General features: G+C 40.3%; 4 protein-coding genes across 5 annotated transcripts; 2 read left to right on the top strand and 2 right to left on the bottom strand.

Annotated features, from left to right (window-relative positions):
* The first annotated feature begins 19,060 nt into the window (after positions 1-19,060).
* On the top strand, positions 19,061-20,911 carry foxe1 (forkhead box E1). Its single transcript, XM_052137322.1, has 2 exons — positions 19,061-19,102; positions 19,368-20,911. Exon 2 carries the CDS (start codon positions 19,403-19,405, stop codon positions 20,465-20,467), a length of 1,065 nt encoding a protein of 354 aa, XP_051993282.1. The 5' UTR covers positions 19,061-19,102; positions 19,368-19,402; the 3' UTR covers positions 20,468-20,911.
* A 2,035-nt stretch (positions 20,912-22,946) lies between these two features.
* Positions 22,947-51,048, bottom strand: spag5 (sperm associated antigen 5). The gene is made up of 26 exons (XM_052137272.1): positions 50,957-51,048; positions 46,703-46,733; positions 46,452-46,568; positions 42,629-44,865; positions 41,657-41,846; positions 40,425-40,541; positions 40,234-40,326; positions 40,014-40,127; positions 39,116-39,235; positions 38,165-38,257; positions 37,902-38,036; positions 37,690-37,783; positions 37,463-37,610; positions 36,081-36,131; positions 35,823-35,997; positions 34,489-34,622; positions 34,216-34,384; positions 32,357-32,480; positions 31,694-31,780; positions 27,600-27,726; positions 26,296-26,428; positions 26,136-26,216; positions 25,826-25,975; positions 25,289-25,363; positions 23,329-23,409; positions 22,947-23,251 (listed from the first exon to the last, which is right to left on the bottom strand). Exons 2-26 carry the CDS (start codon positions 46,727-46,729, stop codon positions 23,180-23,182), a joined length of 4,944 nt encoding a protein of 1,647 aa, XP_051993232.1. The 5' UTR covers positions 46,730-46,733; positions 50,957-51,048; the 3' UTR covers positions 22,947-23,179.
* A 752-nt stretch (positions 51,049-51,800) lies between these two features.
* trmo (tRNA methyltransferase O) lies at positions 51,801-58,675 on the top strand. Its single transcript, XM_052137316.1, has 6 exons — positions 51,801-51,990; positions 52,079-52,230; positions 52,355-52,529; positions 53,446-53,603; positions 55,433-55,951; positions 57,062-58,675. The coding sequence occupies exons 1-6, from the start codon at positions 51,908-51,910 to the stop codon at positions 57,298-57,300; spliced, it is 1,326 nt and encodes a 441-aa protein (XP_051993276.1). The 5' UTR covers positions 51,801-51,907; the 3' UTR covers positions 57,301-58,675.
* A 106-nt stretch (positions 58,676-58,781) lies between these two features.
* hemgn (hemogen) lies at positions 58,782-62,180 on the bottom strand. Of its 2 annotated transcripts, none has more exons than XR_007971584.1 (4): positions 61,972-62,173; positions 60,778-60,856; positions 60,270-60,624; positions 58,782-60,175 (listed from the first exon to the last, which is right to left on the bottom strand). XR_007971584.1 is itself a non-coding variant. In XM_052137357.1 (4 exons), exons 1-3 carry the CDS (start codon positions 62,027-62,029, stop codon positions 60,414-60,416), a joined length of 360 nt encoding a protein of 119 aa, XP_051993317.1. In that variant the 5' UTR covers positions 62,030-62,180; the 3' UTR covers positions 58,782-60,175; positions 60,270-60,413. The 2 variants fall into 2 exon arrangements, 1 of the variants encoding a protein (XP_051993317.1); XM_052137357.1 differs by having other exon boundaries at positions 60,766-60,856; positions 61,972-62,180.
* Between the last annotated feature and the right edge of the window lie 9,909 nt (positions 62,181-72,089).

The raw sequence follows: 72,089 nt of genomic DNA, 5'->3' as shown, positions 1-72,089 counted from the left end.
TTGTGTAAAATCAGGTATCTTGTAGTACCATGTGTTACATTTGCATCATTGTTAAAGCGTATATTAAATAGATATAAAATAGACGTGATATTTATTATTGACTTTACTTGATATTAAGTGCTGTGGGAGCTTTTAGGCGTGAAGGCCGATGTATCGACTCCCGAGCATGTATTTGGAATGACTCGATGCATCTGAATAATTGGCTTGTACTGAGGAAGGTGAAACTGAACTACAGTAAATAAAAGAGATTAATGGTGCATGTGGTGTTTGTGTATTTTGTTTGAGAGCCAGCAGGTGATGCTGCCACAACACAGACAGAAAACTGCTGAAGGTCTTCCTCAAACTATTTCTGTAAGATTCTTCCTAAATCCATTCGACCGAGTTTTGCTTGCTAATGCTTTGGGAGCATGAAACCTAATATTTTATTAAGATTTACATTATTTACAATAAGTGTTTTCTGTCCATGACAACTAGAGGTCAGAAATGGTAGTTAACTTTAGTAAATGCATTATTGACTTGCAATGAACATGATATTTTTTACAGTATTTATTAATCTTGCTAAATGTTTTTTTTTTTAAATATTATTATTATTATTATTATTTGTTCGTTCATGATGTATTAACTGATGTTAGCACATATAACAAACATTTAAAAAACGTATTGGTATGTTGAAATGAACATTAAGATTAATAAATCCTTTAAAAGTATTGTTCATTTATGGGAACAAATGAAACTTTATTTTAAACTGTTTTCAGGCTTTTTGCTTGCTTAATAACTTAAGTACGGAAGCCGGAACCGCAAGGTGAAAAAAAGAATGAAAGATACTGTGAAAATTGTCTTTTCAGACAATTGAAAAATCTTCTTTTTTTTTTCTTCAAAATGTTTTTATAGAAATTTAGAAATGCAAAAAAAACAGATTTTTCGTTCACTAATTTTTTTCAGTTTCTGTAATCAAAAAATATTCTGAATAAATAGGCCTATCATCTTTTGCAGGGGAGGATAGTGCTTCCCTTGTTTCTGTTATTGACATCCGTCAAATTTTCATTTACATTTATGCATTTGGCAGACGCTTTTATCCAAAGTGACTTACAGTGCACTTATTACAGGGACAATCCCCCCCGGAGCAACCTGGAGTCAAGTGCCTTACTCAAGGACACAATGGTGGTGACTGTGGGGATCAAACCAGTGACCTTCTGAGTACCAGATATGGTGCTTAGACCACTACACCACCACCACTCCTCAAATTAAACTCCATATTTTGCTGCAGTCGATTGGTAAAAGCCATCATAGCTGATAAGGGCAATTGCAACATGGACTGGTTAAATCACATGACCAACACTATAAGGTGGAAGACAATATGACCCATACATGGAATACAGTTCACTTGTGTCAGAGGAAAACATGGTGTGTGCTGACCAAAGTTAGTTTGGAGAAGTGAGTCATTGCTGCCAAAAGCATGAAACCATAAAATTCAAACCAAAATTAAATTTCTCCCATTCAGAGAAAAAGCAGATCAGACCCACTTTATATCTGGTGACTTTAACTGCTTGTACTCACCCATTTGATGCAGTGCACTTATTATGTGCATTCATGTTGTTGCATTGTGATTACATTTAAAGTACTTGCATTTAATTACATTTGTAGTTACACTGTTACACTGTTGTCTCTACTGTATAGTAGTTTAGGCTCCTAATATAAAGTGTGCCCAAAAAGATCAAAAGTCAAGGCAACATGATGCAGTATGATTTTTAATAATTGTGCTCCGTAACATTGCTTTGTTTCATCATCTTGAATTTGTTTGTTCACTAAATGCAAAAATGCTAGTTGAGAGAACTACTCATTTCAACTCTAAACACAAGAACTTTTATTTTGTCACCTTTTCTGTCATATATGGTTTAATGATTTCACCACACAACTATTGACTAACAACAAACACAACAATAACAGCATAAAACACACCGCATCATTTATTATGTTGCAATGCATGCTGGGAACTCAATATTGGGAATAAGCAAAATCGTTCGATATGAAATTGTTTGTTCAGGCCTCTCTGTGAGGCTAGTTGGGACAACATTTGGGGGAATATTGTTGGTCTAACATGTTTTTATGTAGATGCATAATAATTCACATTTCGTAGTATCAGTGACTCAAAAAAACCCCATAAACTGGATTAAATGCAGTGTCATATTGATTTATTAACAGTGCATTTACATGTATGCATTTGGCAGATGCTTTTATACAAAGTGACTTACAGTGCACTTATTACAGGGACAATCCCCCCGGAGCAACCTGGAGTTAAGTGTCTTACTCAAGGACACAATGGTGGTGACTGTGGGGATCAAACCAGCAACCTTCTGAGTACCAGTGATGTGCTTTAGTCCACTACGCCACCACCACTCCCATATATGTGTATCTGTATGATAAACAAAGCAGGTACTGACATGAAACATGGAATTCGTACTCTTACACAGCCATTAATGCTACACATATTGATCATATCAACTCTAAAACTAAAATAATATTTCATCTACTTTAGAGAGATTTGCTGAACACATTTTTATTAAACATGGACCTGATCTGTTAAAACTGTGCCAATGTGTTTTGTTAAAGCTGTAGCATTAAATTAATTTCCATTCTTTCGTTATCTTTGGCATCATGCCACCCTTGTTACCCATTGACTGATATATTAATTAATAGGGTTAATAGGTTGGGTAGAGGTCCCGAAGCTTTCAGCTGTCTCTCACCCACAAATACTCTCCATCTCCACCTCATCATGGCCCGCCCAAACACTGGCACGCCAGGGATGTGTCACTTTATGCTCCAACTGTACTTACAGTCAGCGAGGCATATCACATCCACCCGTCCCATGCCCCACCCCACCCCTCCATGAACACAAGCCAACCAGCAAACCTCACTCTCACTCGGCCACTCAGAGTAAACATTTGCCCTGTTCCCAGACACACACTGCGTGTCGGCAAACACACCGCAGACTAACAGTGTGCATTGCATGTACTGTGACGGAGAGTACATATTTATAGTATTATTTGAATTTTAGGTCTGTTGATTTGAATCGAGATATATATATATATATATATGAGAGATACGCTATACTTGTTTTATACTGAACATGTGGACATATACAGTATATCATGCAACTATAATGCAACTATCACTTTAATCAGCAAAAGTTACCATGAGATATCGCCTTTAATATGGAGTTTATTCCCCGACGGCAGTATTTAGCCCAAAGATAAATGTGTCAATCATCGAGGAAATCCCTGGCCTCTCTTAGCTATCAACAATGAAACATATATTCTCTTGTTCCAGTAATAACAACCAGCACATCATCTCCGCAGACATCCAAACATGTTATCTAAATATATAGTTCATCACAATACATCAAATATTTTGGACATGTAAGTAATCAGCATGTAATAAGCCTCTGTTTGGAGGATGTGGGGGACTGGCAGAGTGTGTCTGTGTTCTTACATGTTCCCTCGCTAGTGTTCTCACATACTTTCTCTTTTGAGCGGCAGGCTGAGCTCTCATCACCACACAGAGCTTGATAATTCCTTGTCTTTCAGCTCCCCTCAAAAGAGCTTGTGATTGGAGATGACAAATGAGGCGGTAAGACAGGTCAGACTGCAACGAGCTCAGGTGTGCTAACATGTAAGTGTGTCAATACATGAATGCTTAGAGAGAACCGGTGCAACAATAGTTTAGTCTAAAGCTTGTTGTAAACTATCTTCCCAAATACATCTTGTCATATCAGTGGCGGGATATTTCTTGTTAGTGAAATCACTTTTTTAGGAGATGTATATTTTGTTTGGCTGATAATATATTTAACAGCCTTGCCATAGAGAGAGAAACATATAGAGTGCGTGAAAATCACACGCATGTTTCTGCTGTTGCCAAACACACCTCTACTACAAAAGAGATCTATATGTAGAATAAACCATGTAATATAATTATCTGAAAACCTTATTCTGCATGTAATAAGCGAGTTATAGAGAACACACAAGCAGTTGTTACAGTAAGAGTTAACAAACTGAAAAAACAAATACCACATACGGGTGAAGGGCAGAAGTGGCAGTAGGAATGTGTGTGTGGGTGTATGATAGAGGAAACATGCTGAATATTGTGTCTTAAAAAGTGCGCCTGTGTGCACCAATGGTCTAAAAGTGGGCCCGGGGCCTATTTCATGAACTACCGTCCAGACCTGTGTCATATCTCCAGTCAATCAGGATTTGTGCAGGAATTTAGATGAGGGGCCAAACAGCCAAACATTTCACCACAACTCATGCACAGAATATATTGTAAAAAGTAGAATTGTAAAAACGGTGATTCGGCTACATTAATAAATGTAAAATGGATGTTTGTGCAATGCAATCTTTTATATGAACTAATAGAGATTAGAGCTGAAGTAATCGCCAACATTATGTCATATGTTTTCAGACACTCGAGTCACTCTTAAATCAGGTCATTGATCATTATAGAGGATGTGCGCTCAGTTCCCCTTTCACACAGGTGCTCTTCCAGAATAGCCGTAGGTGTCTCCAAATACTTGAAGAAATATTGGTACATTTTTAACAAAATGTCAGGTTCTATAAGCGCAAAGTTTTGGCTACAAAAAAGCAATTGGACATTTCGCCATGGCCTAGGAAAAAAGATGCATTAATTGAACACATGTTGACCTATTGGGGCATGTTGTCACAGTAGACCCTGAAATTATTCAGCCTATTACGGGAATATCAGCCGAATATAAACAGTCAAAAAATATCAAACACAAAACAATTAGTGAAACTGCTCACATTTGAAAGATAACGTACAAAAACATCAAACCCTTGTTTATGGCAACAAATATTGCTTGGGTACATTTATAACATTTCAAACCAATGGCAAAATTTGCACCAATAAAAATGTGACAACTTGGGGTCTGGGTATCTGAGCGAGTATTGATGCTGACTATCACACCTGGAGTTGTGAGTTTGAATACAGGGCGTACTGAGTGACTCCAGACAGGTCTCCTAAGCAACCAAATTGTCCCGGTTGCTAGGGAGGGTAGAGTCACATGGGGTAACCAAATTGTCCCGGTTGCTAGGGAGGGTAGAGTCACATGGGGTAACCGAATTGTCCCGGTTGCTAGGGAGGGTGGAGTCACATGGGGTAACCAAATTGCGCTGGTTGCTAGGGAGGGTGGAGTCACATGGGGTAACCAAATTGCGCTGGTTGCTAGGGAGGGTAGAGTCACATGGGGTAACCAAATTGTCCCGGTTGCTAGGGAGGGTAGAGTCACATGGGGTAACCAAATTGTCCCGGTTGCTAGGGAGGGTAGAGTCACATGGGGTAACCTCCTCGTGGTGGTGATTAGTGGTTCTCTCAATGGGGCGTGTGGTGAGTTGTGTGTGGATCGTGGAGAGTAGCATGAGCCTCCACATGCTGTGAGTCTCCGCGGTGTCATGCACAACGAGTCACGTGATCAGATGCGCCGATTGACGTCTCAGAAGCGGAGGCAACTGAGACTCGTCCTCCACCACCCGGATTGAGGCGAGTAACCGCGCCACCACGAGGACTTACTAAGTAGTGGGAATTGGGCATTCCAACATTGGGAGAAAAGGGGATGGTGGGAAGTGTGGTTTACGGTGTTTACTTTTCTACCCAAGAGTAAAAACAAAAATATGATGTTGTTGAAATTTTAGTTTTAGGAAATAATGCACAAAAAATAAAGAATCTTGTTTGAGAGGGTTTTAAAGTACATGTTTGGAACAAAAGTGCAAAGCCATCGAGAAAACACACATTTTAGTACTCCAAACCAATTACATACCGTATAAACACCACCGGTCAACAGGACAGAACACTTGACTGAATGTCTCATGACCTTTAAAGCCTTCAGTCATGCTTGAAATGAGTTTTTAGACGAACAGTAAATCATGCCTACATAAAGTATGAATTTCTTTACAAAACTAAGCTATTTATTTATTTATTTATTTATTTATTCATGTTGTTTGTTTGTAACAGAGGAGTTCGACCAGGTGGATGCCCAGTGTGTGTGTGTAGAGTTTTCATTTATAGCAACAGACATTGTTGGTCACTTCTCCCCACTGATAGTGTATTTATATGAATATACAGTCATTCATATCATTTGATACATATCACGTGAAGAATACAGAATTAAATGCATGTACTTACAACATTTCTTTACTAGTGGGCACTGAACAATAGTGTTCACATTTAATCCTGATAAAAGTCTAAGCATAAGAATGACAGAAATACAGTGGGGAGATGAGTGACAGGTGGACACATATTTGGGTGCAGGTTCAGAAAAAACAAAGCAGCCGTTCACCCTCAGTGTCAGCTAAAGAAGCAGGCACACACCATGCAAAACTGCTCAGTGAGGGCACCATTTGTTGTGCAAATATACTAGTATACGCAAATGAAGCCACACACACACATACACAGATACTTTGAAATGGAATGGTGCGGCCACAAAAAGCATGACAAGCACAAATAAAGACAAAACTGATTGACTGATTTAGTGATGTGTTTACAGGTAATAAAATGGACAAGGGTATTTTTCATTATCAGACAGAAGCACATGTAAATTAGCAAGTGAGATGTTAACACTGAAAAAGAGCTGAACACTGAAAAAACATTGAAATAGCTTTTTTTTAGGTAAGTAGTTGTTGACAAAAACAATATATTTGACATATATATTATGAGTTAAAAATACTCAATATTTGTGGTTAAATCACCTCAATTATATTGAGTATAAAAGAGACAAAATCATGTTCATGCTACCTAATTAGCCAAAAAATAAAACAATAATATAATAATGAAACAAAACAAGAAGATAAAGAGATAAAACCACGGCTTTACTAATCACGAGTGACCTTCCTCAACGCCTTTAAATAAGAGGTCAAATGATAACCAAAATCACACGATCACGAGACAAACCACTCCAAAATACAAAGTGAATAATAAAGTAACAATAAAGCATTACATAAACAAACATCAGTGTATAAATACCCGAATAAACCAAATTCCCCATATAAAAGCACAATACAGAATATCAAATACATAATCATACAAATAAAGAGTTAAATCCAAATAGTGTCCCGTGTGTCTTCCTAAATAACAAAGTTACAAATGACCAAAAGAGTCACACATGCTCGATAAACAAAAATCAATTCAACATCGGAAAACAACAACTATTATTATTTATCAGTACAGCTATTATATCTGCATAGCTAAGGATTGGGAATGACATGGACTGGATATGCTTATGCATCACGTATATGCACGTAAAGATAAATATTAGTGAAATTATGAGTTCATTTGACATAAAACGTCACCATCAAAAAGTGGCAATATTTGAAGTTCTAGATAAGGACCGCCGAATAAAGAGAAGTCTTTATTACTATACAGCTGAAACAAATACATGCACATGACTCGTCAGACGTCTGCATTGTTCCGATCCATACACAGATCATGCATGAGAGTCCAAACCCAGAATGCACCTGCTGTCATGTAACCCAAGGCGATGGGAGTTGTTTATTGATAGAGATTAGATTGATTGTCTACATGTTTCCCTGTCCAGGGTGAGCCTGTCTCTTCAGAATAATCACTCAACTTTTCACCTCCCCTTTGAACCAGTCTAGTGTGGATCGTAATTGGGCCTGAACCACAAAGAAAAAAAATGTTTTTATATACTTTTGTTTGTTGTTTTAACTAATTTTTTGCATTAGCTTCTGTGGAGCAAGGTGAAAAAAATAATATTATGCATTTGAGAGAGGGGTTAACTAGTGTTTAAATAGCAGGAAATTAGTGCATCATGAAATCATAATCAGACTACTGCCAGTAATAATAGGCTAATTCCATCTCACAAAGTAAAGAAAATAAAGTGTGTGAGAGCTTGAAAGCTTGTGCACATGATGTGGCTTGTGTTGGCTCTTTGCCTTAAGAACAGGTAATCCAGTAGTGTCAGTGATTGAAGAGATACAAATCCTGCAGTAACAGACATGCAGGTGGCACTGGAAAAGAACTGCATACCATGCAATTTTTTCTCTTTATCTTTCTCAGGCATCCCCAAATGCCAACTATTCAATAGGCCACCCCATCCACAGATAGATAGATAGATAGATAGATAGATAGATAGATAGATAGATAGATAGATAGATAGATAGATAGATAGATAGATAGATAGATAGATAGATAGATAGATAGATAGATAGATAGATAGACAGACAGATAGATAGACAGATAGATAGATAGATAGACAGACAGAGAGACAGACAGACAGATAGATAGATAGATAGATAGATAGATAGATTAGATAGATAGATAGATAGATAGATAGATAGATAGATAGATAGATAGATAGATAGATAGATAGATAGATAAATGAACAGACAGACAGATAAATGAACAGACAGACAGACAGATAGATAAATGAACAGACAGACAGACAGATAGATAGATAGATAAATGAACAGACAGACAGACAGACAGATAAATGAACAGACAGACAGATAAATGAACAGACAGACAGATAAATGAACAGACAGATCGATAGATAGATAAATGAACAGACAGACAGACAGACAGACAGACAGATAAATGAACAGACAGACAGACAGACAGATAAATGAACAGACAGATAGACAGATCGATAGATAGATAAATGAACAGACAGACAGACAGACAGACAGACAAATGAACAGACAGACAGATAAATGAACAGACAGACAGACAGACAGACAGACAGATAGATAGATAGATATAGACAGACGGACGGACGGACAGATGGACAGACAGACAGACGGATGGGCAGACAGACAGATGGATAGATTACATCTAGAATGATCTACAATCTAGAATACTTCAGTGACATTAGACATCTTCTCTTCCTCAAAATATCAAGGATTTCAAAATCATGTTTGTCAAATGTTCAACATGTTAACGCAACTAAAATCCTGACAACACTTAAACCTGCACGAGCTGAAAGATGAGACGTTGAATGACATTCATGAGAGATGTAGAGTGTTCAGAACACTATACATGGAGAGTAATGGATGTATGCACATGCACAAATGCGGATAGCATCCAGAGAGAAGGGAAACTGTTTTCAAAGGTTAAATGAGTCACTCCAATTACCTCTCATTTTTACAAATAAAAGCATGAAAAAGATCTCATCAAATTTAAAAGTTGAGGACTGTAGAACTTCATTTCAGTGCCAAGTCCCAACGAGGTGTGGTCACATCTGTCCTCCTTAGACAACCAGTTTTGCTAATGAAAGAGAAAAATTCCATGGAGAACATTGAACCTTCACACTGACAATACAACTGGATTGAGCAACCCATTCAGAAGCAGCAGGGGGAAAGAGAACGAGCTTTCGAGCCAATAGAAACCTAGATGTGTCTGCAGGAACATTGGAAAGACACTTTGGTGGCCAATAACTCACTGCATACTCTCAGACACTGAAAGCTCGAAGCCTTTTGACACTGTAGGCATTTTGGAGCGGTGCGTTACTGGCAGACGTTTGCAAAGACAGAGAGGAGACTGGAGTGTGTGTGTGTGTGATGCCTTTTCAATTTTACCTACTCACATTTTGTGCAAACATATCTGATTTTCAGGCTAAACAACAGACTAATTAATTTCAATGGAGCCCCTGGCCTGTGGAGAATATTTCATTATATTACTTACAGGCCTTAAACCAGAATATATGTGCTGTGTGGAGTAACATAAATCCACTGAGAGGTGTTTCCAAATAACATTAGCTTGGTAGGACGCTTCCTTCTGTGGGGTTTAAATTGACTTTGCATTTTTAAACAAACATGGAGCACATTGTTCAATTTGTATTTTACTGAGTAATTCTGATGCTGAAAATGCACACAGACCAGACCTCTAACAAAGGCAAATTTACACTTCATTGCTGATTGGCCGTGTCAATCCAGACAGGTGGCTGGCTTGTGGAGGGTCATAGAGAGTGAACGTTAGCCGAGAGAGGCAGCATTCTGCTTCAGTTATGTAAACTGGGCAGGCCTGAGAACCAGTCAACCGGCACTGGGAGTTTGCATTGCCACTGGTGGGGCTCGAGTCCAATGCAAACTTCCAATACACATAAGCAAACAAACATACAACCATCAATATACCAATGCACAATACAAACGTGAAAATAACACCAAATAATTAAATAAAGAACAGAAATATAGTTAAATGAGTAACCACGTGAGAAATAAGGAAGTGCTATGCAACACACTTCATTCAGATAATCAGACAATACATTAAATCAGAATGAGCTTTATTGCCAAATGTTCTCATGTACACAAGGATTATTTATTTTTAGGTGATAGGAGAAACAAGTGCATGCAGAACATTACAGTGAGACACAGAAAATGAAACAAGGTAAGATTATAAACAGACACAAATAATAGGACATATAACAGAATGGCATATGTACATGTGCAAGAAGTGGTGGTGGTGTAGTGGGATAAAGCACATAATTGGTACTCAGAAGGTTGCTGGTTTGATCCCCACAGTCACCACCATTGTGTCCTTGAGTAAGACACTTAACTCCAGGTTGCTCCGTGGGGATTGTCCCTGTAATAAGTGCTCTGTAAGTCACTTTGGATAAAAGTGTCTGCCAAATGCATAAATGTAAATGTAAACAAGTGGTCATGTATGTGCAAGGTATGGGTATGTACAGTTATTGAGTTAAATATGTGTATTTACATTATTGCACTATGGGGGAGTCCTGATGCAGTTTGATTGTTCATGTGTAAAATGGCCTGAGGGTAAAAACTGTCCTTGTGTCTGGACGTCCTGGCACTCAGTGCCAAAGGGCAACAGTTCAAAGAGGGAGTGGGCAGGGTGTGTGGGGTCTCACTCTGGAGACATACAGGTCTTGGTGGGTGGGCAGGGGGGCACCAATAATCCTCTCAGCAGTCCTGACAGTCCGTTGCAGTTTCTTTGTCTCTTGTTTCTTTTAAAATGTCCTATTAGGGATGCACATATCCTCACAGAGACTGATATATGATGTTATAAGGCTGCATCTGCAAAAACACTCAATCAGTGCCGTCAAAGCAGACTTGTAGTTCCAGCTCTGCTTCATTGGTCCACTCTTTACAGACTTTACTACAGGTTTAGCTGATTTTAGTTTCTGCTTGTAGGTCGGAAGATGATGAACCAGACAGTGATCAGAGAGAGTCCCAAAGCTGCATCCTTTACAGTGGTGCAGCAGTGCTCCAGTATATTTCTGTCTCTGGTGGGGCATGTGATGTGTTGTTTGTATTTTGGCAGTTCACGGGTGAGGTTAGCTTGATTAAAATCTCCCAGAATAATAATAAGTGAGTCCGGGTGTTGTTGCTCCATGTCTGTGATGTGATCTGTGATGCCAGCTGTTGCAACGCTGCGTTCACGCATGCTTGTGGCGGGATATAAACACTCACCAGAATAAACGAGGAAAACTCCCGCGGCGAGTAGAAAGGCTTACAGTTGATGAAGAGTGCTTCCAAATTAAAACAGCACACTTCTTTAACACGGTTACATCTGTACACGACTTCCGTTAATGTAAAGCATGTTCCGCTGCTTCTCATTTCCCCTGATGATTCCACAACACGTTCCGCTCTGAACAGCTGGAAGCCCGGCAGATGCATCACGCTGTCCGGGATGGAGCAGAGGAGTTAGAAAAGTCCTTATTTGAGTGAGCAGAAGCAGTTCGTCCATTTTGTTGGTGAGGGAGCGGACATTCGGCAGTTGGGGCCCAATAAGGGCCCATTTGTTTACATTAGTTAACCACATTAGTTAACAATGAACATTAGCATTACATTTATCAATCTTAGTTCAAGCTCATTTCAACAAATAGTAACACGTTTTTTAAATCAAAAGTTGTATTAGTTCACATTAGTTAATGCACTATGAACTAACAATGAACAATTGTATTTTTATTAACAAACATGAACAAATGCTGTTAAAGTATATTGTTAATTGTTTGTTTATCATACATAATGTATTAACAACATTGTAAAGTGTTGCCGATTATTCTCATGCGTGACATGAATATGTTATAATGCATTTGTTGTTGTTGTTGTTGTTGTTGCAACTAAACAAACAAAATAAGAAATTTATTATAATTTTTGCATAGAATTGTTTAAGAGGAATAAGAATTTTAAACGAGTGGTGTAGCCATGGGTGTGCAAGGGTGTGCATATGCCACCCAAAACGTCATCTTGCACACCAAATTAAATATAATTTAGACGATTAATAATAATATTTAGTGGTGTAAAAATCCATTGATATAGTGCTAAATCTACGATGCATCAATTACAGAATGTAATATTCGATTGACAACAGACGCGGAGCGAGAGACTGAAGAAAGTTTATGCTACGGAGTCCGTATTTCGGCATCATTGTTCATTATTATGTACCCCAATATGAGCAAAATATCTTAATTGTTGTTCTTTGCTTGCCCAATTATGATATATGTTATGGAAAGGTAAAGTTACGCACCTTTACTCGGGATGTTTGTTAATAACACGTGTTACAGACTCACGCCATTAAGTTGTTAATTCTGTGACCCTTCTTGATGAAATATAAAGAAAAAAAATCATTTTTCCAATTATAGGTTAAATTCAGTTCCTGTGAGATTATATTAAAATATATAATGCATATTCAACGGTCTGCAGCAGATGTTATCGCTCTTTTCACAATGGCTCAATAATGAATGCTTAATAATTAGTTTTATTTGGTATTATTTCCAGTCACACGCGTACCAAACGCTCTGAACTGTTCCAAAATAGTTAAATAGGATTTTATGACCAAATATAAATTCTAATATTTAGGGACATTAACAGGCTCCATTGATAAAATCATTTGTTTAATGAAGTCATTATAAAGTAACACGGAGCTAAAAAGGATTTAGAGATGGAAAGAAATGAATATGCTTCCTCTCTTGCACACCTAGTTTTCCCTTGGCAGTCCCAAAACCTTCATCTCTGTTTAAACAAGCTGTTCCTTCCAATCCCATAACGGGTCAATTTTGACCCATACATGAAGAACCAGTTGTGACCTTTCACCTTCTGACTTTCTGGATGTTATACACCTTTAAATAGTGTTTTGTACATCTATGAATTCAATTTGACCTAAATATTATTATTATTGTAATTTTTTCTTCCCATGTGTAGCCCCTCGCCCCATACTGTTCTCTAGCTGCATTTCCCCCCAAATTACAGACTTCACAAGCAGAATAAATCATAAAAGGTTGTAATATAGTTAAGATGCAATAAAATGCCGAAAGTCATTGAAATAAATGCAAATTGAGACAACTTTTGCCAATGTTTGCATTGGTTTTTTTATCATTTTAAAAATCATGTTACTGAATTAATATTCATAATATATAATTGTTTTTGCGACCATTATATTCTATTGTTAAGGGGGTCTTTAGTGCCATTGTACACTAATTTATGCATTTATCAAAAATGACCCGAAGGAGAAAAGGAGGGTGCAGTTTCTTAAGACAATAGGAGGGTTAAATGTTACTTTGTAAAGTACAGTAGTGGGAGCACGTGGACAATTTGGTGATTTTTATTTTTCCTCTGTGAAAAAAAAGTCCCAGTAATCTCACACGTGTCTCCTCTAGAGTTTCTGAACAGATCTCAACAATGTCTCAAACTGTGCTCAGATTGCCCAAGATAAGTCAAATAAAGTCTGAGATTTCATCGTGAACACAAACCTCAAGATTACACCAAATTGACCAGCTTGTGAAGTTCTGAACACACACTGAGATACGCATGGAGCGTGACAGGAGCGACTGAGTGGCCCTGCTGCAGACGGAATGCCTGAACGATTTGTCATGTCTATTATTCTAAGTCAGAGAGCATGAGGAACAGACTACAGTAAGAGCGACCAATACAAAGCACAGCCATCAGCAGTTGAGGGTTATCTAGAGAGCCATTAACCATGTACAAATGCCAAACACTGAACAACAAGGTTTCTCTGCGCTCCTCTCTCTCATAAATGCATTTATCCTCAATCGAATCACAGCTCAGATACTTGACATTATAATGCTATTGATGAACTTACAAAGAAATGGTGGAATTTATCAAATAATGGTTCAGGACCAGTGGTATGCTAACAGGTTTAGCAGGTTCTGTCGCTTTATTATTTAAAGCAAAACTGTGAAGTCTTTCCACACCTAACACAAACTCCCCAAAAATGACATGTCTTTCTAGATAAACGCTTACAAATTTTTTTGCATGTCACAATTTTTCACCTGACGGGTGGGGGGGTTCAGAGACCTTTGCATGCCTTGTAATGACAAAACTCTCATTTACATGAATCATCAATGGACGGCCTCTTGGACAATTACAATACCTGCAATATTTGAAGAACACAGTGCTAGCCTTGACACACACACACTGTATATACTGTACATCAATGCACATTTCAATACATAATATAGTCAAACACAGGACAAACATGAAGTACCTGTTGAAACCTGAAGTACATATCAGTAGTTTTATGTTTAAGGTAAGTTTAGGTTCGGTGTAATTAAACGCTACATTAAGGTCGCGGTTTGGCGGATGTGCTGCAGTTCCTAATAAAGTTACAGTAGCGGTTTAATGCCAGTAAATCCTTTTGTTTCCCGTAAGACAGAGCCGTTGTCTATTAAAATGTTCATAGATTATGTATGTATAATATGATTATGATTTGAATCATTCTCAAACTCAAAGGCAGATTTCTACAGAATCAAAATGCCCTTCAGATTTTAGACGTCCTGCGCTCGTGTGTTTGCTCATGTCAGATTTGCAGATCTTCACGTGGGCAGAGTTACATGAATTTAGCAAATGTTGCCGTAGTCTGTGCGATAAGAGCATTTGTCTTCAGTGTTGTTTTTGGATTCTTTAAATCGAAAAAAACTAAAAATACAAATGACATAAAACAGAAGATATTCGAAAAGGTTTCTTTTAGATATTTAGTTCTGACAATGTTTTCATGAAACCAAAGACCAAAGGGTTAATCACAGTAAACGTTCCAAATTACATCACTTCCTGTTGCCCCCAAAAACGAGGCTTTTTTTTTCTTTATTGTTTGCCTAATTGCATGTTGTGTATGTAGCTTTACGTGGCAAACTGAAGACCTGTTTTAACAAGTGCATATACTGCACATGCATGGTTCATCCAGACACGCCGCCTTCACTGAGATGCATTAATACACGTGTGTCGCTGCAGCGGATTGACTGAGATGCAGATCTGTAATTAACATTAAATTATCCATACCAGGGACGGATTACCGACCGGGCCAATGGGGCCCTTGACGACCCGGGGGTGCCCTGGGCTTTGTGTGCTCTCTTCTGCTTTACCCAAATGTGGGTTATTAAATCAGTTGATTCAGGACTTTACAAGCTCCGGAAGAACGTGTGCTCTCTGGTTTAAGAAAGGAAAATAATTCATCTTAAGCTGACGTTTAGACCAAACACGGCCACAGTGTGTGCGTGCAGGACAGAGATTTAGGCTATTAATTCATTTTCAATGTCCAGATGAATATTTGAAATATTTTTGGATGCATTTCCTTTTTTCTTTAGCTTGTTTTTCCAGATCAGATCTCTTGTTTTCTCTGGCAACACTGCACCTGGTATTTAACTCACCATTTTATAGAGCGTTATTAAAGGTTCTACTGATCACATGATGCAAAACATTGTTCTTCTGGTGCATGGCACAGACACTATTTTCTGTGTATATTAGGAGTGTCAATTTAACTTATTTTGTGTGTTTAATTATGTGAAGTAGACATAATTAACCTGTAGGTTCATTCCCTAATAATAAAGGTTCCTTCCATTGAAACAGTTCAACCGTGATGCAGAAAGGGGCAGTCAGCGCTCCTACTGTTCAATGATAAACCAAATCATATTTTTGACTTTTAAAGCCACTTTTAGTATTTCCTAAATGCTTTACTTGTCTGATGCCACCATATATAATGTATCTGAATTATAATATTTATTCTATATCTATAATTATTTTAGTTATGTATTCGAAATGATCATTTGGGAGCCTTTCAGAGTTAATATTGATACGTGCTTAATTATGATTAATTAATCAGCACATCATTTATTATTTGCAATCAAACATTTTATCGATTGACAGCCCCAATTTCTACATTCAGTATATTATGCAAAAGGCATTATGCAGCAATAAACATTTCATGCATGCTACATTGTTGTCAAATGACATGATTATGTGCATGTTCAACGATTAATCATCTTAGCATTAAAAACACTAATTACGCAATCTAATCATCCCCTAATAATGCATCAAGACAGACATGTTGGCAGCTAGGATTTTAATAAATATAGTGTGCCGTTTGGGTAATCCATGCATACAGAAAATGCATATGTTATGCGCTGTATAGTACAGAACTGTTGCGTAATTTGCACCGTTTGCTTGTATTCTATATTTGATCAACTCTAATGACATAAATGATAGCATGAACACAACATTGTGACTCTAATGTAAGATCCTTGAGGGGATTTGGAGCAAGCCTTTATGACTCATCTCTAGAGCGTTTTCTGCCAACAGCACAAGGGTGGGCAGCCCTTAGGAACTTTCCTTTATAAATCCCCCAAGCACAAGGGATTACCCTCAGATGACAGGTGAGGAATCTCTCTGAAAGCCCGAGCAATGTTTAAGCTTTGATTAGAGGCTCATTGAGTTGGCGTCTGTCCGAGGAACAGCCCAGCCATTGGAGATCAGCTCGCTGTGTGCCTACAGCATCTCCGCACATCTTCTCAACCTCTCCCAGCATTCCCAGTTTGCCAAACGTGCCCATGCACAAGAGGTTTTGCCTGAGTGTTGGGTTAATACTACAGTAGCTCCCACCTGTGTGAAGCATGCAACTGAGTGGGATCAATCAGAGGTTGTTTAGGCACAAAGGTCCTGGTGGTAATACCATTTAGAAGCAATTGCACCTTAGCATGGCATTAAACGTACGTCTTCCCAATATGGAAACGGGACATTTGGCGTAGGTAGCAGCCTGTCTATACCCACACACCAAAATGTGACCCAGATTTGCATGCTGTTAAAACAGAGGGAGGAACACTGTGCGGCTTGCGCTCACACATTTACATCTTCTCACGCAGATGAAACCGCCTGACACGGCACTAAAGGAAAAAAAACGATCTACAGAGGAGATCATGGAGCTTATGTGACCACTAAAAAGGCTATTAGAGCTCAAAATGTCCCACTTTAGCCCAAATGAATCCCAATATGTTTGGCTTGCTCCATAAATACACAAACATGTTGTCCATTAGTTCCTGCTATGCAGGCAGATAGAAACGTTCATGCAACTTATTGAGAACCATTGAGCCGCTTCAGTACATGTGGAGTAAAGATGAATTATCAACAGCGAAACAAACATCAGAGTAAATAATACAGTAAATAAGTTATTTTAAATGCTTCCCTTCAGCAGAGATAACCCAGAGAGGTGTAGCTACTTCAGGGTCTTTTCTTTAGTACGGGACAGGGTCATAAATGAAGGGTAACATTCTATTATAGTCGTGGACAAACATATTTAATTAATCAATCCAAAGTCTTGATTTTGTTTTAAAGAATCATTTATATTGTTGTTGCCTAGTTACATCTGAAGTACCTGCATTTAATTCAAATCTGTAGTTACACTGTTACCCCAATCCTATCCTAAACCCACCTGTACCTCAACCACTAATGTGAATCTATTGTACTCTATAAATACACTGTATTGCATGTATTTTAATGCTAGTATGTAGTAGTTAAATAGACCTAATATTATATAGTGGGACTATTTCTTCGCACAAAAGTATTTAAACCTGTGGAATGGCATCGGAGTATATTTTATTTCTGGGAAACAACGAATAAGTCAAGCCAAGTGGTTTGATTCTTTAGTCTAATTAGAACCTCATTTATGAAACAGAAGCATGTTGTTCATAAATCTGCGTTGAATTGAATGTTACGTTATTAAAAAAAATCTGTTTATTCCAGCAGTGTAAGAAATTTACTTTTACATTAAAAGGGACAATATTTGATATTCAGGGATATTTTTTACTTTAATGAGGGTATATTTTTGTCTAAAATTTTGTCATCCATTTATGTCAAATACTGCATATACTACCTTGTATCAAATACTTGAAAGGACAGTTCACCCAAAAATGTAAATTCTCATAATTTATTCGCCCTCATGTCATCCCAGATGTGTTTGGCTTTCTTTCTTCTGCAGAACACAAATTAAGATTTTTAGAAGAATATTTCAGCTCTGTAGCTCCATAAAATGCAAGTGAATGGTGACCAGAACTTTGAAGCTCCAAAAAGCATAAAAGTAATCCATAAGACTCCACTGGTTTAATCCATGACTTCATAAGCGATATGATAGGTGTGGGTAAGAAACAGATCAACACAAGTAATTTTTTATCATAACTTCTCCTCCCTGCCCAGTAGGGGGCGATATGCAATAAGGATGCGAATCACCAAAAACACAAGTGAAAAAAAAAAAAGGACATAAATATTGATCTGTTTCCCACCCACACCTCTCATATCACTTCTGAAGACATGGATTAGACCACTGGAGTCTTAAGGATTACTTTTATGTTGCCTTTATGGGCTTTTATGAGCTTGAAAGTTCTGGTCACCATTCACTTGCATTGTATGAACCTACAGAGCTGAAATATTCTTCTAAAAATCTTCATTTGTGTTTTGCAGAAGAAAGAAAGACACACACATCTGGAATAGCATGAGGGTGAGTAAATGATGACAGAATTTACATTTTTGGGTGAACTGTCCCTTTAATTACACAGTTAAAGACACCTATTATATAAAGTGGATCCAAAATAGTGTTTAAACGGACATCAGGTATTCCTTTAATAAAGTGGTTTCCATAAAATTTTAAGTAAATAAATGTTAACGATTTTGAGAGCTTGAAGACAAGCAAATCTGCAGAGGCATGTGCTTTCAGCCACGTGATAAACAACCTGCTCGAGGAGGCGTGGCCATTAACTCTTCAGGTAACAGAGGTAGCATAGTCATTTACTGACTGCTCACTTCTCTCCAGACAGACTACACCTTCGAATAAGGCTGTTCGTGTGAGTGCTCACATTTCTTTAACCATTGTTTTTAGAAGGGCAGCGTAGAATATAATAACACAAGGACACATCTGAAGTGATTTCTCTTCACTGAAGGAACTGACATTTCTAGTTGGGGATTTTAAGCTCTGCATTATGACTGGTATTTTTACATTAGTATATTTCCACCAAGCAAAGAACATTAGTTGCTCCTGACAAAGGTTTGGCTCATCTCAACTAAGCTAAGTTTACCTGACGGAGTGAAACTGTGTTCTGATTTCCAAAGCTGTACTAGGGCTGGGAGTCATTGTAACCGGAGTCATGCCTGTGGTTAAAGTGGAGAGTGAATCTCCATCGGAGACCACTCTTTCAGTGAATGACAACCAGAGAGCAGAGCCACAAAGAGGCCGCCGGAGGAAGAGGCCCCTTCAGCGAGGCAAACCACCATACAGCTATATAGCTCTGATCTCCATGGCAATTGCCAACTCGCCCGACCGTAAACTCACTCTGGGAGGGATCTACAAGTTCATCACGGAGAGGTTCCCTTTCTACCGAGACAACTCGAAGAAATGGCAGAACTCTATCCGGCATAATTTGACACTCAACGACTGCTTTATCAAGATCCAACGTGAACCCGGCAGACCGGGAAAAGGCAACTACTGGGCACTAGACCCCAACGCAGAAGACATGTTTGAAAGTGGCAGCTTTCTACGGCGTCGAAAGCGTTTCAAGCGCACCGACTTCACGACATACTCGTCGTACATGCACGAGTCTCCCGTCTTCTCGTCGGTGCAGATTGCACGCTCGGCCTACGCCAACTCGGTCTACTCAAACGTGGCCGTGAGCCCGCAATATGCACAACAGCTGTCTTCTGCCTACTACCAATCTGCCTCTCCGAGCTTTGGCTCAAGTCAGTCGAGGGTCTTCCGAATCAACTCTCTCATTGGGTCAACCAGAGGGATGGGCGAAAGTGCAGAGATGATGCCTCAGCAGTCCTGCCGCAGTTTCAGCCCTGAGAGCGGCTCCTGCAGTTTGGGAGGACCAGGCTTCCAGCATCAGTCCTGCAGCGGGGAGACGGTGCTGTCATGCTGCTCTAACTCCTCCAACAACATGGCCTTTGCTTATTCCGGCCCAGGACATGGACAAACTCAGGTATCATATCCACAAGGCAGCGCTCAGACCTACGGGACAACAGGGAGGATGGCCATCTCCAGCTTATCCCCCATTGCTGGCGACGCTGTCGGGGACCTGTATGGAAGAACCTCCCCGGCACAGCTGGGCTCTTTCGTCCAGTACAATAACTCTGGCCCGGTAGGGAGCTCTGGAGCCTACATCAGGCATCCAGCGTACTCAGGTAATATGGACAGGTTCGTGTCTGCCACCTAATCCAAGACCGAAGATGGTTTTCCCATAATGAGAACTGCTGCCGCACAGGAACATTTGGAGAGTCCTTTAAAAAGAATATCCAAATGGTAAAAACATAAAGCAAATCATCATTATGATAGCCCTGTATCATACCACTCAAATGGTTTAATATGGAAAATGTCATGTTTAAACTTTCTTTATTTTTATTTTTTTAAACTCAAATGAGTAAAGTTCATTGATCTGTGCTAAACTGTCCCATCACAAACTTTATAAAAAGGGCAGAAAGAGTCAAACTGAAATGTTTACACAGATCAAGACTTCTTTGGCAGGGTCTCTGTTTGTAATTAGATGAGTGAAATATGTCATAACTTTGGATATGCTCTTGTTATAACTGGCATCTGTGATGAAACTAAAAGTGTAAAACACTTCCGCTGATACTTTTACTTCATTGTTATAAAATGTTTCTACAAGAGGTTGTGTATGACTGTCTTTAGGACCAAAACAACTTATTTAACATTTATAATAAATGTTGTAAAGGCACATAGACTCTATAGCAACACACACACACACACACACACACACATCTCAAGTCAACTCAATTGTATTTAATAGCACATTTAAAAACAGAGTTGACCAAAGTGCTTCTGCATTTAGAAATAGTAAATTAACAAACACCACCAACACACATTACTCTGTACATTTTAAAGCATTATAAACTCTAATATAAAGCTGCATATGCAAGATGAGATCAATGTCAGAGCGGATCTCTCCCATGTAAAAAGATGCGTTTTCAGCTGTGACTTAATCTCTATAGACGGGGACGAAGGAATATAAAAAGGAAGATTATTCCATCATTTAGGAGCAGCTGCAGAGAACGCTCGATCACACTTTGACTTTTGCTGGGACGGCCAGAAAATATTTGGTTTGTAGATTTCAGTGGCCTAGAAGTATAAAGGCTCAGGAGATCTGCAATGTAATGTGGAGACACATTGTGTAGCGCTTAAACCAAATCTTAAGTCAATCCTGTGCTGAACCGGCAGCCAGTGAAGAGATAACACAGGGGTAATAAGCGCTCTCGGTTTAATGCCAGTCAGTAGATTGGCAGCAGCATTCTGCACAAGCTGCAGACGCGATAGTGCCGCTGTCAGAGTCCCACATAAAGAGAGATGCAATAGTTCAGCCTGGAAATTATAAAAGCATGAACTACCATCTCTAAATCTTTGAAACTAAATACATAGAAATCATTCTAAGCTAATTAAACACTGCAAAAAATGATTTTCTAGACAAGTATTTTTGTCTTGTTTTCCTGTCAAATTATCTAAACTTTCTTAAAACATGATTTATTTACTTGTCAAGCAAAATGGGAAGATATTAAGATATTAAGTCTTGTTTTAAGATAAATCTGACTAAATTTAGCGAACTTTAGACTCAAAACAAGAAAAAAAAAATCTGCCAATGGGGTAAGCAAAATAAACTTAATTTAAAGAGAAAACAAGTTTATTTTGCTTACCCCATTGGCAGATTTTTTTTTTCTTGTTTCGCAAAATTTAGTCAGATTTATCTTAAAACAAGACTTAATATCTTAATATCTTCCCATTTTGCTTGACAAGTAAATAAATCATGTTTTAAGAAAGTTTAGATAATTTGACAGGAAAACAAGACAAAAATACTTGTCTAGAAAATCATTTTTTGCAGTGAAGCAGCTTATCAAAGCTAAGGGTTGAATCATATATATATATATAATGATAAATAAATCCTTTACAAATCAAGATTTCTACAATTTCCAGAAATCCATATTGTATCCAAATTAATTTACAAAATAGGTCACAGCAAATTGGAGTTCTTCCCTCCTGGTTTTATCCTTCTGAAAATATTGTGGCATGCCATTATTATAAAACTTCAAATAAAGTGGTCACGAAACAAGAGCAATGCACTCAACCCATTTAGCAATGTGCAGATAACTCCACGTAAAGATCCGCTGAGGTCTCATCAGGAAGAGTCCACACATTTAAGGTGACATTACTGTGAGCTTTTAAAAATGATACGAATAATCATCATTCAATCATTAAATCTAGTTTGTGTCATGAAGAGGATCGGGTGGCATGTTGGCATCTTTGACAAACTTATGAGGTCACCAGAAACAACTTCAGAACTTAGTAAAAGAACGAGACGTACATTATGAATCAGTAATGGTGAGAAGGAACACTTGAGCGGTCGAGATTGCGTAGGTTTTAAATGGCATGCCAAAGAAGAGACGGAGGTATTGAGTATCAGTGAAGCAGAAGAGCACATCAGCGTGAACACTGAACTAGAATGAGAGGATTAAAGCATCAGTGTTCATGTTTTCACAAGCTCTGGCATGATCAGATTCACTAAAGATTAATTACTGGACTTCATCAGCTCATTAATCAGCCTTTACTGTAGACCGGATTCAGACAAGCATTTACTCACGGTCTGTTAAACAATCAATCTTTAATACAAGAACTTCAAATGTTGAGAACAGAAATCTGACGGAAACATTTCGAATCGTTCGTTATGGACAAAGAACACGTGCAAATATTTTTACCAAATTTTATTTTTGAGCCGTACACCAGTTTGTGGCATATTATAAAACAAAACTTGATTTTTTTACATTTCAATTAAATTAAAACGTCTGAGTAGAAAAACAGAAACCAATTTATTCAACAATTATACGTTTAAAAACAAGAAACTGACTTTGACATTTTTAAGAACTCATCCGAGGAATTCTAGGAGTTTCTGCAGTTCAGGACAGCTCTTGACAAGATCAGGAATAGAAGACAACGTCTGTGAACCATCAATTGTATAGTTGTTAATTTATTTCAGACAGACAGATTGAATGCATCATTTAAGGGTCTGCTCACCTGTCTCACTGTCTCGATCATATCATCAAGCAGATGCAGTTCTCGTTCCAGTTTGCTCTGGTTCATGGCGTGGACCCTTTGCTACAGAGTTCAGGGATAAAAACATCCTTAGAATACACAAACTAATTATGGGTGACAATTAAAATTTGAGACAGCATTTTGCTACTTCATTTATAGTTATTATGCATGCAATTTTATGAGCTCATATTAATTGGAGAGACTACATGGAAGATTTGAACTAATTAAAATGAACTAGCGAAGGCAAAAATCTTATTTAAAAATGTTTTTTTCATCGTTATAATATAATTAATTAAATTACATTAAAAATGTACTTTAAGCAGATAGGACACTTATGTCTAATAATGCTGTATATCAGCACGTGATAGAGGAAGTCATTTCAAATAAAGTAATTTGTGCTCATAGGGTGCAATTTAATTATCGTGGAAGCTCAAGAGTGTAATATTACTTAAAACATCATAAAATCCAAAAGACGGCACAAAAAAAATGGCATAACATCTGAAAGATAAGAACTGTCGTGTATAATGACGTCAGACTTCCACCGACTCGCTCACATTTGCGGTGAGAAATACAGAACATTAATCTCGATATCTTATCATGCGCAGATTTTACGACATGTAATCCAAACAAATCGCTGAACCCCCACTATTGAGCCTTTAATTTTATATCCTTAGAAGAACTGAATGCATTTACAAGAAAGATGACTCGCAATTAAAAGCTTCAAACAAAAACACGTCTATACACGCTGGAAATGAAGTGCACAAATGATGTTGTAAAAATCACATTAAATCTGACCTGGAGGTTCAAACTGAAGCTACATTAGAAAAAATTCTGAAACGGATCCAATTAATTTCCACATATGAAAATGTCCCAGATTGGACGGTCACATGCTCATTCAATGAACAGATCAGAGTCACATGTGTGGGGAAAACACAACTCTGCGTGTCATTTATGTTGTAGACCAAAATGCTCAAGTATCTTAAAGTTATGTTTACTACAGACCTTATTGTACCCTATGGACCCTTTTCTCACATCAGAGTTTGAAGAGCGGAAGCAGAATCATAGTCGAGTAAACGTGAATGACGGCGAACGAGAGAACACAACAGATGTCATTTTTGCACACCCGTTTGCTCCAACAGCAAAAGAAAATATCAACGATTGCACATTCACTGCTTCTCAAAGGAAGACCAAAATATATAGTGCTGAGAACAGCTGTAAGAATAGAGAAACAGGCTCATTATCGGTCACTCCTTTAGCAGCTGTGGTAACTCGATTTTATTTCTCCCAGTCTGTAACGGCCAATTCCCAATGCGCTCTAAGTCCTTGTGGTGGTGTAGTGACTCGCCTCAATCTGGGTGGCGGAGGACGAATCTCAGTTGCCTCCGCGTCTGAGACCGTCAATCTGCACATCTTATCACGTGACTTGTTGAGCACGTTACCATGGAGATGTAGCGCGTGTGGAGGCTTCACGCTATTCTCCGTGGCATCCACGCACAACTCACCACACGCCCCACCGAGAGCGAGAACCACATTATAGTGACCACGAGGAGGTTACCCCATGTGACTCTACCTTCCCTAGCAACCGGGCCAACTTGGTTGCTAAGGAGACCTGGCTGGAGTCACTCAGCACGCCCTGGATTCAAACTCGCGAGCTAGCGAACTCCAGGGGTGGTAGCCAGTGTCTTTACCACTTAGCTACCCGGGCCCACCAGTAACTCGATTTTGAAAACTTCATGTTATACATTTCTAAAATTGGAAATATAAAAATGGTTTGGAACATTTACGTTGTTAAATAAGGCAGAAACGCATCATAACACGTCTGTGAAGTGTCCATTCTAAACATGCCATAATAAAAACCACAAGAAAATGACCTGAACAAGCTTGTAACAACATTCAATACATGTAATATTCACTTCAGATTCAAGGACAGGTCACCACTTACGTGTCTTTTCGCCCTCTCCAGGACCTTAGCACGATTTTCCTCAGTTTCCATTAAATTTGCCTTGAGTTTCTCAACCTAAGAACAGAGTGTCTATGTAAAGATGTGACCTCCAGGGGGTGTGTTGTTAAAAACAACCAATAAAACAACACTACATTTACACACACACATCATCAGAAAAAAGAAAGTCCCAAAAAGGTTCACTTTTACTACAGAATAGATAGAATACTTTAATTTGGGCACACATTAAACAGTGTTTTTGCATATATACAGTGATTAATTAGTTTTCACATATCCCTGCTAAGCTGGGGTCAGAGTGCAGGGTCAGCCACGATACGGCGCCCCTGGAGCAGATAGGGTTAAGGGCCCAACAGGCTTGAACCTCTGACCTTCTGGTCAGTAACCCTGAGCCTCAACCGCTGAGCCACCACTGCCCCACCCTATTTAGTAACATGTATACGCTATACTGCGGTACTTCCGTTTAATTGCATAAAAAATGTTTAATGCAATGCAGAGGAAGAACTGAATGAACTAGCATACCTCTCTAAGGAGTTTGATTCGTTCATCTAATGCATTTGTGCTGGCTGCTGATTGGACACCTGTTTGCTTCAGTTCCTCCCTCAGGACCTGAGCCTCCACTCGCGCCTGCAGCTCCATTCGACGCAAATCCCCAACCTCTCGGCGCAACTCCTGTTTCCCACAATCACAGACAGGACTAGTTACTATCCAACAAATACACTGCAATGACACACCACTTTATCCATCACTGATGGTGGTAAAGAGAATCTGTCCATGGGAATATAATCAGTGTTATGTGTGGGCTGTGATTGTACCGTCAGTGGATACATACACTATTCTCTGCTCTGTATTTGTGAGAGGCTTCCGTATTTTCCTCTAACTCACTGCAGAGTTTCCTCAAGCGCTTTTCTTCCTTAAAGAGCACAGTGCAAAATGATGTCAGCAAAACCTCTGATGCAAAACCACTCATAAACAGACGGCTGAAGGTATACCTGAGATTTCTGCAGCAGGACCGCAGCGTCCTTCTCCACCTGAGCCTGCAGTCGGTCCACATTCTGCCTCAGCTCCAAGACCTCCAGCATGTGTGTCTGAGACGCTGACAGCAGTGCCTCCTGCAGGTCACATCTGAAACAGCAGGTTCTCACAATCATTGAATGTTACAGGATTTAAAAGAAGGCTGGTTGGATTCTACAAATGAGTAGAAAAACTTTCCCTTGTTCCAATATTTTCTCATTTCCATCTCGAAATTGGATGATGAATAATCAGCGATCGTACCATCCACTGATGTCATGGAGCATAAATAACTGATGCCGTGTGCAGCCAGACATGTTCAATTGAGTAAAGATTTAGTTAGACAGTACATGAGGGATCAGAACAGGAAACGATCAGCAGAATAAACAAACTGGGTGTAAAATCCTCACAAGTTGACAATGTGTACCGAACACTCAAACCTTTTAGTTCATTTGTGTTGATTAATTCAGTAGGATGATGAAGGTCAAGTGATGCTTAAAACTGTGACAGTAAAGATTATACATTTAGAGGTGGTTGTGTATCCTGTGTAAATGCTCAGCTATAATCCAATGAAAACGACTGAAGCCGATTGGTAACAAACATGAAGCACTTAATATTTATGAATAATGTATCCCAACAGAAACAACAAATGAAAGATGTAACACTTCATTCTTTAACTCGAGTGAAATGCTGAATCTGTTTACATCTCATTTGCAGTTTTAATGTCGAGTGATCATTTACATTAAACGCTACGATGCGTGTGTGTGCGTTACATTCAGTAATATAGTATCAATCTGTGCATAAAGTTGTCACATTTTATTCTAGTCCGTTGAACATATTTGTATGTGTGAGTTGAGCCATTTCATATTTTACCACCAAACATGGAAATTGTCCACATTTGGGGGACATAAGGAAATGACACGAGCAATAATTGAAAATTATTGAACTTATACAAAATTGGACTTTTAGGCCTACAGGGGTGTTCAATATTATAAACAGTCTTTATTATTTTAACCAAACCCATTAAAATGGTAATCATTATAATTAGTACAAGTAATAATCAATTCTATGATATAGGCATTAGATATAAATTAAATAAATATTTGCTTGGTTATGTCTAAGGCTCAGTTGGAAATGTTCTAGATCATTATTAGACATAGCATAAGAGATTCCTTCAGCATTCCTACTGCAAGTCGGTGGCGATGGACTCGGCAGTAAGGTACCCGCTTCTGTAATGGGCACAGCCTACAGGAGCATCATTCAGTAAATCAAGAGTGTCTCTCACATGGTCTGCTGCAGTGTCAGCTGCTCCGAGTCTTTCAGGATTCTCAGCTGGTTAATGGTTTCCTGAAGATCCGAGACCGTCTCACCAAGATCAGACAACCGTTTCAACACACAGCTCTCTTTCTCCTCTGAAGACACACAAAGTGGCATTGTGTGATAACTATAGATTTGAACATTTTAAATTCGGTCTTGATATTACATGCTTAAACAGTTTCTGTGACTTCAGTAATGGAGCGATCATGTCAGTCTAGAGGGGCTTTAAAGGGACAGTTCACCCAAAAATGAAAATCTCTCATCATTTACTCACCTTCATGATATTCCAGATGTGTGTGACTTTCTTTCTTCTGCAGAACACAAATGAAGATTTTTAGAAGAATATTTCAGCTCTGTAGGTCCATACAATGCAAGTGAATGGTGACCAGAACTTTGAAGCTCCAAAAGGCACATAAAGGCAGCATAAAAGTAATCAATATGAATCTGTATCTTCAGACACGATATATGTGTGTGGGTGAGAAACAGATCAATATTTAAATCTTTTTTTTTTCAACTATAAATCTCAACCTTTGACCAGTAGGTGGCAATATGCACGATTAATGCAAATAGCCAAAAAACAAAAAAATGTGGAAGTGAAAGTGGAGATTTATAGTACAAAATGACTCAAATATTGATCTGTTTCTCACCCACACTGATCATATCACTTCTGAAGACATGGATTAAACAACTGGAATCTTATGGATTACTTTTATGCAGCCTTTATGTGCTTTTTGGAGCTTCACAGTTCTGGTCACCATTCACTTGCATTGTATGAACCTACAGAGCTGAAATATTCTTCTAAAAATCTTCATTTGTGTTCTGCAGAAGAAAGTCATACACATCTGAATACATGAAGGTGAGTAAATGATGAGAATTTCCACTTTTGTGTGCACTGTCCCTTTAAGAATTTCTTTCTTGATAAATTGCATAATTTACAAATACTATGTATTGATATCTTTGTTTGTAAAATCATACAAAACATGCATTTCCTTTAAAGGTGCTGCAAGCGATTTTAGTGTTCTGGAATTGTCACGTGACCGTTGACTTAGCCACGCCCCCTCTTTCCACACCCACTCTTTCAGGAGAAGGGAAAGTTTTGCATACCTTTCCATAAAAAACAAAAGAGCTTACAGCACCTTTAATGAAATGAAGTTTGATTAGGTGAACCAGATTAATTAATGTCACACGGGTTTTGAGGTTTACCAGATTGTAAATGAGTTTGGGGCGGTACTATCCGTTTATTTGATCAACAGCACATGGGACACATGGTTGCATTTTCCATAACAGGCATGTGATCAGCTAAGCAAAAAAAAGGCAGGAAAATGTACCAAGCAAAGTGGGGGACAGCGAACATGGATGGGTTTTCCTCTCAACATGTGCTTATATGCAAGTGCTGATTTTACATTAATGTGAAAATTGAATTGAGGAAACCGATGGAGTCTGTACTCCGGGTAAGAAAGGAGGTATTGCCCCAAGTGAAGGAGTTCAAGTGCCTCTGGGTCTTGTTCACGAGTGAGGGGACAATGGAGCGGGAGGTTGGCCGGAGAATCGGGGCAGGGGGGGTGGTATTGCACTCGCTCTGTCGCACCGTTGTCACAAAAAGAGAGCTGAGCCGGAAGGCAAAGCTCTCGATCTACCGGTCAATTTTCGTTCCTACCCTCACCTATGGTCATGAAGGCTGGGTCATGACCGAAAGAACTAGGTCGCGAGTACAAGCGGCCGAAATGGGCTTCCTCAGAAGGGTGGCGGCGTCTCCCTTAGAGATAGGGTGAGGAGCTCAGTGTAGAGCCGCTGCTCCTTTGCGTCGAAAGGAGTCAGTTGAGGTGGTTTGGGCATCTGGTAAGGATGCCCCCTGGGCGCCTCCCTAGGGAGGTGTTTCAGGCACGTCTAGCTGGCAGGAGGCCTCGGGGAAGACCCAGGATTAGGTGGAGAGATTACATCTCCACACTGGCCTGGGAACGCCTCGGGGTCCCCCAGTCAGAGCTGGTTAATGTGGCTCGGGATAGGGAAGTTTGGGGCCCCCTGCTGGAGCAGCTGCCCCCGTGACCCGACTTCGGATAAGTGGTTGAAGATGGACGGATGGGTGAAAATGACAATTAATAAAAATTGTATATTCCATGTTCTTATGAGTGCCAACTGCTCTTCATCGTTTGGCTAGTGTAATTTCTGCACTGTGCATTTATAACAAACGTTTTAGGGCGGTCTGCCAAAACGTCATGTCCTTTTCTATTACATCTGTAACTGCAGCTGAACAATAGTTATTTATAACCGGTCAGCAACTGTGACAACGATTCAAAGCCGATTTATTTCAGACCATTTTATCTCTCTTGATTAATTAAAATAAACCCGTCTTACTAGAATGAAGTCCTGACGGCAAAGACCAGGAGCCTCTGTCTCGCGCGCTCAGTGTGTGCGTGACGCAGAAGCAGCTGTGAAGTTGTTCCGAGGGAAGGTTGAATGACACTTGTTAGTAAGAATAATGCTGACAGTGAACGTACCAGACAGGACGTTGTGGGAAATATTTAATATAATTAAATATTACCCACACTCCCCTTATCTTTTTTAACAGATTTACACAATTCACTCGGGTCACATTTTTATGTCGGGAAAAATTCCGGATTAAGTTTGACCAGTTTGACACAGCAATGTGTGTTTTGTACAACAGATGAAAGAAAACAGTTTGCAAATGTTTATTTTTGTTATTACTTCTCATAAACGTTCACTCGTGCATTTTTATACCACAAATGCATGCACAAACGAGCCAAATGAGTGACCGTACGTTCACACCAGAAGCGGCGAGAGCGTCAAAATTCGCTCTGGTAGTTGAAATAGGCGGCAACGTTTGTTCAGAATGCTTTGTTTTGTGAACTATATTTAAAGGGGCCGCAATTTAAACATCCAGACATGTCGACCATTTACTTTTTGCCGACCGATCAGTAGCGTATATCCTCATGATCTCTTTAAAATCAATCGATGGCGGAAAGTAATTAAAATTATAGTTGTTTGTTATCAGAATAAAACACATTTGTAATAATAACTGTGGTCTTGGTTGTTTTATATCCCTGTAAGCAAACAGGGACAGATCATATATTACTGGGAAACCCGTCACGGCAATAATCAGTTTCTCCTCCATTTTATCTTCGGAACGAATGTTTGGTGGGAACCAAAGTTTACACGGTTGTGTTCTCTAGACTTCGCTAGAGCGGAGCACTTCTATATTCCAATAGGTTGCCGCCGAACCGCGTCACAGCTCATTACCATAATGTTGCCCGCAGTTGAACTTTCATCTGACGCCCACACCGCCCAAGACTTCGCCTCGCCGCTTCTCACCGCCGAGAGACGCTGGCTGCCATTGAAAATGAATGACTTACGGTCGATTTGACGCTCTCGCCGCCTCTGGTGTGAATGCACGGTAAGACTCAGAAGAGGAATTCATTCATGAATCAGACATCTCTAGTTCGGATTCTAAACAGGCAACAGGAACATTTGGAAATACGTGAATGAAAGAAAAAGTGATTGCAAAATGTGTTTCAGTCCCAATGCGGAGTAATCACCGGGCAATTAAGTAATTACTGAAGCATGTTGACACTGTGAGTGAAATATTCACAAATCAATTGATATTGAATCAGATCAAAATTGGAACAGAACTGAATAACAATAAATTGGGAAATCAATGCCAATGCCCAGTTCTACAAATAACAGCTGATTTAATTTCATTGGTAACAGCCTACATTATCTCATTATCCAAATTGAAATCAATTAAACAGAGATATTTCACATACAAGGATGACACATGGTCATTTTATGTTTAGAAGAAAAATGCCCCAGGAAATCAACTCCAGGGGGCAAATATTGTTCAAGTTCATTACTGCCCCTGCCCCACACCATGTTGGAGACCGCAGCTCTGCAGCAATGTAACGGGCACATCTATAACATACTAAAAGTGTCTTTTGTGATCGTAACAAATCTCAGTTCTGCTGCAAGCTGTTCTGCCATGTGTACAAGCACCAAAGCTTAGATGTCAGTACTTGCGTACAAATGCTTTGATTAAACGGTGTGTACCTTTCACTTCTGCGTGTGTAGTCGGGGGTATTCGGGTAAAAGCACTACTTTCACTGCCGATGCTGTCATGCTGCATCTCTCTCTCCTCTGCAAAACAATACACAACAAAATAAGACTTATCATCGAACATAAATTTGACACTTAAGATATAACTACAATTCTATTAATAATCCCGTTGATGCTCCTCAATTACTTTCTTGATTTACAGATGTATACAACAACAGTGCCTGAAGGATCCAGGTCACATTGCTCCTCCTTACAGCTTCAAAAACTAACCTTATTCAGATATGGAGAACATTTCACATAGTATCCAAACAAGTCAAAACTAGAACACTGCCATTCTAATTAAAGCATCATACGCCTTTCACGTTAATGTTTGCATTAGTCGATTGGGTCACACTTGTGCATTTACATTACTAAGTTATATTAATTAACTACATATACATGTGTGTAATTGTTTTGTACAGCTGCATGTAAAAGCACTGTCATTACTATAGTCATTTTAGTAACAGACATTGACTAACAAAGTGTTATTGTTAATTGAGGCAGCCATAATCACAATCATATTAATATAAACTTAATTGTGCAGCCCTACAACTGTCCAAGCTTAATGTTATTGCTTTTTAATGAGATGGAAAGCTCTAAAAGCACCAAACAACTTGCCTGAACCCATCGGAGGCTCCGTTTCAGGATCCTGTTTCTTCATCATGGCCACCATTATGGAATCCACAAAAGAGCTGGAGGGATGTCGGAGAGACTGGAGTGTCGAATCGGAGCTCTCTGACTTCTGAACAGTAGAGGACAATAAAACACAAGACAGGAGTGGTTATTGTTGCATCAAGAAAAGGATTTAATGGGGTCATGACATTCTCTTTTTTTCATCATTCCCTGAGGTTCACTTATGTTAGTTTTGCACCAAAACGGTCATAATTTAGTAATGCATGATTTTACACCCTGCCTCTGGCAATCTGTCTGAAACACTTGTTTTTAAGCTCTCTGGCCCTTTAAGACATCAATGAAAACACCCACTTTTCTGATTGGCTAACATCGTGCAACTCCTCCAAAACAGCCATATTTGAAACCCCATTAGAAGAAAATTAACAAGCTCCACAAAATTATTAAATTACAGGTTTTACACATAACACACACACCCAAAACATTAAGCACAGAGGCACCGTCACTATAAAACAGTCATGTAATTAGAAATATTAAAATTTCTCCCCAATTCAAACTCGTGACTCCAGGTGTGATAGTCAGCGTCAACACTCTCTGAGATACCCAGGTCCCAACTTAACTACCCAATCTTTAATAACAGTTCCTGTGCAAAGCTTGATTCATGTATTGACTGGAGCACAAGCAATCCATGCTGATCCGAGGTGAAAACACACACACAACCCACCCTGAAACGCTCTGACAACGCAAATGTAATACAATCCACGGTGATGTTGGGTGCTTCAACAGGCCACATCTCACATCTCCCGTGTTTGTTTACACACAGAACTGCGCGTTTCTCTCGGTCAGTAAAAGAAGCAGAATGAGACTTTACATTTTAAATGTTGCGCTTGTACCGATCTTTAAACGCATCAAAACCATTGATATAGCGAATGTTTACAAAAGACTAACAATTAAATATAGCACAGATGGGTGCAAAAATGGTCCAGGACGACTTCAAAACAACAAGAAACAGCGCATCTGAATGAAACAGAATGGATGTCTCCTTTTTAGAGTTATAACTTGACATTATCAAAGCCTTTCATCTAGTGTACAAAACATTTAAACCCATTTAAATATTGATCTGTTCTCACCCACACCTATCATATCACTTCTGAAGACATGGATTAAACCACTGGAGTCTTATGGATTACTTTTATGCTGCCTTTATGTGCTTTTTGGAGCTTCAAAGTTCTGGTCACCATTCACTTGCATTGTATGGACCTACAGAGCTGAAATATTCTTCTAAAAATCTTCATTTGTGTTCTGCAGAAGAAAGTCACACATCTGGGATGTCATGAGGGTGAATAAATGAATTTTCAATTTTGAGTGAATGATCCCTAAACCACATATTATATTGCAGCCCCTTGTAACTTTTAGAGTCCCTGGTAATTTAATGTTTGTATGTCTTTGATATGACTAGATCACAAACACATGAAGGTTCTGATTTATGAGGATCAGATTACGCTGCTGTAAAAACAAACGGTCAATGGCGAATAATGTTTTATTGAGCTACCAAAGCAAATAACAACTCTCATTTGGCGAGTGTTAATTTTGGTCCCCGGTTCATGACTCGTGCATGGAAGCTACTGTGTTTGTTTTAATCAACAGGTTATCTATCATAACCGTGCATGTAATTAGAGGTACACCACATTACCAGATATTAGCACTTATCTACTTCCATTGTAAGTGCTGTACTATAAACACTTGCCTGCATTAGCTAAAATAACTGTCTGTGGTAATCGTCGCCTTGTGTGGATAGATTGTTAGGTAGTATGTAAGTCACTGCATAATATTCGAAACATAAGAACCTTGGTAGTGAGGGATTCTTTTAAGACGCTAGTGAGACAGCACACTCTATGGTGTAGTAGCATGACGTTATTAGATGCCTGCGCCAGCTGCTCCCCTTGTTCCAGCAGCATGCTGCGGGCTTTCTCTTGTGTGCTTTCCAGCTCTTCCTGAAGAGAGTCCTTCTCAAGCCTTGAAGATAAAAAAATGAGGAAAAGAGATGAAAAAAAGCTCCCTTTTCTGATTAGATAGAGTTGTTGTGAAAGTAACATTGGGTTGACATGAGGGTGGCATACCGCTGTTGTTCCAGAGCAAGTTTGAGGTCCTCGCACTCCAGGTTTCTTTCTCGGAGGCCCTGTAGGTGGCACCGCAGCAATCTCTCACTTTCCTCCATCTGCTCCCGTGCCATTTCATGCTCTGCCTGCAGGAACTGATAGAACGAGAGAAACACCTGATATTGTGGGAGAAACTGGCATGGTGAAAGAACTGTTAACGGGACAGTTTTTGGGATATATGGGGATTTATTCACCCTCATACCAACCCAGATGTGTTTGACTTTCTTCTACAGAAAACAAATGAAGATTTGTAGAAGAATATTTCAGCTCTGTAGGTCCTCGCAATGCAAGTATATGGTAACTAGAATTTAAAAGTTCCAAAAAGCACATAAAAGCAGCATACAAGTAAACCATAAGACTCCAGTGGTTTAATCCATGTCTTCAGAAGAGATATGATTGGTGTGGAACGGATCAATATTTAAGTCCTTTAACTATAAATTCTCTTCTCTGCCCAATAGGGGCGATATGCTCAAACAATGTGAAAGTGAAACTGTAGATTGATGGTACTGGTTCTCACCCACACCTCACATTTAGCTTCTGAAGACATGGATAAAACCATTGGAGTGGCATAATTACTTTTATGCTGCTTTTATGTGCTTTTTACACCGTGAAGAAAGAAAGTCACATCTGGGATGACATGAGAGTGAGAGAATTTACATTTTTGGGTGAACTGTCCCTTTAAAAACTAGGGCTTTCAATTTAACTTGCTCCTTTAACTTGACACAGCGTCACAAACACAAAGCTCATGGCGTGAGATGCTGAAAAACAGCAAGATGTGATGCAATGGTCAAAGTCCATCTATGATGCATCTTCGAATGGACCAACGATAGCTCAATGATTTACACTCATCTACCAAAATATAATGTCTTTGAGTTCTTCTGAGCATACTACATATTTGCCATTGAGATGAATGCACTGAATTAATCAGCATAACGTGTCAATAAACATAACTGAGAAACACTTGATAATAAGATTCCATTAGTTAACATTAACAATACTTTTACAGCATTTACTAATCTTTAATGCTGATTTCAACATACTAACATTTTTAAAATCTAAGTTGTATTTGTTAACATTAGTTAATGCACTATGAACACATATATATATATATATATATATAAAACATTAACAAAGATTAATAAATGCTTTAAAAACATATTTGTTCATGATACGTAATGCACTAATGAAATAAATCTTATTATGAAGAGTTATGAAAAATTTGTCAATTGATGGCCATTTTAAAAATATCTATTCATATTTTTTTCTATGGTGCAAAGAAGATAATCTGCCATCACCTCACTCATTTCTCTGGTACTGGACAGCTCAGTCTGCAGTTGAGCCAGTTGAACAAGCTGACGGCGATGAATCTCAGCGTCTGAATGGAGTTCTTTAACCAGCGTTTCTCTCTGGGACAGTGCTTCCTCATATTCCTCCATCTGTTTCCTGGACATCTCCAATGCTGCCTCAAGACTATGAAAGCATTTAAATATTTATTACTTAATATTGTATATTATATACACACAATTTATTATACACATGATGTGGAGATTTACCAGTTTGCTCTGTCAGTGGCTTGCTGGGTGTCATGCATTGACTGCTGCAGCCTAAGGTCAAAAAACAATTGAATTATTAAGATTTATAACAATTTCATGAGATCTCATAAAAACAAAAACACAGTATAAATGTGCTATCATTAGTTATCGGATATAACATTAAAATCGCTGTTATTAGAGGTCGACAGATTGTGGATTTTACCAATACTGAAAACTAAAGTAGTGATGATTATTAATTAAATAGCTTTAAATTAAACAATTAGTAGAATATAAAAAGAATGGATTCCAAGTGTTTCCTTACTAAGACAAGCACACAAAAAGAGGCTGCAAGAGCTCAAAATAAAAAACTCCTAGACTTACAACTACGATCAAGCCTGAACACAACAGGGACTCTTATTTTGAAATGATAGAGACGTGGCTCCGTTACAATGCTTTAAATTATTAAACAAATTAAGCTTTTAAGAGCCTACATAGACACCAGATGAAGAGTTTTGTATTTATTACACCAGATGAGGTTTATTGAGGAAACATGAAGTTCGGAGATTTTCGAACGCATTGTTGATGGAGCAATTTTATTTTTAATAAAAACACTTGATAATTTATTTACAATAGAAAAATGAATTTAAATGAGGGTAAAAATATAGATGAATATCATCAATGTTGAAATATTTAGAAAAAAACTAATGCCAACATGATTCACCTCTAGAGGCCGCTGTCATACTGTAGAATCAACACACACACACACACACACACACACACACACACACACACACACACACACACACACACACACACACACACACACACACACACACACACACCTTTCCAAATCATGTCCAATCAATTAAATTTGCCACAGGTGGACTCCAATCAAAGTGTAGAAACATCTCAAAGATGATCCAGAGAAATGGGATGCACCTGAGCTACATTTCAAGTGTCATAGCAAAGGGTCTGAATACTTATGTCAATGTGATATTTCAGGGGTTTTTTGTCATTATGGGGAAAAAAAGCTTTAAAGCTTTTTAGTGTAAGGCTGCAACATAAAAATGTCTGAATACATTTTGAACGCAATGTTGTGTGTGTGTGTGTGTATTATATATAAAATTCATAATTATTTAAATATCATTATTATATATTGAATTATTGTTATGTGAGGAGATTTCTCAGCAAATATTTACATAAGCGATTCATTAAGCACACCATGTAATTAATTCAATTAAACATTTTAATCGATTGACAGCCCTCATATATAAATATATAACATTGTTATAGAGTCAAAATTCTCTGTGCATCCCTTAAATGGATGTAATTCCATCATCCAGGAATAAAACGTTAATATTGGAAAAGGCAAATTACAGGAGTATATTTTTTTGCTGTCATACTTGCTGTTCTCAGAGGCGAGGGTCTGTTCTAAGAAGGCGTAAGAGGCCAGAGTGGACGTGACCGTGGCCGAGAGCTCAGTACTTCTCCTCTGCAGCTGAGCGCGCTCCTCCTCTGCCTCATTCAGCTGCTCCCTCAGCACTGACATCTCTGAATACAAACACAGCAGCATCAAGCAAAAGCTAATCTTTATAATAACACCGTTACATAAAGTAAACCACTGATGCACCTGAAGTCAAGATAGTCTGCTGCATGTTCAAGTCTGCAATCTGTTCACTGGCATCTTGCAAGCTTGACCTCGTTTGCTCTAGTTCACTTTCCATCTGAGGAAATTACAATAGGAAAAAACATCTGTTTTGCACAACTAACATCTACAGCGGATCCAAGAAAACAATGCGGACATATTCGACACATTTTTATAATTTTAAGTAAAGGTCTGACCAGGTCTCTCTCCTGTACGGCTCTGTCTCTCATGGTCAGATGCTGATTGCTCTCCTCCATGGCGGCTGCAGCCTTCTGATGGAGCTGGTGAAGCACTGGGTTCATCCTCTGAACCAGCACTTGAGCTTTTCTCAGCTGCCCGAGGAGGAAACGGGGCAAACCGGTTACATTTGTTCCTTACAGTGACTGAGTTAAACTCATTGCATGACATTTTCATTTCATCTCTAAACAGTGCACACTGATGGCTTCATGTCAAGTCTTACCTCCTCCCTCAAGCTCACATGATCTTCATGTTTCCTTCTCAATAGGACGTTTGCAGCACTGAAAGACTCCATGTATGACTTGCTCAGTTCAACCTATGAGATTTCCAACAATTAACCCTTTTAATTACACGCCAAAGCAAGCCGTATAAGGGATCATTCACTCAAATTAAAATTCTCATCATTTACTCACCCTCATGTCATCCCAGATGTGTTGACTTTCTTCTGCAGAGCACAAATGAAGATTTTTAGAAGAATATTTCAGCTATGTAGATCCATACAATGCAAGTGAATGGTGACCAGAACTTTGAAGCTCATAAAAGGATATAAAGGCAGCATACAAGTAATCCATTGGTTTAATCCATGTCTTCAGAAGCAATCCAATCAGTTTTATGCAAGAACAGATCAAAATATAACTCCTTTTCAAGCTCGATTACACTTCCTAGTGAATGACACATGTGCAGAGAGCAAGATGACTGTAGGATGTGTAATCGAGCTTGTAATCATGAACGGCGAGGAGACTGCTGAGGTCAAGATATATAGTGGAAAAGGAGATATATTTTGGTCTGTTCCTCCCAAACCCATTTGGATCACTTCAGAAGACATGGATTACACCACTGGAGTCGTATGTACTACTTTTAAGCTGTCTTTATGTGCTTCAAAGTTCTGGTCACCATACACTTGCATTGTATGGACCTACAGAGCTGAAATATTCTTCTAAAAATCTTCATTTGTGTTCTGCAGAAGAAAGAAAGTCACACACATCTGGGATGACATGAGGGTGAGGAAATGATGAGAATAATTTTGGTTGAACTATCCCTTTAACGGTAATCAAAACATTCGTGCCAAGGACTAAAAGACAATCTGTAGACCATGAATGATTTCTCTGTTAAGATGGTGAGAACTTGTTGACATATAAAAGAAGGCAAGTTATGCAAGGCAAAATGAACGGACCAGTGATGGGTAGGCCAGCGTGAGGGCTGACATCAGTTCCTGGTGAGACCCGACATTGTGTTCTAGTTCTGCCACCTGAGCTGCATGATACTCCCTCAACTGCTGCGTTACACTGAAGGCCTGAAAACAAATGCACAGGATGAGAGGAGGGCACCAGAGAAACAGACAATTACCGCCTTTACCTTCAAATAAACGCAATACATAAGCAGACCAATTTCCTTAAAACAATTACTGCAGGGATGATCTCCAGGTGGCCAAACACATGGTTCTCAAACCTAAATAAACGTCCATGTTTTTCCATGACTTTTCCAGTCGCTTGAATACTGGATAACACGATTATGACACAAACATTTCAGTAGTTGATACCAGGCAGGGTTTAGAAACGGTTCAAGGAACAAAAGCAAAAAACCTTAGTAGCTCAGCGAGTATTGATGCTGACTTCGAATCCAGGGCGTGCTGAGTGACTCCAGCCAGGTCTCCTAAGCAACCAAATTGGACCGGTTGCTAGGGAGGGTAGAGTCACATGGGTTGACCAAATTGTCCCGGTTGCTAGGGAAGGTAGTCACATGGGGTAACCAAATTGTCCCGGTTGCTAGGGAGGGTAGAGTCACATGGGGTAACCTCCTCGTGGTGGTGATTAGTGGTTCTCTCAATGGGGCGTGTGGTGAGTTGTGTGTGGATCGTGGAGAGTAGCATGAGCCTCCACATGCCGTGAGTCTCCGCGGTGTCATGCACAACGAGTCACATGATCAGATGCGCCGATTGATGGTCTCAGAAGCGGAGACAACTGACACTTGTCCTCCGCCACCCGAATTGAGGCGAGTCACTACACCACCACGAGGACCTACTAACCATTCACCTACTTTCTATTCAAAAGTGATACAATTTGTCCTCTCACCGCTTCCTTCTCCTGTAGAGCATTGTCCATTTGCTGTCTCATGCCTTTCATCTTCTGCTCCATCCGTTGGAGTGTTTCTCGGTACCTTCCATACAGAGACTTCATCTGACAGACCTGGATCACACACACACACACACACACACACACACACAACACATGATCTTCCATATAAACTGTGTTTATACACAACTGATAAGCACTTAAGGTGAAAGCTACTTACCTGAGTACATAAAGTTTCCTGATCCACATTTACAATGTCTCCAATCTGTTTGATCGTGAAGATGGCATCCTCTGTGCATGTCTTAACTGAATTCTGTTAAAGAAATATACACGTTTTTCAATGCAATACATCCGTTGTCACATCTTTCAGTCTTAAAGAAAGTCTTTATAAATCTGTAGGGCCTCTCTCACCATCCCAACCCTCATCGCTTGAATGCTGTCATGTAAACCCTGAAGAGTCTCCTGATCGTGCTCAAGACCCTGAATTCTCTCCTGAGCGGCCACATACAAATCTCTGTATGTCCCATTCTGACAAACAGAAAACAGAATACTCAGAGATCTTCTACCAGAAATGTTCAACTCTTAGCAGAATCAGATGCAAATGTCTAGTGTGACATCACAATGTGGAGGAAGTAGAGAACGAGTCGTTTTGGCAGCTTGCTTTCAACAAATGCTCTTTATATAGTGAGGAGGACATTTTGACTTCTGAAACATATATTACGCCATGTTTTATAGTACAACGAACTCTTGTATGTTAAAAGATCAAGGAAAATGACCCCTTTAATATCATTATTAACTGATAATCTTTGCTTGACAGCAGTGATCACATTCCCTTTCATTGTCTGTACAGGTATGCTTGGACATTTTGCCATCGATAACTCTTTAACCCTTTAGTGTTCTACAGAACCAAGAAAGTTGTGCAGATTTTGAAAGATCTGAGAGAGAGTAAATGAAGACAAACAGAAGGGCTGCACAACTAAATACCAATAAACTTGCGATATGAGCTCGTGCGATTTCTAAAATGCACCAAGCAGCTATTATTTAAATTTTTTATGTTAAGTTTAATTCGCCATTCTGATTGGACCAAATCTTTTGCACACTGAAGAGATCTCGCCAATCAGAATACAGTGAGAGAACAGTCTGTGATCAGTCCTGTGGTGTTCAGTCAAGTTATGTTGAAAGACAAAGTGAGTAGCGCCTCCCACAGTGTAACCTGACCGAGGGGTGTCTGTGACTCAGGTGGTAGAGCGGGTCGGCCACTAATCACAAGGTTAGCGGTTCGATTCCCGGCCCACATGACTCCACATGCTGAAGTGTCCTTTGGCAAGACACTGAAGCGCAAGTTGCTCCCAATGGCAGGCTAACACCTTACATGCAGCTCTGCCATCATTGGTGTGTGAATGGGTGAATGAGACGCAGTGTAAAGTGCTTTGAATACCGCTAAGGTTAAAAAGGCGCAATATAAGTGCAGACCATTTACAGAGCCAAAATCCTTCTTCACATAGCTGGACATGTTCTTATAGGCTTTCCGTTTGACACTGTGCAACATTAAACAATTTCAGCGAGGTGAGAAAAATTATTTGATTCTGTTAACTTGTCAGGTCAAACCTGTACATAACACGCGTTAGGCTACATGCCCTCACCTGGCTGAGCTCTGTGTGGTCTGTCTGAATTGGTTTATCTCGGAGATCAGATGGAGAAGTGTCTTTGCTCTGATGATGAGCCCGAGCAGAGGTGAGCTGCTGAGAAAGAACCTCCACCATGATGAGCGTGGAAGTCAGTCTCTGCTCCAACTCTGATCTGGAAAGATGCTCCAGATTCCCAGGGGTCAGGCTTCAAAGGGGGAAATCACAAAGAGAGAGTGTAGATCACATCAACAGAGACAACAACAATTCAATCATTTAAAATCTGCACATGACCATAAACCTTGTAGACAACCATGCATTAAAGGGGCAGTTCACCCGAAATAAAATTCTCTCATTTATTCACCCTCATGTCATCCCAGATGTGACTTACTTTCTTCTGCAGAACACAAATTAAGATTTTTAGAAGAATATTTCATCTCTTTCAGCAACCAGAACTTTGAAGCTCCAAAAAGCACATAAAGGCAGCATAATAGTAATCCCTAAGACTCCAGTGGATTAATCCATGTCTTCAGAAGTGATATGATAGGTGTGGGAGAGAAACACATCAACATTTAAGTCGTTTCTTTACTATAAATCTCCACTTTTCTTACTTTTTCTATCATTTTTGGCTATTTGCATTCTAAGTACATATGGTCCCCTCCTGGGCAGGGAGGAGAATTTATAGCAAAGGACTAAAATATTGATCTGTTTCTCACTCACACCTATCAGATCACTTCTGAAGACATGGATCAAACCACTGGAGTCTTATGGATTACTTTTATGCTGCCTTTATGTGCCTTTTAAAGATTCAAAGTTCTGGTCACCATTCACTTGCATTGTATGGACCTACAGAGCTGAAATATTCTTCTAAACATCTTCATTTGTGTTCTGCAGAAGAAAGTCATACACATTGGCTCATATTGGCATGAAGGTGAGTAAATGATGGGAGAATATTCATTTTGGGCAAATCATCCCTTTAGTTTGACTTACTTCCAAAGCAGAGAGTCTGTTGAAGTGCTGGCATCAGAAACATCAACGACTTTTAAAATCTCCATCGCTGCTGAAGTGTTAATGCTCCTATCCGTCCACTGAACTGGGGTGGTCCACACACAAGCGCTATGCTTCTCTACTGGAGAGGTGCCCACTAAAGCATTGTGTTGTTTCACTGGTGTTGGATTGGGAACGAGCACCTTTCCTGAAGCAAGCATCAGCAGTTCAGCCATTTGTCTGAGCTGTACCTGAAGAGGCCCGTTGCCCACCACAGGAGGGTCGTTCAACACCACTTTAGGTTCCATGTCCTTCCTCTGGGGTGGGTCTGCAGGACCTGGTGTGTAGCTGAACGCATTTACCAGTGATGTCGAGTTAAACAGCGGAGGCGGCATGGGACTCTCCGAGAGCTCCGGCCACAGATGACTCGATGGATTTTCTGTACATACGTCATCCAAAACACCCCTGCTTAGGGTGGATGCCTTAGGAGTACACGGACCAGTTAGAGCAATAACATCAGGAAGATCTTGATGAGCGGAGCGAGTTTCACCAGAACGGTCACACAGGCGCATGACTTCAATCTCTGGATGGATAATCTCTCCCTTTAAGCCCAGTGCGTTATCTTTGAGAATGCTGGTTTCTTGACCAACGTTTTCAGAAAAGGCACTATGAAGATGCAAAAATGCCTCTTTGCTTTCGGGCATGGACAGGTGGTGATCAACATGGTCCCCCGAAATCTCAGTCATGACAAATGAATCATTATTGGGCATTGTGTGTTTAGCGTCACTATGGGGTTTATCAATAGGGAGAATGCTGTTATCTGGGCCAACATTTTCAGCAAAAGCACCCTGAGAACAAGATATTACAGGATTTTCCTCAGCATGTGACAATGCCTCTTTGTTTACTGGCAGAGGCTGATGAGGAGCAACATGTTCCTCGATAGCTTTCTCAGTCATGACAAAGAAATCATCATTAGGCCCCTTGGGTTCCTCATCACTGTTGGGTTGATCAATACTGTCACTTAATTGTACAATGTCTGAAATTTTCAAAGTGTTTTCACCATGGCTTGATGCCAACACGCATTGGCTTGGCGGTTGGCTGTCAGTCATCTTTGATGCTTCCATTTCCATTTGACTGCACATGACAGATTCAGACATCTTCTTGCTAATGTTCCCATCATAAGACTCCATGTTCCTTTGAAGACTTGCTGAGAGAAGCTGCGAGTTGGTACGGAGCTCATGTTCAGATCCAGGCATATTTAGGACCTGTGACTTCATCAATAGATCTACATTTTCTTCTACATGATAGTAAAGATGGTCAACTTGTTCGCTTCCAGAAGTCCAAGCAGCAATGCTTGGACCATCTTCACTGATGTCATTTAAACATGGCCGACTTTGCTCCTCAGCGAGGTTCTCCATAAACACAGATGCTTCTGAAACCTTGGATGGATCACCCATTTCTATTTCAATCCCAGAGCAACACAGGGATTTGAATGTGATCTCTTCTTGTCTACTTTTTTCAGAGAGATCAGCATGCCCATAATTGTTTAGGTTTGCTGTATTTATAAGCTCACAGTCCGTACTGACATTGTGTTCATTAGCGGTCTCGGAGGTGTCCAACATAGCATCAGCTGTACTGATGGTGGTGCCATCTCCAGATAAAGACACACGGTTCTTCCAATTACAGTAAGAATGGTCCATCGGTTGGTCTACTGATAAAGCATCCGCATATGTTTTAGAAACAGGGGTATTGTTACTAAGACATTGTGAATGATTTCCTGATGCTTGAGCATTTGTGAGAGAGGATTCATCAGCAATGGCTGAGCTATCTGAAATCTCAATCTCCACACCTGAGCACATGAGGGATTTGAATGTGACACTTCCCAGCTCACAGGTGGACACCTCTTCCCTTTGATACAGCGTGGAGAACTCGGAGACAGTAGATCTGCTCCCACAAAAGTATGGATGATCATCATGCTGTTCACTGGTCTGATTATCCTCCATGTCTTCTGCTTCATTGGTTTCATTTGCGTCCCTTTGAGGTGGGTGAATATTCTCCATGGTCAGATGCTTGATGAGAACAGACTCATTTGACATTATAGGCTCATCCTCAACTATGACTTCTCCTTCAAGACACACAAAGGATTTTAATGTGACATCTTGATGTTCATCAGTGGCATGTTCAGCTTGAGCATCACTACAGACATCTGTTGTGCCGCTCAGGGTTTGCACATCACAACGCTGTTTGAAAATGGAATGATTTAGGTCAAAATAAAACTAATATGAATATATATTAGCAACAAGGCATCACAGAATGTTGAAAGATAATGCTAATGATCTGAAACCTCGGTTACACCTGCGTTTGATGCGTTTCGGGTGAACCAATCACAAGTGGTCATTGTTAAATACTGGTGTAAACAGGATGCAAAATGTTTTGCGATTGGATAAAAAAAAAAAATGCTTTTTCATTTATGAGAGATTTGAATGCTCCTGAATGCATCCAAGACAGCAGTAAAGCACCACCTGTCAATCAACTGCTGCACTAAAACCAGAGTTTAAACTTTGCCTGTTACGAGCGGCTTACCAAGGAAATACCCATCAGATCAGAAAGTTTGAAACAGTGGATACAAACACAAGCGCAAAAACTTCACAGATCTTCATCAGTGTGTCTGATATCAACATGCAGAAACACATATGAGAAGTGCACACATCTGAAGCACATTTAATACAGATACTCCAATCAAACAACAGATAATTCTAATCGAAATATTTAGTTTGTGCTTACTACGAATTTAAAGAGCACCTTATTGACTCCCAAAAGAAAGAAACGATTCTGAACACCTGCAACGAGTCGTTAGTAATTCCAGACTTACTTCCTGTACTAACCTATGTCATTTGCTAACAAAAAACCCGCCTCTGGTCTTCATTGGCTGCTCACGAACAGCTTTGACCCGCCCTCAAACACCACACTAAGTGGTAGACCAATCACAACTGACTGACACATCTGACCAATCAGAGCAGAGTATGCTCTCTGAAAGGAGGAGTTTAGGATGAATCCTTTAGAACGGACCAATCAGAGCAGAGTATGCTCTCTGAAAGGAGGAGTTTAGAATGAATCCTTTAGAACAGACCAATCAGAGCAGGGTATGCTCTCTGAAAGGAGGAGTTTAGAATGATTCCTTTAGAATGGACCAATCAGAGCAGAGTATGCTCTCTGAAAGGAGGAGTTTAGGATGAATCCTTTAGAACAGACCAATCAGAGCAGGGTATGCTCTCTGAAAGGAGGAGTTTAGAATGAATCCTTTAGAACGGACCAATCAGAGCAGAGTATGCTCTCTGAAAGGAGGAGTTTAGAATGAATCCTTTGGAAAGGACCAATCAGAGCAGAGTATGCTCACTGAAAGGAGGAGTTTAGAATGAATCCTTTGGAAAGGACCAATCAGAGCAGAGTATGCTCTCTGAAAGGAGGAGCAAATTGAAGTGTTTTTTTTTACCTTGGATGCATGTAAATCTATGTAAAACAAAATTAGGTATGTTTAAAAATCATAATAGGTGCTCTTTAAACGGCATCTGGGAGATACAGCACACCGGGTTTATTCGAGATTTCTTTGCAGTATATTATCCTGCAGTAGCACGCTGGTATTATGATTGATGTATGTCACCATGTAATCAGAGACCCTCCCCTCGAAATCCGATCACAAGTGGTCACAGGAGATGCATTTAAGCATCCAGTTTTGAACAGCGATGTGTCTCGCCTGACCACATGTGATTGGATCACCTGAGATGCATCTTAATACCAGGTGTAAACAGGGACGTTGACTACATACCTTCATTTTGGGGACCCTCTCAAGCTTTGATGCATGTTTAAGCAACAAAGTTGGATTGTCCTGCAAATTCAGCAGTTCATTCTGCACATCTCTGAATGGGGATCTATCTGCTCGGTGCTGAAATATGGAGAAATAAAACGGTAATATGGGCTCAGACAATCATCTTGATTTAAATGGACACAATTTTCACAACCACAAGACAGAAAGATTCATTTTATGCAATAATAATAATAGTTGCATGGAGCACTCACGTTTGACAAGCCACGTGTAGATGACATGTTTCTGCAAACACACATAAGAGAAAACAAACATGGGGGGATATTCTAAAATGCTAATTCAACTACCAAACTTAATTTATAATTTCAATTAAATACAATTTGTAATATGTCATGACCGAAAGAAGTAGGTCACGAGTACAAGCGGCCGAAATGGGCTTCCTCAGAAGGGTGGCGGGCTTCTCCCTTAGAGATAGGGTGAGGAGCTCAGTCATCCGTGAGGAGCTCTGAGTAGAGCCGCTGCTCCTTTGCGTCGAAAGGAGTCAGTTGAGGTGGTTTGGGCATCTGGTAAGGATGCCCCCTGGCCGCCTCCCTAGGGAGGTGTTTCAGGCACGTCCAGCTGGGAGGAGGCCTCGGGGAAGACCCAGGACTAGGTGGAGAGATTACATCTCCACACTGGCCTGGGAACACCTCGGGGTCCCCCAGTCAGAGCTGGTTAATGTGGCTCGGGATAGGGAAGTTTGGGGCCCCCTGCTGGAGCAGCTGCCCCCGCGACCCGACTTCGGATAAGCGGTTGAAGATGGATGGACAATTTGTTATGACTATAAATCCTCTTAGTAAACACTAGTGCTTATTAAGTACAAGCATCTGTTCTTGAAATTATATTTGGATGAATCCTTCATAACACTTAAGTATAATATATATATATATGTGCATACTTTGCTATTATCAAAAATAATCTGATGATTCAGGTTCTTTTATACCATACCAAGTAGGCCGAATGGTTAAAGGAATATTCCGGGTTCAATTGACAGCATTTGTGGCATATTTTCGATTACAAACAACAACAAAAAACAGATTAGAGTGAATGTGAAGGGAACATTTTTTTGAGGGTTTAAAAAGGCAGAAATGTGAAGTTTAGGATTTTAGAAAAGCACACATTAATTCTTCTGTTAAACCACAACATTATTTGGGCAGTAAAGTTTAAATCATTACTTTTACATCGTCTTAGGTTTTTGGGGTTTACACTGTTGCATTGTCGTGGCAATGAAGCTGTAAATTGTTAATAAAAGAATTAAGTGATTATGACAGTAAGATCATGTTTACACACATATTGTTTATGTCTTGTGTCGATACTTTTGAAACAGTATTTTAATGTTTACAGATTAAACCCCATTGACTTGCATTGTAAGTGTCTCACTGGAACACACATTTGTGCTTTTATTAAAGAAAAGGAGGGACGAGTCGAAAGCGATTTTTGTGGTAATCAACATTATGCCACAAATGCTGTTGACTTAACTTGTATTGAACCCAGAAATATTTCTAGAATGATGTTTATGGATTTATCTTCACATATACAGCTCTGGAAAAAAATTAAGAGACCACTGCAAAATGATCAGTTTCTCTATTATTTATAGGTATATGTTTGAGTAAAATGAACATTTTTGTATGCTCTCTACCAGTCTTTCACATTGCTGTTGGGTGAATTGTACGCCACTCTTTATGCACATTCCAGATGTTTCCAATGGGGTTCATGTCTGGAGATTGGGCTGGCCATGACAGGGTTTAGATCCGGTGGTCCTCCATGCACACATTGATTGACCCGTCTGTGTGGCATGGAGCATTGTCCTGCTGGAGAACCCAATCCTCAGAGTTGGGGAACGTTGTCAGAGCAGAAGGAAGCAAGTTTTCTTCCAGGATAACCTTGTTGACGAATCTGCCCGATTCCAGCCTTGAAGCACCCAGAGATCATCACAATCCTCCACCAAATTCTACAGTGTGTGAGAGACACTGTGGCTTGAACGCCTCTTCAGGTCTCCATCTAACTACAGGTGAAACTCGAAAAATTTGAATATCGTGCAAAAGTTCATTAATTTCAGTAATTCAACTTAAAAGGTGAAACTAATATATTATATAGACTCATTACAAGCAAAGTAAGATATTTCAAGCCTTTATTTGATATAATTTTGATGATTATGACTTACAGCTTATGAAAACCCCAAATTCAGAATCTCAGAAAATTAGAATATTACATGAAATCAATAAAAAGGATTTTAAATACAGAAATGTCGGCCCTCTGAAAAGTATAATCATGCATATGTACTCAGTACTTGGTTTGGGCCCCTTTTGCATTAATTACTGCCTCAATGCGGCGTGGCATGGATGCTATCAGCCTGTGGCACTGCTGAGGTGTTATGGAAGACCAAGATGCTTCAATAGCGGCCTTCAGCTCTTCTGCATTGTTTGGTCTCATGTCTCTCATCTTTCTCTTGGCAATGCCCCATAGATTCTCTATGGGGTTCAGGTCAGGCGAGTTTGCTGGCCAATCAAGCACAGTAATACCATGGTCATTGAACCAGGTTTTGGTACTTTTGGCAGTGTGGGCAGGTGCCAAGTCCTGCTGGAAAATGAAGTCAGCATCTCCATAAAGCTTGTCTGCTGAAGGAAGCATGAAGTGCTCTAAAATGTCCCGGTAGACGGCTGCGTTGACTCTGGACTTAATAAAGCACAGTGGACCAACACCAGCCGATGACATGGCTCCCCAAACCAACACAGACTGTGGAAACTTCACACTGGACTTCAAGCATCTTGGATTGTGTGCCTCTCCATTCTTCCTCCAGACTCTGGGACCTTGGTTTCCAAATGAGATGCAAAATTTGCTCTCATCAGAAAAGAGGACTTTGGACCACTGAGCAACAGACCAGTTATTTTTTTCTTTAGCCCAGGTAAGGCGTTTGACATTTGAAGCCCATGTCCAGGACCCGTCTGTGTGTGGTGGCTCTTGATGCAGTAACTCCAGCCTCAGTCCACTCCTTGTGAAGCTCCCCACACATTTGAATGGCCTTTTCCTGACAATCCTCTCCAGGCTACGGTCATCCCTGCTGCTTGTGCACCTTTTTCTTCCACACTTTTCCCTTCCACTTAACTTTCTATTAATGTGCTTTGATACAGCACTTTGAGAACATCCAACTTCTTTTGCAATTACCTTTTGAGGCTTTCCCTCCTTGTGGAGGGTGTCAATGATGGTTTTCTGCACAACTGTCAGGTCAGCAGTCTTCCCCATGATTGTGAATTCAACTGAACCAGACTGAGAGACCATTTAAAGGCTCAGGAACCCTTTGCAGGTGTTTAGCTGATTAGAGTGTGACACTTTGAGCCTACAATACTGAACCTTTTCACAATATTCTAATTTTCTGAGATTCTGAATTTGGGGTTTTCATAAGCTGTAAGCCATAATCATCAAAATTATATCAAATAAAGGCTTGAAATATCTTACTTTGCTTGTAATGAGTCTATATAATATATTCGTTTCACCTTTTAAGTTGAATTACTGAAATTAATGAACTTTTACATGATATTCTAATTTTTCGAGTTTCACCTGTATTAGATGAGCAGGTGGAGGATCGATGATAATCTGGGGGTGCTTCAGCAAGATTCGTATTGGATTGGGTTTTTTTTTTTACCCATCAGGACAATGCTCCATGCCACACAGACATCAAGGTGTGGACCACCGGATCTAAACCCTGTCATGGCCAGCCCAATCTCCAGACCTGATCCCCATTGGAAACCTCTGGAATATGACGTGAAGCCGAGATGCTTGAATTTTTGCACCATGAGTGGCATAAAGTCACCCAACAGCAATGTGAAAGACATGCCAACACGCATGAAAGCTGTGATTGAAAATCAGGATTATTCCAGCAAATATTGATTTCTGAAGTTAAAATATTAATATTGTGTTGTTTATAAATGAATATGAACGTGTTTTCTTTGCATAATTGGAGGTCTGAAAACACATCAATTATTTTGAGCAGTTGTCATTTTATGCAAATAAATGCTCAAAATGACAATATTTTTATTTGGAATTTGGCAGAAATGTCATCAGTACTTTATAGAATAAAACACAAATGTTCATTTTACTCAAACACACACCTATAAACAATAAATCCAGAGAAACTGATCATTTTGCAGTGTTTTGTTTTCCAGAGCTGTATATATGCACATCAGTGTTTGTGTCTTCTCAACTAACATCAACTTAGGCAGCACACTAGACTGGAGACACGGCCAATCTAGACAGCATTTTTTTGTGGCATATTTGCTAATGACACATGTTGAAATACTGTTATCTACACTGGCAGCTCACTGGGTTTGAATAACAGTCGATATTTATTACGACCATAAAAACTCTAACATTAGCACACAATTATGTATAAACTAAATCTAAATGACGGCATCGATAAACTCAAAATACTGTTCTAAAACAGATTCAAATATGTGTATGCTAATTCTTACCTTTAAGTCTCATAAGCGCATTTACAAGCCTTACTGGTTATTTTGATTCTGTCTCGAACTGTTTAATTTAACCGCCACTCTCGCATTCAAACTACAACACAGTGAAATTCTAGCCTTCTCATTGGATGGCCAGTCACTAACATACGGAAACCCGGTAGTCCGCGCAACGATATTTACGAAACGCACACTGCCTTCTAGCGTGCTGGAAATTTTATCACAAACGTTTGTTTGTGGCGTTTGAAGATTTTGTGCGAGATCGTGTACACCAGGTGAAAAATATTTTAACGTTTGCACCTTTTAATATGCTAATATCGCGAATAAAACAAAAACGTCCTAAAGGAGCCTCCGTGCGCCCCCTGAAGGATGACAAAATGTAAGCTAGTCAGATAATTTTTAGCAGAGACGGGGTCACTTCTATTAAAATAAATGGGAGAATTTGGAACGGCCAACGGATGTAGACAGGAAGTCCTGCCTTATGGTTAAAAGAGCCAATGACCTTTTAGATACGGACATCGCCTGTCAATCATCTCAAAACGCGCATGCGTATTAGCTATACGAGCCGGTAAAATTGCGTTCTTAACGTAATAAGAGGTAAAGAAGCACAATTTATTATTCCAGTTTTGTCATATTTTACTGCTGATTTGAAATATGTTCTTTGTTTGCAATCTTAACCAACCGTCTTTGAGATTTTGATATTCCTCCATTCAAGTAGATAGGTAGATCATGACCGATAGCATTCCAGAGATGGCCGACAGTGAACTGTCTTTTGGTTTAGCTCATATTACAACCATTTCTGCGTAAGTTTGTGGTTGTCCAACCATTTTCTTATATCAGAAAAAACACGTGTTCATCTACTGCATTGTTGATGCAATAAACAATCCAGTGTGGACCATCACAGAATAAAATAAACTATTTTCTAAAGTGTAACTGTACCATCTTACTATAACTAAAATGTCAAGATGCAGTTGTGCAGAACATGTCAGAAAACTGACACAGCAGGTAACAGTCATGAGAAGAGAGATTAAAAACCTCAGGTAGGTTCTTAAATCAGCACTATTCTTGCATATTATTATATTCTGTAAAGAAACGCTTCCTTCACTGATTGTTGATTTGTTTAAACAGACAGCAGATAGATGGATCCATCCGAGCCCATAAGAAGCAGATGTCATCTCTTCAATCCATGCTGACAGATTGCATGAAACACGACAGATTACAGTCAGTTAGCAAAAGTCCATCTCAGAACCCAAGTGGGATGAATCAGTTATTAGAGCAAGGTAAAGTTAATGCACTTAATAAAGTCTCATATTATAGGACACACTTTAGTTTTTGATACAGCAGTAGTAATATCAGTTCAGGTCTTGAGGTATTTGTAATATATGTGTTTTTCTTCACTGTCAGGACGTATTCATACTCTTCCCATCGGATACATCAGTTCATGTTTTGCAGTCAAAAATGGCACGCCACGACAGCCCACCATATGCAGTTCCTCTCGGGCCAGCTTGAAGATTGACCCATCCGTCTTCAATAACCCTGAGCACTCTTTAATTGGGCTGGAACAATACTCCCATATCTGGTGTGTAGTAAAGCCATGACTGCTCATCACTTAAAGGGGCAGTTCACCCAAAAATGTAACTTTTCTCGTCATTTACTCACCCTCATGCCATCCCAGATGTGTGTGACTTTCTTTCTTCTGCAGAACACAAATGAAGATTTTTAGAAGAATATTTCAGCTCTGTAGGTCCATACAGTGCAAGTGAATGGTGACCAGAACTGTGAAGCTCCAAAAAGCACATAAAGGCAGCCTAAAATGACTACTGTTTTAATCCATGTCATTTGAAGTGATCCAAACTGTTTTAGGTGAGAAGAGAACGAAAATGTAACTCATTTTTCACAGTACACCTCGCCATTGCAGTCTATAGACACAATCATGATATCAGGCTTGATTAAACTTCCTAGTGCTCAACGCATGTGCAGAGCGCTAGATGGCGCTATAGGAAGTGTGATCGAGCTTGAAATCATTATCGCCAAGGAGACCGCTGATGTTAAGATATATAGTGAAAAAAGGAGATATATTTTGGTCTGTTCCACAACTGTTTGGTTCACTCCAGAAGATCTAGTTTTAATCACTGGAGTCTTATGAATTACTTTCATGCTGCATTTGTGTGCTTTTTGGAGCTTCAAAGTTCTGGTCAGCATTCACTTGCATTGTATGGACCAACAGAGCTGAACTATTCTTCTAAAAATCTTCATTTGTGTTCTGCAGAAGAAAGAAAGTCTCACATCTGGGATGACATGAGGGTGAATAAATGCTGAGAGAATTTTCATTTTTGGGTGAACTGCCCCTTTAAGTGCACAGTCAAATGAGAATGGATTTCTGTATTTCAAGAAGAACATTATATGCCGACCAGGTACTGATTCAAATAATTTACAATTGAAGTTAAGCACACATTTGTGAAGTGAATTCTTTTCTTAATCTTTCACCTTCTCAGGATCATTTTCCTCTTCCATAAGAATGGGCAAATGAGTTGTAAAGCCAAAGTGAAGCCGCCTCGTCTAAATGGCCAGAAGGTGGGGGTGTACTCCACCCGTAGCCCCCACAGGCCTAATGCACTGGGACTGACTTTGGCTAAGCTGGAGAGAATCACAGGTACGTGGCCTTATGATTATGCCTTTACTGTGGTTGTATCACTATTAAATGAACATGGATAGCCTGCGTCGTTCTTTTAGTCTTGAGGAATGTGTGGTACTGTGATTAGTCATAAGTAAAAGTCTTAAGGGAAGTTCATAGCCCAAACAGAACTGTTGTCCTTTGCCCCAGTAACTCTTTAGATGCCTTTCATAACAGGACAGAGCTGCACTTAAAGGGACAGTACACCTCATGCCATCCCAGATGTGTGTGACTTTCTTTCTTCTGCAGGACACACATAAAGACAATTTGAAAGATTTATGATGTGTTTTTGTTCATGCAATATAAGTAAATGGTGTCCAAAGTGTTCAAGCTCCAAAAAGCACATAAAGGCAGCATACATGTAATGCATAGGACTTCGGTTGTTTAATCCATGTCTTCTGAAGTGATACAATCGTCACTTTGGGTGGGAAACCGAGCAAAATCGAAGTCTATAGTCAATATAAATTTTGACATCTGCAGTCTCCTTGGTGCATTCATGAGAGAAGCTCGTTCGCACACTTCCACGTGCTTGACGCACACGCAGAGCGCAAACCAGGCACTGTGTTGCCAAGTTCGTGGTTTTCAAGTCCAGTTGGTATATTTTGGAAATGTGGTTAAAATGATAACCAATGAGTTGGTGCTTGAAAATGTACGACGGTCGGCAAAAGGCTGATGATAAACATTAGAAAATACAAATGCAACATCTTATTGATACATAGTGATACTGGGGAATACCTGGCAACCGTGTGCAGCATCAAAGAGTCGCCTTGAAGGCTGCAATGTGTTCCTGTCGGGCCAGATGTCAAGATTATAGTGAAAAGGGGGGGCCTGGGTAGCTCAATGGTAAAGGCGCTGGCTACCACACCTGGAGTCGTGAGTTTGAAACCAGGGCGTGCTGAGTGACTCCAGCCAGGTCTCCTTAGCAACCAAATTGGCCCGGTTGCTAGGGAGGGTAGAGTCACATGGGGTAACCTCCTCATGGTCGCTATAATGTGGTTCTCGCTCTCGGTGGGGCGTGTGGTGAGTTGTGCGTGGATGCCGCGGAGAATAGCGTGAAGCCTCTACACACGCTACGTCTCCATGGTAACGTGCTCAACAAGTCACGTGATAGGATGTGCAGATTGATGGTCTCAGACGCGGAGGCAACTGAGATTTGTCCTCCGCCACCCGGATTGAGGCGAGTCACTACGCCACCATGAGCACTTAGAGCGCATTGGGAATTGGGCGTTACACATTGGGGAGAAAAAGTGAGAGAGAAAAAATACAAACTATTATAGTGAAAAAGGACTTGAATTTTGGTTGGTTTCTGAAGACATGGATTAAACCAGTTGAGTTCTATGGATTGCTTTTATGCTGCCTGTATGTGCTTTTTTGAGCTTCAAAGTTTTGGTCGCCATTGACGATCAACATTCATAATTTATCCTTCAAAAAAAATCTTTCTTTGTGTTCTGCCGTAGAAAGAAAGTCTTATGAATTTGAGATGGAGGTGAGTAAATGAGGAGAGAATTGTCATTTTTGGATGAACAAATGCTAACAAATACATCCAAATATATATATATATATATTTTATGATTAGACCATCACCCTCAATCCAAACATAAAACGTGTCATGGAGCAATGGCTTTCGGCTCAGTGGGACAACTACTGCAAAACATCCTCCACTATGATAGCATTCAAACTTATGATTTATTTGTATGTTTTCATAAGATAAGCAAAAGGGTGTTTTGCACATCAAATACATGTGAAAGATCCTTTGAGTATAATTGCATATATCACTGGTAGTAATCGCTGGTCATTTGATTTTCAAGGAGATACACTCCACCTGTCAGGGGTTGATATAATCGCTGGAACACCTGTCCTGGACATCAAACCATATATTCCAGACTACGACTCTCCTAAAGCAGCGACAGACAAGGCCGATAGTGAACACAGACTAGCATCATGCACAGACCCTGTGATTGCCCAGGAGATGGAGCTAGATGAAGATCCTGAACTCTTACAGACATCATCTGAGCCTTCCTCAGAGTCGTCTTGGTCACAGAGGTCTGGAGGCAAAGATGTGACTGATGTGCTAGCAGAGGTGAAACACTACCTGACTCACGGGCAGCTTTTCTCTGAAAATCCAGCTGAGGACATAAACATGGGTGCTTCTGAGTGCAGTTCAGCGAGCACAACCCCTGCCAGTCCATCCAGGCTCAGATATGGGCCGGAGTCCTACAGTACTATTGCTGCCTGGGTCAGGGCACCCCCTATCAGTCCCCTAGATGTGCGATTTACTGTGAGTGCTGAGAAGGAGCTCCTAGAGTTTGCTCCATGTGACAGTGCAGGTACACAAGCATACTTCGACACATGGAAGTGAGTGCAGCCAAAAACATATGAGGGGCAGCTGTGGGTCAGGTGTTTGAGCGGGTCGGCCGCTAATCGCAGGGTTGGTGGTTTGATTCCCGGCCCACATGACTCCACATGCCGAAGTGTCCTTGGGCAAGACACTGAACCCCAAGTTACTCCCAATGGCAGACTAGCACCTAGCATGGCAGCTCTGCCACCATTGGTGTGTGTGAGTGTGTGTGTGAGTGAGTGAGTGTGTGTGTGAGTGAGTGTGTGTGTGTGTGAGTGAATGAGTGAGTGTGTGAGTGAATGAGTGAGTGTGTGAGTGAGTGAGTGTGTGTGAGTGAGTGAGTGTGTGAGTGTGTCTGTTTGTGTGTGTGTGAGTGAGTGTGTGAGTGACTGAGTGAGTGTGTCTGTGAGTGAGTGAGTGAGTGTGTGAGTGACTGAGTGAGTGTGTCTGTTTGTGTGTGTGAGAGTGAGTGTGTCTGTGAGTGACTGAGTGAGTGTGTCTGTGAGTGAGTGAGTGTGTGAGTGACTGAGTGAGTGTGTCTGTTTGTGTGTGTGAGAGTGAGTGTGTCTGTGAGTGACTGAGTGAGTGTGTCTGTGAGTGAGTGAGTGTGTGAGTGACTGAGTGAGTGTGTCTGTTTGTGTGTGTGAGAGTGAGTGTGTCTGTGAGTGACTGAGTGAGTGTGTCTGTTTGTGAGTGTGTCTGTGAGTGACTGAGTGAGTGTGTCTGTTTGTGTGTGTGAGAGTGTCTGTTTGTGTGTGTGTGTGTGAGTGTGTCTGTTTGTGTGAGTGAGTGTGTCTGTTTGTGTGTGTGTGCGTGAGTGTGTCTGTTTGTGAGTGTGAGTGAGTGAGTGTGTGTGAGTGTGTGTGAGTGAGTGTGTGAGTGAGTGTGTGAGTGAGTGTGTGTGTGTGTGTGTGTGAATGAGACTTTGAATACCGCTAAGGTTAAAAAAGGCGCTATTTAAGTGCTGAAATTTTACCATATGTGCAAAATGCCTGACTGCTCTTTTCACACATTAAATGAACTTGTGATCATGTGTTATTTTTTGTGCAGAATCAACATGCACAGTTGTCATGTTTCTAACTGAATTTTGATTTAATAGACAGCAAAAGGCCAAGGTTCCAGTTCTTGAAAGGACGTGACGAGGCGGTGTCGGCCATCTGCAGCATTCTCTCCGCTGACCCCAGATCAGTATATCGTCGCACAAGTTGTCAAGACCGTCTGTTCTTCTTCACCCTGGATACAGCTGACATCACCTGCTGGTTTGGAGATGGCTTTGCTGAGGTCGTGAGAGTCAAACCCGTGGAGAGTTCAGAGCTCACTGATGTTAAAAAAACCTGAATCTTTCTTATTGTGGTCTCTCTCTCTCTCTCTCTCTCTCTCTCTCTCTCTCTCTCTCTCTCTCTGTGTGTGTGTCTGATAACACTTCAATATTGACTATGACAGGAAATGACTCTCGGACCAGAATGGCCATCAAGTTAGAGAGATGGGATGTGCCAGGGCTCTGATATAAAAATGATAATTCTCTCTTTGTTTACTCACCCTCATGCCGTTCCAAACCTATATGACCTATATTGACCAAAATGGACATACAGGTAGCATGAAAATATAAAAGTCTGAAGCGATACTATAGGTTTGAGTGATAGGCCAAAATGAGTCCTTATTCACTAAAAATCTTGACATCCACCCTAGCTCTCCTTGGCACGTTTATGAGAGAAACTCATTCACATTTTTTCACGCTTGAACTATTCTGTTGGTTGAGGCATCCAGGAAGAGCACATATACTCACCATTCTGAACAATAAGTAAATCAATTTAAAGCATATGTTATTTAGAGTGTAACCACTTACATTCTTGCGTGAACACGTTTCAAGTGCTGGAACGCATAAAGGAGCTTCTCTCCTGATTCGCTAATGTCAAGTGTAACTCATACGTGAGAAGGGACTCAAATTGTGGTCTGTGTTTCACCCAAACCTATCATACAACTATAGAAGGTGTAATATAATCGTATGGATGGATTACTTTTATGCTACTTTTTTTCCTTGTTGGAGCTTGAACGTTTGGATCCCCATTAACTTGCATTATATGGGGAAAAAAACAGCTTAGACATTCTTCAAAATATCTTTGTGTTCCACAGAAGAAAGCCATACAGGTTTGGAACAGCATAAGCATGAGTAAATAATTGTCATTTTAGGGGGAACTATTCCTTTAAATGGGAATAACAGTTTGATAGTGACATTTAGACGTGGTGATACACAGCAGGAAGATATTTGGGGGGGATTTTAGAGGCAGCTGTCTCGAATGCAAACACGCGTGACTGAGGGAACGGCCCTGCTCTTGCTGTGCTGTCCTCATGATGGTGAGTCATAGGCTGTGGGTTTAGCCACATTAGTACTGGTGCATGTGGTTCAGGTACACAACTTTGGCCAAGCTGTTAATTGACCTATCCTCGACTAGAGTGGTTGCATGTCTGGACAGCCCCGTTACGGTGCTGAGACAGTGCTGAGATGGGCACATTGAGAACGGTATCATCCAGTCAAGTCTCTAAGCTTCCCAATCTGCAGGAATCAAAACTACAAACTTGCAGCAAAACTGTTCCATTGTCACCTGAGCATTAAAGGGGCAGTTCACCCAAAAATGTAAATTCTCTCATCATTTACTCACCCTCATGCCATTCCAGATGTGTGTGACTTTCTTTCTTCTGCAGAACACAAATGAAGATTTTTAGAAGAATATTTCAGCTGTGTAGGTCCATACAATGCAAGTGAATGGTGACCAGAACTTTGAAGCTCCAAAAAGCACATAAAGGCAGCATAAAATTAATCCATAAGACTCCAGTGGTTTAATCCAAGTCTTCAGAAGCGATATGATAGGTGTGGGTGAGAAACGGATCAATAATTAAGTCCTGTATTTACTATTAAATCTTGATATCCATGACTCTCCAAAAACAAAAGAAGAACTCTTAAAAAGAGAAGAGCACTTAGGAGGGCTGTTTGAAATTGGAGATTTATTGTATGATAAAAAATAGAAGCTAAGTGTGAGGTGTGGGTGAGAACCAGTCCTTGTTTGCCATCAATCTACAGTTTCACTTTCACATTCTTTGTGCATAACATTATTGGTCAGAGAGGAGAATTTATAGTAAAGGACCTAAATATTGATCTGTTTCTCATCCTCACCTATCATATCATTTCTGAAGACATGGATTAGACCACTGGAGTCATATGGATTACTTTTATGCTGCCTTTATGTGCCTTTTGGAGCTTCAAAGTTCTGGTCAGCATTCACTTTGCATTTGTGCTCTGCAGATAGACATGGAGGGTGAGTAAATGATGAGTTTTTCATTTTTGGGTGAACTGTCCCTTTAAGTCAGTCATTCAGCTGTCAGGGTGATTCAGCAGGTCCGTCATTTAGAGCTGTAAAAACGTCTAAAACAAAAAACCCTGAAGATGGAATTAATTATTTTTATAGTTTACAGTATAGATCAGTTACTTACTGCATGTTAATGTCTGTGTAGTAATGCCAAGCTTACTACAGTTTCTTTGTTTATTATTATTATTGTTATTTTTATTATTATTATTAGTGTTTATGCTACTTTCTGAATAGTTAATTTTGTTCTGGAAACTTTTTTTATTTACTAAATGTCACACAAAATGTTAATCCAGATATTTGAAGTGAGAGGATGATGGATTTACAAGTGAGTGTGAATGAATCAGTGACAAAGACAAAATATAAAACCCATTTCATTTTAAATAGTTGTACAAACAAACTAAGATTCTTTGTTCTAATGCAATAAAAAAAACATCACTTTTGAGTCACTTTACAATCACTAGGAGGCACAAAAGTTCAATATTTTATACATTCATTATTTTCTGTTTTTGTTTTTAATTAAGCAATATGTCTGGTTTGTTTTCATTTGACAGATTATATTGATGAGCGGCATGTAAACACAAAACAGTGAAATTGTTTGAGTACATTTAAATTTGTTCTTGCTTTGAGGTTGAAATAAAAATCATTTGGGTATTGAGTTGTTCTCCGTGCGTTCTAGAGCACCGTGACTCTGAAATAAGAGACTCAGAGTAAATTCTCCGGTAGGCTCTCTGGATAAGGAGCGGGACCTGGAGGAGACGTTGGGATTTCCGGACCTGGAGGAAAAGTTGGGATTTCCGGAGCTGGAGGAGATGTTGGGATGGAGACTTGACTCTGTTCAGGCACATCACCTGAAAACCAACATACACTGGTTTGGTTTGACAAAATCTTTTATGTACACAAATATGGTCCATGTGAAACATGCAAGGGCATTTCTGCAGTTACCTGTGTCAGTGCCTAGCCGTTCTTGAGGCATTGGACTGTCTTCCTCATCAGGCCCCAGATCCTCGATCAGAAACTCCTCAAGAGGTTTATCACTTATTATGTGCACTGGCACCAACTCTGGTTGTGGTTCCGCTGGTGGCAGAGTCACTGTCTCGGGATCATTGGGCAATACTGGTAGCATGTTGGGAAATGTGGCAGGGAAGGGTCGGTTTCCTGAACCTCACAGAGCTCTTCTGGTATGGACTGCTCCTCTACTTTTGGCTGCTCTTCAACAATAGGTTGCTTTTTTCTTGGTCGACCTTTCTTTCCTGGGGTACCGCTGGTACTCTTTCTTGCTCTTTTAATGCTTTGTACCCTGCAGTCAAAGTTAGGAGAATATTATGCAATAACTTAATCTTTCGATGACCTTATTTGTGCATCCGTCAGTACCACAATGTGATTGAATTGGTAAATAATTAGTGCTCATTAGCCTTTCCCATCTCAATACTATCTTTACCCATAAACCCACTGGTTTGTTGCCTTTTCCTCTGCCTCCGCCTTCCGTTTCTTTAGCAGGTCTCTGTCTCTCAGCCGTAGCCGAATTCCACCTACCAAACAAATAAACAAACCACTCAGTCCTTTTCTGTTTGCCTGTTGTTGTAAAATAACAGTTCAAACAAAAATGAAAATTCTCTCCTCATTTACATCCCAGACGTGTGTGACTTTCTTTCTTCTGCGGAACACAAATGAAGATTTTTAGAAGAATATTTCAGCTCTGTAGGTTCATACAATGCTAGCAAATGGTGACTAGAACTTTGAAGCTCCAAAAAGCACATAAAGGCAGCATAAAAGTAATCCATACGACTCCAGTGGTTTAATCAATGTCTTCAGAAGTCATATGATATGTGTGGGTGAGAAACAGAACAATGTTTAAGTCCTTTTTACTATAAATCTCCACTTTTACTTTCACATTATTTAGTTTCTTCATGCACATCGCCCCCCTATTGGGCAGGGAGGAAAACGTATAGGAAAAAATATGGATCATATCACTTCTGAAGACATGGATTAAACCACTGGAGTTGTATGGATTACTTTTATGCTGCCTTTATGTGCTTTTTGGAGCTTCAAAGTTCCGGTCACCATTCACTTGCATTGTATGGACCTACAGAGCTGAAATATTCTTCTAAAAATCTTCATTTGTGTTCTGCAGAAGAAAGAAAGTCACACATCTGGAACAGCATGAGGGTGAGTAAGTGATGACAGAATCATTTTTCTATTTTAAGTGAACTGCCCCTTTAATACATCAGGTATTGCAGTAAAGCATTTAAGGTAGCACCACATAGAAGTATTCAGCATTGTCTTTGTATCTAAAAGTTGCTCATTGCAATTTTTAAAGGCAGTGGTTAATAAGAGGAAAGGTATATAAGATATATTAGATAAGATATACTGATATATGAACATAATCACACCCTGTTTACTGCAACAATGTGCTAAAGTCTTAAATATCTTACTCATCATAGCCATATAAACGAGCAGGAATAGATCCTATAATAAAGAGTCCAACATAAGGAAGAACTACACATGAAAAGGTTCAGGGTACAAATTTTGCACTTAAGAACTCAGTTTCAAACACAAACTAATAGAACAAATTCGGGCTCTCAAGCTGTTCTTCATACTGATTTCTTACTTTAAAAAAACTACAACATTTTGATTTAATTCATACCTGCATCAGATGCTTTTAATTCAGACGGTGTGTTCACATTCTCCAAAGTCTCTTCCATTTTCTTGCCTCTATCACATGAAACTGAAGTACTGAAATGACAGGACGGAATGAAATTGTGCCCATTTACTTTTCTTGCCCCTAACAGAAGAATTATCTAGTTAAACATTAGCGCAGCGCTGGGAGAGTTCTTGCAGTTGTGCTCTTATCTTATTTGCGAAGGTGGAGGACTTGGCACAATACTCACAGAAGAAAGTAAAAAAGAGGTCATGCTGCTGGCTGTCAGCCCTAATCGCACTGGTCATTTGATATATTTGTGTGGGTTTATGTGACTGTTGGTTTGCCATCACGTGAGGTGAGAGCCAATAAACCAGCATGTGGTCAAAAGATCTGTAAAAATGTAAAATGCATAAACATTAAAAGTTATAACATTAGGTTTAAAAAGTATATTTCAGATCTCACAATGCAAGTGAATGGTGACCAGAACTTTGAAGCTCCAAAAAGCACATAAATGCAGCATAAAAGTAACCCAGTGGTTTAATTCATGTGTTCAGTAGTGGTATGATAGGTGTGGGTGAGAAACAGATCAATATTTAAGCAACTTTTAACTATAAATCTCCACTTTCACTTTTGCATTTCTCTTCTTTTGTTTTTGCCGAGTCACATTTATTAGTGCATATCGACAGGGGAGGAGGATTTATAGTAAAACTGGTTAGAAGCTGACACTAATGGCATTTTTGTGTGATGCATTTCCATGCCATTTGAATACCCAAAAGCACATCAAGATGCCCTCTCATGCCAGCCGAACAACCATTTTATCTGTGCTGCTCAATTTCTGGGTGTGTTCACAATCTTCTCGAGACACATTGAGATCTGCTGTCCATGATGTAGATAATGTCGCCTCCCCATGAACAGCTCTGGAGTGGTGTGTTGCACTATTCTTCATAAAGGAAAGCTTTCAATTATTTGTGGGATGGAAATAAATTCACTCAAGGGTGTTTGTAGCAGTCATAGAGACCATGGAAGGATTGTCTGAACCCTTTTGTTTCACCGTTGACGTTATCAGTAGAACATGAGTGAACAGTGTTTGCTCCATGTTGTGTAAAACAGCCTCATATTTCTTAACTATAATGCAATAAGATAGTTAGTGGTGCTTGTCAAAGGCATCACTATTGTTCTCTTGCATACTTTTTCTTCTTCTTTTTATTATTCCACACAAAGATTGGCGCGCTACTCCTCCCGCAGCTTTTGTCACAGACCCGAGTGAGGCGTCCAATCGTGCGGCTCATTGAGGAGAGGTGTGCTGTATCGTTTCTAAGCGATCGGGTGTACGATGTTCGCACAGTGGACGAAAAAGCTGCCAAAAAAGTCCCATTGACTTAACATTGCGGAATGTTCAGAAATTTAAATCCCAACCAAGGTTTTCATACACACAGACACCAAAGGGCCTGACAGCCCTGCATCTCTCCCTCTCTCTCTCCCTCAGAGGATTTATATTATCAAGCAGCCAATAAGTAATGACCTAAAATCTTCATAGCCACACCCTAAAACATGCTAAAAATGTGCTAGCAGCATGTTAACACATGCTAGCATCGCCTTGCGAAGTGATAAAACATGCTAAAAACGTGTTAACATCATGCTAACACATGCTAGCATCGCCTAGTGAAGTGATAAAACATGTTAAAAACATGCTAGCATCATGCTAACACATGTTAGCATCGCCTGGCGAAGTGCTAAAACATGTAAAAAAAGTGCTAACATCATGCTAACACATGCTAGCATCGCCTAGCGAAGTGCTAAAACATGCTAAAAATGTGCTAACATCGCCTAACAAAGTGTTAAAACATGCAAAAAATGTGCTAACATCATGCTAACACATGCTAGCATTGCCTAGTGAAGTGCTAAAAACATGCTGGCATCATGCTAACACACGTTAACATCGCCCAACCAAGTGTTAAAACATGCTAAAAACATGCTAGCATCATGCTAACAGATGTTAGCATCGCCTAACCTAGTGTTAAAACGTGCTAGCATCATGATAACACACGTTAGCATCGCCCAACCAAGTGCTAAAACATGCTAAAAACATGCTAGCATCATGCTAACAGATGTTAGCATCACCTAACCTAGTGTTAAAACATGCTAAAAACGTGCTAACATCATGCTAACACACGTTAGCATCGCCCAACCAAGTGCTAAAACATGTTAAAAACATGCTATTATCAAGCAGCCAATAAGTAATGACCTAAAATCTTCATAGCCACACCCTAAAACATGCTAAAAACGTGCTAGCATCATGCTAACACAAACATAACACCTACATGCTAACACATGCCATCAACATTCTATTACCATTATTTTAGTGCTTAGCAACAAGTTATAAAATGCTATTTGACGAGTTTTGCCACGGCAAGCACCACTCACATTTTCTTCAGGAAATGTACCTATCTAGTTACACGTGCAATTACAAATCACTGCATTTTTGTTGAAACTGGGTCTGAGGTTCCCACAGGATCTGATTAAATTCTGTGGCACTTTCCTGTGATATGTCTATTGCTTTAGGTGACCTTTGACCACTGTTCTTCTTCAGTTTGCCATTATTTTTCAAAATCGTTTCCTCTGTAACATTAAAAACATGTATAGTTGCACTATAGGGGGCTGTTGCAATTACGACTCAAGCACTGACCCCTTTTCAAATGCTTTTTTTAGCTAACTTCAAAAGTAATTTCACTTTTGTCCAACTCTGGTATTTCATTCAGCTTATAGGAGAAATGGCAGGTTTAAAGAAACAAAATGATGCCCTCTCCTGGCAAGTGTTCTCAAGCATGTACTAACAGAACAGTCCACAACATTTATAACATTGTTGGGATAGTTTACCCAAAAATCTAAATTCTATCATCATTTACTCACCCTCATGCCGCTCTAAACTGGAGACTTTGTCGCTCCAGAATAATGACTTTCTTTCTTCTGCCGGACACAAAAGAATACATTTTGAACAATGTTTCGACTGTTTTTGTCCATTCAATGAAAGTCAATGTGTTGCAAATTCCATTCTTAGTTTTTTTAAATAGAAAAAAATATATTTAAATTACTATATCATTTATAATTCTGTGCCCCTGGTCAATGTGGTGGGCTAAACCTAATGTTGAACCAAATTCAGTCATGTATTTTATTTCTGGACTGGGATAAGTGTTTTGGGAAGGTTGTACAAAGGTAAAAGGCAATATAAAGGATACATTGTAGGGAATATATGGCACAAACAGAGTAGGATACTTTATGGTGTCTTATTGCAAACTATTTTCTGTTAGCCTAATAAAAATATTACTCATATTATTCTCATTAAAGTAACCATCAAATATAAGTGAAATATAAATGTGAAATAATTATAAATTAAATGTAAACAGTGTAAATGGTGATGTATTAAGGAAAATAAAATGTAGATGATACTGACACATTTTAATGCAGATTTATAAAATAATGATCAGACCATCCCTGGTTGAAAACCCTGTTTTTTGGAACATGGTAGCTGGTTTAAGATGGTCATAAACTGGTCAAAGCTGGTTTTTGGAACATGGTAGCTGGTTTGAGATGATCATAAACTGGTCAAAGCTGGTTTTTGGAACATGGTAGCTGGTTTGAGCTGGTCATAAACTGGTCAAAGCTGGTTTATGGAACATGGTAGCTGGTTTAAGCTGGTCATAAACTGGTCAAAGCTGGTTTTTGGAACATGGCAGCTGGTTTGAACTGGTCATAAACTGGTCAAAGCTGTTTTTTGGAACATGGTAGCTGGTTTAAGATGGTCATAAACTGGTCAAAGCTGGTTTTTGGAAGATGGTAGCTGGTTTGAGCTGGTCATAAACTGGTCAAAGCTGGTTTTTGGAACATGGTAGCTGGTTTGAGCTGGTCATAAACTGGTCAAAGCTGGTTTTTGGAACATCGTAGCTGGTTTGAGCTGGTCATAAACTGGTCAAAGCTGGTTTTTGGAACATGGTAGCTGGTTTGAGATGATCATAAACTGGTCAAAGCTGGTTTTTGGAACATGGTAGCTGGTTTGAGATGATCATAAACTGGTCAAAGCTGTTTTTTGGAACATGGTAGCTGGTTTGATCTGGTCATAAACTGGTCAAAGCTGGTTTTTGGAACATTGTAGCTGGTTTGATCTGGTCATAAACTGGTCAAAGCTGGATTTTGGAACATGGTAGCTGGTTTGAGCTGGTCATAAACTGGTCAAAGCTGTTTTTTGGAACATGGTAGCTGGTTTGATCTGGTCATAAACTGGTCAAAGCTGGTTTTTGGAACATGGTAGCTGGTTTGAGCTGGTCATAAACTGGTCAAAGCTGGTTTTTGGAACATGGTAGCTGGTTTGATCTGGTCATAAACCGGTCAAAGCTGGTTTTTGGAACATGGTAGCTGGTTTGAGCTGGTCATAAACTGGTCAAAGCTGGTTTTTGGAACATGGTAGCTGGTTTGAGCTGGTCATAAACTGGTCAAAGCTGTTTTTTGGAACATGGAAGCTGGTTTGAACTGGTCATAAACTGGTCAAAGCTGGTTTTTGGAACATGGTAGCTGGTTTGATCTGGTCATAAACTGGCCAAAGCTGGATTTTGGAACATGGTAGCTGGTTTGAGCTGGTCATAAACTGGTCAAAGCTGGTTTTTGGAACATGGTAGCTGGTTTGAACTGGTCATAAACTGGTCAAAGCTGGATTTTGGAACATGGTAGCTGGTTTGAGCTGGTCATAAACTGGTCAAAGCTGTTTTTTGGAACATGGTAGCTGGTTTGAGCTGGTCATAAACTGGTCAAAGCTGGTTTTTGGAACATGGTAGCTGGTTTGAACTGGTCATAAACTGGTCAAAGCTGGATTTTGGAACATGGTAGCTGGTTTGAACTGGTCATAAACTGGTCAAAGCTGGTTTTTGGAACATGGTAGCTGGTTTGAACTGGTCATAAACTGGTCAAAGCTGGTTTTTGGAACATTGTAGCTGGTTTGAGCTGGTCATAAACTGGTCAAAGCTGGTTTTTGGAACATGGTAGCTGGTTTGAGCTGGTCATAAACTGGTCAAAGCTGGTTTTTGGAACATGGTAGCTGGTTTGAACTGGTCTTAAACTGGTCAAAGCTGGTTTTTGGAACATGGTAGCTGGTTTGATCTGGTCATAAACTGGTCAAAGCTGGATTTTGGAACATGGTAGCTGGTTTGAACTGGTCATAAACTGGTCAAAGCTGGTTTTTGGAACATGGTAGCTGGTTTGAACTGGTCATAAACTGGTCAAAGCTGGTTTTTGGAACATTGTAGCTGGTTTGATCTGGTCATAAACTGGTCAAAGCTGGATTTTGGAACATGGTAGCTGGTTTGAGCTGGTCATAAACTGGTCAAAGCTGTTTTTTGGAACATGGTAGCTGGTTTAAGCTGGTCATAAACTGGTCAAAGCTGTTTTTTGGAACATGGTAGCTGGTTTGAGCTGGTCATAAACTGGTCAGCTGGTTTTTGGAACATGGTAGCTGGTTTGATCTGGTCATAAACTGGTCAAAGCTGGTTTTTGGAACATGGTAGCTTGTTTGAGCTGGTCATAAACTGGTCAAAGCTGGTTTTTGGAACATGGTAGCTGGTTTGAGATGATCATAAACTGGTCAAAGCTGGTTTTTGGAACATGGTAGCTGGTTTGAACTGGTCATAAACTGGTCAAAGCTGGTTTTTGGAACATGGTAGCTGGTTTGATCTGGTCATAAACTGGTCAAAGCTGGATTTTGGAACATGGTAGCTGGTTTGAGCTGGTCATAAACTGGTCAAAGCTGGTTTTTGGAAGATGGTAGCTGGTTTGAGCTGGTCATAAACTGGTCAAAGCTGGTTTTTGGAACATGGTAGCTGGTTTGAGCTGGTCATAAACTGGTCAAAGCTGGTTTTTGGAACATGGTAGCTGGTTTGAGCTGGTCATAGACTGGTCAAAGCTGGTTTTTGGAACATGGTAGCTGGTTTGATCTGGTCATAATCAAATCAAATCAAATCAAATCACTTTATTGTCACACTACCATGTACACAAGTGCAACAGTAGGTGAAATTCTTGTGTGCAGTTCCGAGCAACATAGCAGTCATGACAGTGACGAGACATATACCAATTACAATAAACAACATACTTACACAAAACAATTTACATATCAAATGTACACATACTTACACAAAACAATTTACAAATCAGATGTACACATACTTACACAACACAATAATTATATACAATGCAGAATATAGAACAGAATATACAATACAATACAATAAGTGGGAGTATATGAAATATATATGTGTATATATATATATATAGCAGTTGTATTGAGGAGAATATGTTGACAGTCCAGTGTGAGATTATAGATTAATAAAGTGCAGTGCTAATTATTGATCCTGATAGATCAAGAGTTCAACAGTCTGATTGCTTGGGGGAAAAAGCTATCATGTAGTCGGCTGGTGCGGGTCCTGATGCTGCGATACCGCCTGCCTGATGGTAGCAGTGAGAACAGCCCATGACTTGGGTGACTGGAGTCTCTGATGATCCTCCGAGCTTTTTTCACACACCGCCTGGTGTATATGTCCTGGAGGGAGGGAAGCTCACCTCCGATGATGTTCCTGGCAGTTCGCACCACCCTTTGCAGGGCTTTGCAGTTGTACGCGGTGCTATTGCCGTACCAGGCGGTGATGCAGCCAGTCAGGATGCTCTCTACAGTGCTGGTGTAGAACCGTGTGAGGATGTGGTGGTTCATTCCAAACTTCCTCAGCCGTCTCAGGAAGAAGAGGCGCTGGTGAGCCTTCTTCACAACGGCCTCAGTGTGGACGGACCATGTGAGTTCCTCAGTAATGTGGACACCGAGGAACTTGAAGCTGCTGACTCTCTCCACCGGTGCTCCATTGATGGTGATGGGGCTGTGTTCTCCGTCTTTCTTCCTGAAGTCCACAACAAGCTCCTTGGTTTTACTGACGTTGAGGGAGAGGTTGTGCTCCTGACACCAGCGTGTCAGAGTGTGCACCTCCTCTCTGTAGGCTCTTTCATCATTGTCAGTGATCAGACCTACCACCGTCGTATCGTCAGCAAACTTAATGATGGCATTGGAGCTATGTGTTGCCACACAGTCATGTGTGTACAGGGAATACAGGAGTGGGCTGAGAACACAGCCCTGCGGGGCTCCAGTGTTGAGGGTCAGTGATGAGGAGGTGTTGCTGCCCATTCTAACCACCTGACGTCTGCCTGACAGGAAATCCAGGATCCAGCTGCACAGCGAGCTGTTTAAGCCCAGAGCCCGGAGTTTCTCATCAAGCTTGGAGGGCACTATGGTGTTGAATGCTGAGCTGTAGTCTACAAACAGCATTCTCACATATGTGTTCCTTTTTTCCAGGTGGGAGAGAGCAGTGTGTATTGTAGATGCAATGGCATCATCAGTGGAGCGGTTGTTGCGGTAGGCAAACTGCAATGGGTCCAAAGAGGGGGGCAGAACAGAGCAGATGTGATCTCTGATTAACCTCTCGAAGCATTTGCTGATGATGGGGGTCAGAGCAACAGGACGCCAGTCATTTAAGCATGTGATTATAGCTTGCTTCGGTACAGGCACAATGGTTGATGTTTTGAAGCATGTGGGGACTACAGACAGGGAGAGGGACAGATTGAAAATGTCCGTAAAAACACCAGCCAGTTGATTCGCGCACGCTCTGATGACGCGGCCCGGAATGCCGTCTGGACCCGCGGCTTTACGGATGTTCACCCGTCGGAATGATCGGGTTACATCCACAACAGAGACGGAGAGTGAATCAACCTCTGTAGCGTCAGCAGCGAGTGCTCTCTCCGCGAGGGCGGTGTTACTGTCCTCAAAACGAGCATAAAATGTATTAAGTTCGTCCGGGAGAGATGCAGCGGTGTTCATGGCGGAGACTTTATTCCGCTTGTAGTCCGTGATTGTGTTAATTCCCTGCCACATACTTCTAGAGTCAGTGGTGTTGAACTGGCCTTCAAGCTTGTGCCTGTACTGGCGTTTAGCTGCACTGATAGTGTTACGGAGGGCATAACTGGCTTGTTTACGCTCCTCCGTGTTAGGAGAATTAAAGCGGAGGTCCGCGCAGTGAGTGCCGCGCGAACATCGCCGTTAACCCATGGTTTCTGGTTGGGGTATATCCGTATAGTTTTGGTCGGAACAACGTCCTCTACGCACTTCCTGATGAAACACGTTACGCTGTCAGCGTAAACCTCGATGTCGTCATCAGAGGCGGACCGGAACATCTCCCAGTCCGCGTGATCAAAACAGTCTTGTAGCGCAGAGTCTGATTGGTCCGACCAGCACTGGATCGTTCTGAGGGTGGGTGCTTCCTGTTTCAGTTTCTGCCTGTAAGCGGGCAGAAGCAGAACGGAAGAATGGTCCGATTTGCCAAATGGGGGCGGGGGAGGGATTTGTAGCCTTCCCGGAAGGGAGAGTAACAATGATCCAAAACCCGGTCCCCTCGTGTGTTGAACTTTATGTGTTGGTGGTATTTTGGGGCGATTGCTTTGAAGTTGGCTTTGTTAAAGTCCCCGGCAACAATGAACGCAGCCTCAGGGTGCGCGGTTTCCTGCTCACTTATACACCCATACAGTTCCCTGAGTGCCCGGTCTGTGTCGGCTTGCGGGGGATGTACACAGCTGTGATGATAACCGCTGTGAATTCCCTCGGCAGCCAGAATGGTCGACACAGAAGCATGAGATATTCCAGATCAGGAGAGCAAAAAGACTTGATGAAATGTACGTTCCTCTGATCACACCATGATTTGTTGATCATAAAACATACACCACCACCTCTGCTTTTACCAGAGAGGTCTTTCGCTCTGTCCGCTCGGTGCACGGAAAAGCCCGTGATTTCGATGGCCGAGTCTGGAATCTCCGTAGACAGCCAGGTTTCTGTAAGGCACATAACGCAGCAGTCCCTCGTCTCTCGTTGGAAAGAGATCCGCGCTCTCAGCTCGCAGAGTTTGTTGTCCAGAGACTGAACATTTGCCAGTAGTATACTGGGTAGCGGGGGTCGATTTGCACGACGTCTTACTCTGATGAGAACGCCGGCTCGTTTTCCTCTTTTCCTTCTGCGTTTCCGCGGCCGAGCAGCACAGACAAAGGGCTCCGCCGGCGTGTTTGTAAACAGCGGGTCGGCATTAAGGAATTTGAAGTCCGGTTTTCGATGTGTGATTGTAGAACTAATGTCCAAAAGCGTTTGTCTGTCGTAAACAATAAGGCAGACAACATCCAAGACAAAAAAACAAAGAACTGTAAACAAAACAAACAATAAACCGCAGTGTTGTAACGGAGCTCGCAACGCAGCAGCCATACTCGGCGCCATCTTGAGTCCACACTGGTCAAACTGTTTTTTGGAACATGGTAGCTGGTTTGAGCTGGTCATAAACTCGTCAAAGCTGGTTTTTGGAAGATGGTAGCTGGTTTGAGCTGGTCATAAACTGGTCAAAGCTGGTTTTTGGAACATGGTAGCTGGTTTAAGCTGGTCATAAACTGGTCAAAGCTGGTTTTTGGAAGATGGTAGCTGGTTTGAGCTGGTCATAAACTGGTCAAAGCTGGTTTTTGGAACATGGTAGCTGGTTTGAGCTGGTCATAAACTGGTCAAAGCTGGTTTTTGGAACATGGTAGCTGGTTTGATCTGGTCATAAACTGGTCAAAGCTGGTTTTTGGAACATGGTAGCTGGTTTGAGCTGGTCATAAACTGGTCAAAGCTGGTTTTTGGAACATGGTAGCTGGTTTGATCTGGTCATAAACTGGTCAAAGCTGGTTTTTGGAACATGGTAGCTGGTTGACCAGCTAATAACCAGCTTTGACCAGCTTAAACCAGCTACTATGTTCCAAAAACCAGCTTTGACCAGTTTAAACCAGCTACTATGTTCCTAAACTGGTCAAAGCTGGTTTTTGGAAGATGGTAGCTGGTTTGAGCTGGTCATAAACTGGTCAAAGCTGGTTTTTGGAACATGGTAGCTGGTTTGAGCTGGTCATAAACTGGTCAAAGCTGGTTTTTGGAACATGGTAGCTGGTTTGATCTGGTCATAAACTGGTCAAAGCTGGTTTTTGGAACATGGTAGCTGGTTTGAGCTGGTCATAAACTCGTCAAAGCTGGTTTT

This window comes from Xyrauchen texanus, chromosome 11, assembly GCF_025860055.1.
Source record: "Xyrauchen texanus isolate HMW12.3.18 chromosome 11, RBS_HiC_50CHRs, whole genome shotgun sequence".
NCBI lineage: Eukaryota > Metazoa > Chordata > Actinopteri > Cypriniformes > Catostomidae > Xyrauchen > Xyrauchen texanus.
This window is presented reverse-complemented; position numbering and strand designations above follow the sequence as displayed.

Excerpts from the sequence above, each read along its gene's own strand:
- foxe1 (XM_052137322.1), top strand. The coding sequence starts at position 19,403 with ATGCCTGTGGTTAAAGTGGAGAGTGAATCTCCATCGGAGACCACTCTT.
- spag5 (XM_052137272.1), bottom strand. The coding sequence starts at position 46,729 with ATGTCATCTACACGTGGCTTGTCAAAC. Across the intron at positions 34,623-35,822 it reads GTACCAGAGAAATGAGTGAG|TTCCTGCAGGCAGAGCATGA; the intron begins GTGATGGCAGAT and ends TCGTTCTATCAG. Across the intron at positions 26,217-26,295 it reads TCCTGCTGCAGAAATCTCAG|GAAGAAAAGCGCTTGAGGAA; the intron begins GTATACCTTCAG and ends GTGCTCTTTAAG.
- trmo (XM_052137316.1), top strand. The coding sequence starts at position 51,908 with ATGTCAAGATGCAGTTGTGCAGAACATGTCAGAAAACTGACACAGCAG. Across the intron at positions 52,231-52,354 it reads GAATCAGTTATTAGAGCAAG|GACGTATTCATACTCTTCCC; the intron begins GTAAAGTTAATG and ends CTTCACTGTCAG. Across the intron at positions 53,604-55,432 it reads TAAGCTGGAGAGAATCACAG|GAGATACACTCCACCTGTCA; the intron begins GTACGTGGCCTT and ends TTGATTTTCAAG.
- hemgn (XM_052137357.1), bottom strand. The coding sequence starts at position 62,029 with ATGGAAGAGACTTTGGAGAATGTGAACACACCGTCTGAATTAAAAGCA. Across the intron at positions 60,857-61,971 it reads ATTAAAAGCATCTGATGCAG|GTGGAATTCGGCTACGGCTG; the intron begins GTATGAATTAAA and ends TTTGTTTGGTAG. Across the intron at positions 60,625-60,765 it reads ACAAACCAGTGGGTTTATGG|GGTACAAAGCATTAAAAGAG; the intron begins GTAAAGATAGTA and ends CTTTGACTGCAG.